Raw genomic sequence first — 71,699 nt, 5'->3', positions numbered from 1 at the left:
AACTGAAACCTTTGTTTTTTTTTTTTTTCATGTAAGTCTAAGTCTTGTCATGAAAAGGGCAAAGTAGAAAGATGAAGGAAAACATGAAATGCATCACCTAGGGCCGAAAGTCTTCCAAGGTTCCTCATCCAGAGTTTCTTTAGGAGTTGCCAAGGGGCAAGACATGACTGTGAATTGAGAATCTAAATAGTGGACATCCCTTGAACCTCCTCTCTGTGCTTCTCTCTACTCTAGCAATCTCAACACAGCCTCTTGGGGTCACTTTAGTCTCTAGTGTGTGGTATATACACACAGAGGGAGGTCAATGGGGTAGCTTCAGGGACATTTAGGCAGGAGGACACATCAGAGGGAGAAGGTCCTAATGGTCTTCGATTTGTCCCTGTTGGCAAATGCCTAAGAGGTGTTCAGAGGAAATATCACTTAGAGATCAGCCAGTGTACAAAGGGCAGAAGGAAATTGCAACGCCTTTCCTCTGCCATGACCCTAGCTCAAGCAATGCAAGCTGGCTCTTGCAACATCTGGGAGCTTGGAAATCCAAACTACACAACTTCCCACCCCCCACCCCCAACCCGTGTTAGCTGTAGAGAAGCAAGATGCTTCCCCTTGGAAGGCCATTGTGGTGTTTTATAATCCATTTGCCTTCTATACACTGCCCCCCTCCCCAAATAAAGCTATCACTGCATGGGGAAGTGACAAGGGTTACCAGTTGGGGTGGGGGAGAAGACTGTTTTTTATTTGTTTTTGTTTTGCTTATTTAGTTACTGATCTACTAACGCGTGAAAGCTTACTGCAGGTTCAACTGTATTTTAGAACTCTCGCCCTCTTGAAAGGCAATTCCCAAACCAAACCTCAGATTCTTACCACCCACCTTCAGGCCAACTGCTGAGCATTCACTCCAAATTCAGCCCTTCGAGGGCCCTCTGTCAGCGCTCAGAAGCTCTTGACCAACTGTTTCCCAAGCTCGGCGCTTGCTGATCTAACCTCATTAAGCCAACGCAAGAAGTCTATGTGATTGATTTATCCCATATAATAAAACCAGGCAATTACTCACTGGGACAACCTGGCACATGATCTGGTCCCTTCTGTAAAAGGCAGCAAACCAACAACATAAGAAACCACCCTGCTATTAGGAGAGATAAATTGCTAATCTGTGGTTGTCGTGCTACAAATGAATTTTCATTAAATGTCTGCGGCAAAGCTAAACTTCAAGGACCTGTAATTATAAACAATTGATTTTTTATTGTCACCTGCTAAAAGCCAAAGCATAAAACATTATCACTTTAACACCACGGTCCAGCTGGGTGTGAGCCCTCCTGCTGTAAATGCAGGTGGCAGCCGACGGATGCACGAGGTAAGGCGATGATGCCCTCCTCCCCCACACCCGGAAACTTGCCCGAGAGAAGTCCACACCAGGGATGAATCCTTTACAAAGGGATCAAAACGGACCACTTTTTCCAGGCACAGGAATCTGCACTTTCTCTTTCATAGCATTTCTCTCTTTTCAACCTTATTTGCAGGAGATTATACAACCTACTGGTAAAGGGTGCAGAGCCTGGAGGCAAAATTCTTACGTTTGCCTTCTGATGCCTCTTATTCTTAGTTGTGTGACCTTGAGCAGCTGTGCCTCAGTTTCCTCCTGACTAGGGGGAGGTCAATGAGTATCTACTTGCCTCACAGTGTTTTATGAGAACGAAGTGCGCTAATTCATGTCAACCTGCTCAGAAAAAACATCCAGTGCATGCCACGTGTTATACAACATGAATGAAAGTACAGGGTGGCTGTTGTCCTGGCTCCCCTGTTCAGTCAGAAGTTATACTGCTGATACCCATACGTTGCTCACTTTAATGGCTCCTCTTCTCAGCAGCAAAAAGTTCAAAACTCTTGGCTGGGCATCCAAGGTCCACATCGATCTCACTCCAGGCCAGCTCTCCACAATCATCCATCCCATAAAACACCTGTCACAGAAAGCAGCAGGTATGGATGGATGATTCTAGTTTGGAGAGGGATGATTGTCTTTTCCTTATGACTCAATACACTCTTCTTCTACTTTCTCAGCTTAGAAGTGTGACCCCATCCCTACCTCTCGAGGTTCAGTTCTGAGGTCACATCATCAGTAGAACCTCCTTCCACCTGCCGTAGCAGGATTAAAAGCACTTCCACCTTTGCTCCCAAGAACTTTGAGCATCATACTCTGTGACCATTTTCATTGCTCCATTCTGAACCCCTTCAAGGCAAATCCTGGAATTTACCCAACTTCTTATTCCATGGGCTGAGCAGCATGCCTGACATCTAGTAGGTATGGAGCAAATAAGGAGTGAATGGAAATTGGAGGTCGTTGCCCATTTAGTACGAGAAAGATGTTTTCATTATGAGAATGAGCCCCATGTGGAGGATGCCAGACAAGCACAGAGGTCTGGGATTCCCATGCAGCGATGTTGTAGAAAACATTTCCGCATTAAGCAGAAGGTTGAATCAGAGAACTTTTAAGAACTGTTATCAGTCTAGACCTGAGACTCAGCGATACCATGACACTTGCCACTTCAACTCCAGACCTTCAGCCAGTTCACTGGAAAGAAAAAAGAGACACATACTTGGTCCTGGGACGTGCAAACTCACAGCAGCACTTCTCCAAGAAATGGAGGGTTTTGACCTGTATATGAAAGTTTTAAACTCTAGAGCAAAAGAAAAGAATAGTCTAATACCTTAACAGTGTGGAATGTCTAAGACTTTTCTCTAAAAAGATCCAAAGCAATGAACTTGCTTCCTATGTATAAAAAAATGACTTGAAACCCTATGTTCTCATCACTGAAAGAGGTAGGGGGGGGCAAAACATGGCCTTCTAGATGTGTCAGTGTTGTGATAAGTCATGTTTAAACTTTACCCAAAGTGAAATGAAGTGTCAACAGAAACTGCTGCCCAAACTCTCTGATCAGGCCAAGCAAACAACCAATCGAAAAAAATCGATCAAATGTGAAAGATGGCCCAACGGGTGGGAATGCTTAACTCTGTGATTCCCATAGGAGCCCGGTCTACTTAGCATGATTCCTGCCAATTTCTGCTGCTCCTTGAAGCCATAAAATAGCCAGAAGCGCATCAGAAGGTGTTATTTTGTGAGCTGGCTTGGCCACGAACAGGCTCAGAACTTGGCAGCATTGGCCGACGGTGCAGGAAGGGTGTTAGGAATGACGGAGCCCCCTCAGCCCCAGAGCCAGTGCTTTGGGTTGAGAGGTGACCAAAACTCCAAAGAGGAATGGAAATTTGCCCTCGATTTGGAAGACAGTAAATGCTCAAGGAGGTTGGCCCTTGTAGGTGGGAGAGAGGAGCAAACTTTTTTAAGCTGGTGCGACAAAATGACAGTAGTGTGCTTCTGTGTGGTTCATGCAGTTGGAAACAGACTGCATGTCCCCAGGGGTAAGGAATCGGCAGGAACCAGACTGTGGCTCAAGCCCCCAGCCAGGTAAGCTAGGGTTTAGGACAGGGTTTCCACTGCAAAGAAGAAGTGAAGTATAAGTCAGGAATTTGGGGAGCAAAGGTTCAATTTTATGGACCAAATAAGTAAGGTGGAATAAAATGGGTTTGGTGGACAGGAAGGTGTTTGTGTCTCACCACCCACAACGAACCTAATTCTGGACCCCTAGAGTCGATGGAACTCCAATGTACCTCCAGTCCTGCCAACCTTGGTTCAGGAACCAGCTGGGCTGATCCTCTGGTGGTTTCAACTGGATAAAGCTAAAAGCGGGCAAGGATTTGACATGGCAACCTGTTCACACGCCTTCCCGGTCTTTGGTAATTGACACCAGAGCACACCCTGCTCCCCATCCTCCTGTATTTTAGCATAACCCGAGACTGAAGCAGAGTATAATGAAGTTGCACAAACCAACCAGGAACTGGATTCAAATAACAGCACTCAATGTGGAAGAAAAATGGGTGTAAACTCTCTGCAAAGTAACCTGGCAATCCATATTGAGATCTTAAAAAATGTGTAATACTTTCACTAAATAGCTACAATTCTAGGGTCTTATTCTTTGGGGGAAAACGCATTAAAGATAGAGAAACAGAAAAGTAGATGGTGGGGGGAGACCATTGGAAAGAATAGTATTTTGAACGTTTACCAGTATTATATTAGAAATTTTACATGAATAATCTCATTTCATCCTCATGAAGTCTACAGATTGGGACAACAATGCTCATTGCAGCCTTGTTTGTAAGAGTGAAAAATTGAAGCCAGCCTTCTTGTGTAACTGCTAAGAGTAACGTTATGTTGTGCCCCCATAATGCTTTACCACCGGATCCTTAAAAATCATTTATAAAGAATTCTGCACTAATAGGAGATAACACTCAGAGTATAAGACGAATCAAAGTATAGAAAATCATCTATGTAATAGAATTACCAAAATACTAGGACACCCGGGTGGCTCAGTCTGTTAGGTGTCTGCCTTCAGCTCAGGTCATGATCTCAGGGTCATGGTATCGAGCCCCGCGTCAGGCTCCCTGCCCAGCAGAGTGTCTGCTTCTCCCTCTCCCTCTGACCCTCCTCCCTGCTTGTGCTCTCTCCCTGTCTCAAATGAATAAATAAAATCTTAAAAAAAAAAAAGAATTACCAAAATACTTCTATATTTTACTTGTTTGTATGTATGCATGTGTATGATATAGTTAAATGCTAATGTATCCACATGTATATCAAAAAGTTCACAGTGTTATAAATGGGTGATGGGATCATGACTGATATTTATTTTCTCCTTTACACTTTCTAATGCTTTCCAAAATTTTTACAATGAGTGTAGTATCTTTAATAATCAGTCAAAATATTTAATGGAAGCAGAGTGTTTACCATGTACTTTTAATGCTAATATATGAGCACACATTATTGCTTGGCTAAAATACCAACATCAAAGGAATTACAGAGGCCATATTTGTCTAATAATGACAAATTACAGACAATTGAAAAATATCTAAGCTGTGTCAATTACTACTCTGCTGCTCTCAGCCTTGGGATATTATTGGTTTATTTCTGTGACAAACAACATCACAAAGAGTGTGACCCCAACATCACCAAATATATATTCAGTGTTTTCCTAGCCTGATAATAACAGTGACCTGCTAACATTCTTTGAAATTGAGAATACTTTGGGACTGGCTTAAAAAAATTATTAAAACCATGGATCTGTTACTCCCATATTAAAAAAAAAAAATCTCAATGGTAAGTTATAGTTTGCAGTATGTTTTGTTAATTGATGGCAGTCCTAACATCATAATCTTAAGATACGGAGTGTCATAAACATTTTAATAAGAACATATGGTAGGAAAATTTGGTAGAGCCAAGCCTTTGAAGGGCGGTTTTCTTTCTCTAAAACAGCGTCATAAAAGGTGTGGGGAAGCCTGAGGAGATGAAAACAGACTGTGGTTCATCACTGAGAACCCCAGGCTCGGCCTTTTCCTTAAGGAATTAGAAGGAAGCAGGGGAGGTGGGTAGGCTCTTGAGCTTCATTCGACTTTTCTTTCCCTGATCAGGAAGGTGCCACCTTCTTTCCTTCTGTTAAATTCGGGAGCCAGAGGAGCAGCTCACCCATACCTCATCAATGGTCTGGGACTCTACGTCAGAGGGGCCTGGAGAAGTGCTAATAAGGCACACCTAGATGCAAATCATGTTTAATGTCAGGGGACTTAACTGGTTTGCAGTTTAGCAGCTATAAATCATGAATATTCTGAGACAATGCAGATGGGTTACTTTTTCATTCTATTCAAGAGTTTAGAGTTAGGCAAATATAGTGATGTTATCTAGAGGATTCCATCCTGCTAAGTACTCAGGTGTGTTTCCAAGAAAGATATATATTATAATATGTAATATGTATACGATGTTGTTCAGAATAGTATCATCCATAAGGTAGCTGTTGAGTAAACGATTGCCTACACACAACAATTTGAAGACAGATGAGAGAAACCCATTGTAAAAATGTTTTCTTCCTGCAAGTAAGATCACATCTAGTGCTCCACCGCTGGAAAAGTGGACTAAGCATTATGTTTTCCTCAAGAACTCCATTTAAAAATGTTAGTAGGGTTGCTAATGATGGCACCATGAGTTGTTGACATTGGTCATGAAATAACCAATTAGATTATGTTCTCCCATAGATGTGGGGATCCAAAGTAGCCAGAATATTGCTCAGGGAAGAGGGAGAAGAATCCAGAAGGAAAGAAGGCACCAACAAGAGTGTGAATGATGGAGGGGAGTGTAGATTATGGACAGCAATGTTGAAAATTGCATAATTCATAGTTTCATCTTGGATGACCCTGGTTTTGGAGCTTCCAAGCTGAGGGATGGATGAAGTGGTCATCAGGGGCCCTTCGGTTCTAGAGTTTCCTCATCCAGTTATATCCTTGGGGAGCCTCTGAGTGGCCTCCTTCCCTCTTTCCACACTTGTGAATGAAGATAAGATTCACCAGAAAATGGGGAACAGCCATCTTTTGAAGCCAGTGTTGATAAAGGAGGTGTTTCCTTTTACTCCACAGCCAGCCAGGCTTGTTGGCCGTAAGCAAAACCAAATATAAATATTGAATTCGAATCTTCCCAGTAAACCACAGGAAAGTTTCAGCCCAACCCCCCCTACCATCCTACTGCTCTGGAACCTGGAAGCACTAAATCCGGATTTCTCAAACACTATTTCTCACAGGATTTCACAGAATTTCTCACAGGATTTCTCAAGCACTATTCACATTTGAGACCAAATAATTCCTTGTTGTGTGGGGCTTTCCTGTGCATTGTAGATTGTTTGGCAGGAACCTTGGCCTCTATTCACTATAGGTGAGTGGTAACACTCATCCCCCTAGTCTGACAATCAAAAATGTCTATGGACACCGCAAATGTCCACTGGAAGTAAGATCACCTCCAGATAAGAACCACTGCCCTAAATGGACAGAAATCCTCATCTTGAGGAACAGAGGTGTATAACTGCAATCCCATCCTAGTTAATCCTATACATCAAAGTCCCTCATTGATTTTAAACCCAGAGCTGACAGAAATGGAGGTCCCTTCTTCATCAATGCAGAAGCTTAAATAATAAAAAGACATTTCCCATGACTGGGAGAGGCCTTTAAAGAAGAGTATTGGCCATATGTTCAAGAGCCATTTGGTTCTCTGCACCTGTGATCCTAACTAGGAGACCGGGATAGCATTTGTAGCCAAGGCATCATACCTGTGTCTAGCTGCCTGATTAAATGGGCAGTTATCTTCTTCACAGGGGACATCTTAGCCTACCCATGGTGGAGTAACCAAAAACATCTCCATGATTCTCCATGGTGTGTTGCCACTGTGATCCCTGGCTGGGTTTGAGGAGATATAAAAGACTGTGTGAGGACTCTCTGTCTCATCCTGGTACCACCTTGTAGACGGCTTATCTAAAGTTAGAAGCTGCCTTTGTCTATCCTGGAGACTCAGTGAGGTACCTTGGCATTAGAGACCATAAATGTCAGAGCTGGTAGGAACACACATGGCCACCAACCAACCCCTCATTTGACAGCAAGTTGAGGAGGGTCATGAGCTACTTAATGGCAGAGCCCAGGGCAGAGGACAATAGGATATTCCCAGCTAAAAATGGATTGATCAGGGTCACAGCAATAAGAAAAAAAATAGTGTCAAGATGTAAAGAAGCCCCAGAGCAATGACAGCCAATCCTGCTTGTGTGGTTCTAAGTCCTCTGAGGTCTAACAATAACGCTCTCAAAAATATTTTTGAAGCATTTTAATTTAAAAAAAAAAAAAGAAACACAGTCCATAGATCCTTTTTTGAAATTTCAAGTATTTATAATGGCAAGGCTTCTGTCCCTCTAAGAGCACCAGACAGACTGGAAGAACAAGTAAAGGCCACAGTTGACTCTTGTCAAGCCAATCAGTTTTCCCCACGTCCAGATCCTTTCCCCTCCCCATACCATCCCCTGCTGTCATTTATCAGGACTGGCCTCGTCCTGTGGAATTCCACTCATTCTTTACCAGGGCTTTGACCTCCTCCAACCAAACAAGCAAGGTACTTTCTGGGAGAGTGCTAATACCAGGGCATGGGGGGTGAAGAGGCGGAAACAATCGATGCTCTAGGACTTTCCCACACTTAGGGGAATCAATTTTATCGGAGTTTAGACACTGGGTGTCAAGGCTGGTCAGATGGAAGCCAAAGGTTGTGTGGGGGAGGGAGGCTGAGAGGAAGCTGCTGTTAAGCTTAAATCAGGACAGCTTCCTGGAAGTGACTGACTGCAGTGGCCCACTCATTCAGAGGGACCTGCTCATCACACCCTGCATATCCAGATGCTGTGGATCCTTCCTCTCTAAAATGTGAAGAACCCCAAAAGGCCTTGGAAACAAAGGTCCCAACATGACCTCTCTATCTTAGAAAGCATGGATTGGTTCTAGAAAAAGGCAGACGCCAAGGGCATTGGGTTCTGACTTCATAAGTAAATCAAGACTTTTCATGTGGCCGCCTTCTCTCAACTCTCCAAGAGCTGATTATCCCAATGATGTATTGTCCAAATCGTCTGCGTTTCCTTTTCCTTTTGCTGCTCTCTGGGATAGTGATGATTATTGTTCTCATCAGAGGTGAGCAGAAGGTGAAACCCAAACCGGTCAGGCTGCTAGCTGGTAGGTAGCATGTTCGAGCGGAGGAAGAGGTTGAAGCTGCTGTGTTAGTGGAGACCCTAAGCTTCTTATGCTACCCCTCCCACTTTCTCACATGCACCAGACTGTTCTACACCTCTGGGCCTCTGTTCACGTTGCTTCTTCTTTCCGCCTTGTCATCCACTGAGTGTCCATTCTTATCTCAAGACTCAGGTCCTATCTTCTCCCCGAAGCTGTCCCTGATGTGCCCTCATTAAGTTACCTTCCCCTCAACTCTGTTCGCACTCTGCCAGAAAAAAAAAAAAAATGACTATACCCCTCTACTGCACACACCCGTTAATATTTGAACTCCCCTAAAGGCAGATTCATCTTTGCCCGATTCATCTAGCACGGTGGGCAGCATCTACTAGACATTCCATAATTATTTGATGAGCACATAAATCTGTAGATTTATATTATCAAGGTTCTCTCTTTTCCTTATAATTCCAGAAACTTGAGCCAGAAGCAGGTGCAGATGCCTTATAGACCAATACACTTATGGCTCATGAAAATGATATTGGTGTGGTCCTTCAGATATTCTGTTAGTTTCCTCTCTGCCAAACCCCAGACTGCAGCTCAGCCCAGTAAGCCCGGTTCTGACTGCTGTGGAGTTTCTAGTACCTGCATGGCTGGACAAGGGGCACTGGCACCACCTCGCACAGCTCGGCATGCTGCAATCTCGTTCTTCCCACACCAGCCCCACTCTCTCCGCCCCAAGCCACAGGACTGTGCAAACAGGAGAGAGCGCCCAGGAACTCTGAGGTCCCAGTGACTCACATGCCGGCTCTAGACCATACCTCCATGACCAGGAGACTTACCATTAAATCAGACTCTTCCTGATACCAAATGTCCCTACTGGTGACTGATGCATCCTCTGGTAATCTGAAAGTGTCCCACATACCTGTGTGAGGTAGTAAGCTATTGTCCCCTAGCTCTAAAACCTATCCTCTGCTTCTGATGCCAAAGGAACTCTGCAAATGATATTCCATCTTTGCTAGCTGCTTCTTAATAGGTCCTGTCAGTAGGGACACTGGAGAGAGATTGAGAGCAGGAGAATGAACAATATATTCCCCTCACCCTTTTTACTAGCTGTTCCTGCCAAGGACACCTCACACCAGCCGCTGATGCAGGCTCCACCTCCCAGAGCCAATCTCAAAGAACTTTTTCTTTTTTTAAGATTTTTGTTTGTTTGTTTGAGAGAGAGAGAGTGAGAGAGAGAGAACATGAGCAGGGGGAGGGGCAGAGGGAGAAGCAGACTCCCCGCTGAGCAAAGAGCCCAATGCAGGACTGGATCCCAGGACCCTGAGATCATGACCCTAGCCGAAGGCAAGAAGCATAACTGACTGAGCCACTCAGGCATCCCTCAAAGAGCTTCTTCAGAGGTACAGGCCTCAGCAGGGCAACATTACTCCTTTCTCAGAGGTCTGAAGTCCCACTCCACAGGCCTTTCCTCCAAGCCCGTCAGCTGCTATCAGCAGCCATACAGAACCTCCTCCTCAGGTGATTGGGCCCCAGTTCCTCCAGGCCCTCCCTCTGACCTCTTAGGCTCCATAACCCTAGTCTCCCCCTGCACTCCCCTATATCAAATTCCCTCTGTTGAAATTCCTAATGTGGCTTCTGTTTTCCTACCCTATTCTTAACAAATGTAATATCCAAAAATTCTTTCTGCCTGTTGCCTAGGGAGAAATCTGAGAATCAACCCAACATATTCTTAAACACAAAATGGCAACAGAGTCTAATAGAGAAAATAATTTCACTCTGGGTTGGATACGGATTGCCTCAATAACCTTAAACAAGTCACATAACCTTTTTTTTTTTTTTTTTTGGCCTCTAGTCTTCAGACCATAAATGGGAGCTCAGTCCCAAAAATGCAGCAGAATGTCTATGTGAAAGACCTTCAAGGTCTATGTTAGAAAGACACCATCATCTGCTCAAAATTACTTTTAATATCAACGGGCTGTAAAGACACTAGTTTTGATTTCAATAGTCTCTGCAAGACAGCTCCTCCCACCTATGTCAACCACACAGGAAACATTCCAGATTCGCTGCTTTGTGAAAAACTCACACCTTGACAGGAAGCGGTTGAAATCTCCAATTTCCTTTATTGATAAGAGCACAATCATCCGTTTTCAAAATAAGATTTATTCTGGATGTTGCAATGCCAGGTTGACCATTCTCCCTGTTGAGAGATGTTAAGTGTTAGGGGTGTCATTATTGAGGAAAGGATGGGATAAAGAGGGGGGGGGGAAATAGGGTGAGGATAGAAAGAATGTGTTTCTTTCATATCTGGAGTCATGCCAAGGTGTTATATTCCTATGAAGAATGGCTAGATCTGGAAGAAACTTGAGGGATTAGTGGAAAATGGGGGTGAGGGAAAGAGGCGGCACCATCAATTGCCTAAAATTGGCCCCAAACAGGTTTCCTCATTGTTCTGCCAATTGGTTTTGCAACGAATTGGAGGAAATTTGGCGAGATATTCAACCGGGGCATGGACAGTGTATTGGGACCAAAATAAACAACTGTGAAGAACTTGGCAGTTTCTCATTGGATGTTTCAGAAGTGAGTTATGAGACACTGAGTTGTGAGTTACTTCTTAGAGGTTTACATAATGAAAATTAAAATAAGGCCAATGATGACAAGTTTTGCTCCTAACGCTGAAAGTCAAATGCTAAATAGGAAATTCATTTATGAAACACAAAGAATTAGAGAAAAAATAGAATCAGATCAAATATTTAGGATGATTTAAACATAGTCAACACACTGAACTCTAAGAATTTTGTCCAGAAACTCCACATATATAAATTATCCAGGCCTTCTGTACCTGGGGACTTACTTTTTTGTTTTCTGGGAAGATATATGCCTGAGACCTAGCCATTGCTATATTTTCTTGAATGAGTATCTATGAATGGAGGTTTTTAACAATTTGTGTGCCATGAACTCTTTTGGAAATTTGTTAAAGCCTATAGACTTGTGTGTTTATTTTTTAAATTTTATTTATTATTTATTCCAGAGAGAGAGAGAGAGAGAGAGAGAGAGAGAGAGCATGAGTGGGGGGAGGGGCAGAGGGGGACAGGGAGAGAGAATCTCAAGCAGACGCCCTGCTGAACACAGAGCCCCAGGTGGGGCTCCACGTGGGGCTTGATCTCACAATCCTGAGATCATGGCCTGTGCCAAAATCAAGAGTTGGACTTTCAACCGACAGAGCCACCCAGGTGCCCTAGACTTGTATGTTTACATGCATAACTTGAAATACATAGGATTATAAAAAATAAATTATGTGGAATTATGGCTATTCAAGTCCTCAGAAAACAAAATTGTCATGTGTGACATATATGCTTCTTTATTAACACACCCAATAACAAGACCTGACTGGGATGAGAAGAGACAAAATTTACCTGATCCTTAAAGGACAAGTTGACCTGGCCAGCTTTAGAGTGCCAACAACCTTCAGTTGGGGAAAGCAGCTAACCCCAGATGACTTCTCATGGAAGGAGCCAACAGAGCAAATACTTTGACCTCACTCACCCCCCTTCTTCCAGCTTCCTGCCAGAGCTCTGCGCTGGGAGAATCTAATCAGAAGCTGAAGGGCAAGGGGGCTCATTGATGTCCTTCTAAGAACGAAGTGGACAAGGGTGAAGAGGGACCTGGAGAGACCACACAGAAGAAATCCAGCACAGTATTGAAGACGTTTCAAGCTCTGGTGCAAACTCCTCCTCACTTCTCTCCAGCCCTCATTCACAGGTAGCCTCCATTATGGACCTTCCGAAGTCCCAAACATACAACGTTCTTTGAGTTGTCCATACTTCAACATAATCTAGACTAGTATGCCATTAGCCTCTTCCTCTAGTTGAGTTCATGGTTGAGTTCTTGCCAGTCTTCAGGATCAAGATCAAGTGTCCCCTCTTTTGGGAAACCTTCTCCAATATTCCAAGGCAACTTTTGTCACTGCTACCTGTGTGTTTCCCCAGAACATTGCATCACTCCAGCATTTCCCAAATTGCTTCGCTAAGAACATGGATCCTAGAAGGTGTTGTCAGGTGGAACATGAAATACCAGTTCACAGGGAATCAGAGTTCCATGAAACATATTTTGGGAGATGATACTTTATTCCACTGCAGCAGTTACCGGATTTCTTTAGACTCTTGATAGAAAATTCCCAGAAGGAGGGGACAGATTTATCTGAAGAATAATCCAGATAGCAGTGAAAGTGAGAGGAAAAATAGGAAGAGTTTGTGCCTTTGTTGAGCACAAGGTATATTAATCCTATATGCTGCCTAAATACACACGGAGGAAGATTCTCCCTCTAAATCATAATCCTGTCTTCAGATAATACACACTGAGGACCACATATATTTGAACAACAAGAAGAAAAATGCCAGTCAACAGGCAACTTTAATCAGAGCAGGAAGCTTAGGCCAACTGGTTTCTTAAAAAAGTTCCAGACCAAATGGGACAGAAAGAGGAACCAGAGAAATGAGGACAAAACCTGTTGGTCCTAGTAGCTATTCTAGGGGACTATTTTAGTTTTCTAAGAATTACATTTGGAAATACATCCATTTCATGTTCAAATGCTTTTCTGTTTTCTTGAGATAAAAATCTATTTTTTAAAAAAAGTGAATTTTTAAAAAGCTTTTGACTGTCTTAGTCTAAAGAAGGATATTTAAAAACCTCTCTTCACACTCCCCAACTCCCACAAAGAAAAGGGAGCAGCATCACCATGGGATAAGTGTGACCACCTCACAGTGTCACCAAGAGGGAAGTGGAGTGGAAGTGGTGGAAAGTTGGAGGTCCTTGACTTTGTATCTCTTCCCTACTAGACTTGTATCAAAACCTTTTTATTTCTTGCCCTTAGTCAATGGAGAGGGGTTGTTTGTGATGGTTCCTAACTCTGTGGTGTTCTCAGAACACCAACCAGAAATACCCAACCCCAAAACAGCGGTAGCGTCTGAACCATCTTAGTCCCTCGTGGACACTATTTTTCATACACTTCTTTGTCCTTAAGAAATTACTTGATGGCTATTGAACTAGAAATGTTCATGATAACCTGTGGATGTTTTCTTTAGCTCCTTTGGTGGATGTTATGGATACTGTGCCTTTGTGTCAGGGGAAAGTTTTAAATCAGAGATGATTTTCAGGAAGCGTGTCCCTAAAGCAACCTGGAAGCATGACTTTCAGATCTGTCACACCCAGTTAGGATCTCCATCAGTGGCCGGTCTGGTGTTGGCAAGGCCCTAAGAGTGACCCGTGTGAACCCTTTGCTAAACTACAAAAGTAAATTAATTTCTTCCAAATGCCATTCCTTACATTTGGCTATTAGGACCTGAGCAGGACAGATGCCTGGGTTAATTGAAATGAAAGCCATTTTTCTTGTGACCAACTCATAGTTTCAAGTGAAGCAGACTCAGCAGTAGCTTAACCTCCTTTCCACTCAAGCTCATAAAGAGGCAATGGATCTTCAGAGGGCTGAGCAGGCATGCATATCCTTGTTTATAAGAGGAGACAACCCAGAGGTAATGTGCAGTAATGAAAATCCTCCGGGGGCACTGAGAACTTGATCATTCAGTTCCTATGAGCAGGTCCTAACTTCTCTGCATCTTGAATTTTCTACCTGTAAAGCACACTTAGCAAAGGTGACTTCTGAGCTTGGAAATGATGTGGCTAGAAGAGAACCCCAACAAGGCTGAGCATTGCTCTCCCCTTGGAGATTATCTACCCCACTGGTCCTGGGACCCCTTGTTTACCTTCCTTATCTGTTAATGCATCACCAGCTTATCACACTTCCAATACTTGGCAACTCCAATATGTCAGCCTCGAGAATGGAATGTGTGTGTACACGTACACGTGTGTGTGTTTGGGGGGGCTGTCAAATTGCCGTATTCTTCTTACGTGACTACCAGAGTTATAAAAAGTACAAATGACTTTTTGTCCACCACATTATCTTTCACTCAGGACGAAACCTCATTTGCTTTTATTTTTCTTCTTAGTTAATGTTGCAAAGTATACCAATGGAAGTAACAACAGTGCTTTAAACAGGAGGGACACATCAAGAAGTCATGAGGTAGGTGGATCCAGGAAGGGTTAATTCAGAAGCTCAATAGTTGACTTCTCTCAGAGTCTCTTGGCTTTCCCTGATGGTTGCAAGCTTCGAAAATTACTTCCTATAAGGCAAAGTTCAAGACAAAAAGGAAGAGTCTGTTTTGATAAATCATTTTGTGCAATATTTCCCCAAAGTCTCTAGCATATTCCCATCATCCTTCATATGCTAAGATTAGATTGCCCAGTCCAAGCTTATCACTGGAAAGGGGAAGTTTAAGAGTCTCATGATTGGCTTAGATTAACCAAGGACCCTCCCTTAGCATCCTCCTTGCCCACCTTCCCCGACACATTGCTTCTCCAAACCTTAACAAAATCAGGGTTCTGTTAGGGAGACATGTCAACAATTGCATTATCTTGTTTCATTGTTCATTTATCTCTCTGAACACAAATTATATAAACCTTCTTAACTGAATGGCAGACTACGCAGTTACCTGTAATTGGAACAGAATCTACTGTCTATACGACAGATGTGTGGAAGTTTTTTATTATAATTTAATATGAGTTTACAGCAAATTATCCACTTATTTCTAACTTCTTTTTTTGTTTGTTTGACTCTATCTGGGGTATTAAAATCCTAATGTTCTTACCAAGCTTATTTTTACCTCAAGGATCACTTTTTTGGTAGCCATGAGAATGAATTGCCAACCAAAGATTTAAGCAGGTACCATCAAGTGTCTAAAGGCCCAGTTGCCATGGATATCTGGCAAAGAAATCAAGAATTGCTGAATTGACATGAATAGAACTAAACTCAGGTTATAATGTAGCAGAATGGCTTGTACATGTGTGTGCATATCTGTTGGAGCAAGTGTGTCTATGAGGGTGTGTTTTATTAGCTGACAACACATGTTTGCAATATGACTTGTCGATATGGTTCTTGACTTAAATACCTGCTGCCCAGTGTAAATGCACTAAGCACAGCCCTCAGCAGTACCCCTGAACTCAAGAGTGGTTCAGATATCTTCACAGGGACCAGCCACTATGTGTAGTCAGCCTTGTGGAGCCTGACTCTGATGCTGGAATCAAAACCAACTTTACAGAAGAGGGGGAAACACATATATTTAGAGGAGACAACTCCGCAATAGAAGAAGGTTTCATGGCAGCTGAAAACACACTGGTGGAGTGGGTGGATGCCAGTTTTTATGCTCTTTTACGTCCCTTTGTAGAAGCCCCCCTATTAGTGTCTGTCACTCCCTAGTCCACAATGATTGTGTCTTGACTCCCAGAGAGCCAGCCTTCTTTTCCAAATTTCCAAAGTAATTACATGCCATTAGTATCTCAACCGTCCTGCCACCCACCCCATCCAAGCATACCTGTCCTGCGTCTTGTTCTACGGTGACTCCGCTTGAGGCGACGCCCGTTAGCCCTTAAGATGAAATGAAATGTCAGTGGATGCTCGTGGTCAGTGGCAACTTTGGCATGATGTTTTTGCAAGGGGGCAGCTGCTGCCAGGTCATTCCCGAAAGGGACAACCATACGGGAAGATTGGGGGGCCTCCCAGCGTGGGAGGCAGGGAGCTGTGTTTGGAACAGGGGAGATCCTTCCCAGATTGGACCAGGGTGATGGCCTCTGGCTCAGTGTCAGCTTCTAGCCAGTTCTGACCATGAGGACAGAGATTTGGTCACAGGGTAGTCCTGGGCTCATGTCTGTCCACTTTTAAAATAGCCAAGGGATCCAGCCTCAGAACCTAAAATGCAAAAGGCTCAGAGTACATCCCAGACTCTGCAATTCACTCTTCTCCCACAGGCCAAACAAGAACTAATTTTAAAACAAACCACCATGACCAACCCTGGGGGAAAGGCCCAGAATGCTAGGCAATGGGGCCGGCAAAACTCCACACCCCACCCAAACTGTTTACTCCTCCCTGAGCCTTTCAGAGACGGGACGCCGGGCTGGGGTTTGGGATGCTGTCCGTTCCACCCTGAAATTCCCTTTTCAGGTTAGGATTAGGAAATCCTTCCCCACACCGGTCCCCACCGAGCCAGGAGCTCCTGCCTTCATCCTTTTTCTCTGTTTGTTTTCAGTGAAGACTCAAGTCTAGATTCCTATAATAGATGAGCTGAAAAAAGATTCCAGCTAAAAATCATCCATAGACGTAAGTCATGAGTTTCTACGCCAGTCAGGTTTAGCCAGAGAAACAGAATCAATAGGGCATTAATATCTATTTACATATATATATATATATAATTTTTATTCTCTATATTTTAATATAGTTTACATATAAATATAAATACATAGTTTTATAATACACATTATATATGTGTATGTATAATAATCATAAAATATATATTTTACATGATACATATGTGTGTGTGTGTATATATATCTCTGTGTGAGGATAATAAAGAAATTTATTTTCAGGAATTTGCTCATGTGATTATGGGGACTGGGAAATCCAAAATCCATAGGGCAGGCCAGCAAGCTAAAAACTCAGGCGTAGGGGTGCCTGCGTGGCTCAGTCGGCTAAGCGTCCAAGTCTTGGTCTCGGCTCAGGTCATGGTCTCAGGGTCATGAGGTCAAGCCCCACGTCGGGCTCTGGGCTCAGGGGGCCTCTATTTGTCCCTGCCCCTGCTTCCACATGCTCTCTCTCTCTCTCTAATTAATTAATTAATTAATTAAATTTTAAAAAAACCTGAGCTGTGGATTGATTCTGCAATCTAGAGGCAAATTTCTTCTTTTCTGGGAAACCTGAGCTTTTGCTCCTTAGTCTTTCAACTGATTGAACGAGGCCCACCTGCATTTTGGAGGTACTCTCCTTTACTTACAGAACCACTGGTTGTAAATGTTAACCACACCAGCAAAAATACCTTCTCAGCATATTTAGACGACTGTTTGATTAAATAGGTCAGTGCTCTATCTTTGCCGAGTCGACATGAAAGTAACCATCACTGCTTTCAATGGCTTCCTTGGCATCTGAACCTCTATGAAGTTCTTGTATTAGCAGAAGCTTTGGGATTGTTCAAAACTCTTAGCTATGTAAAGCCCCAGACCTTGTGGGCCTGGGATAGGTGGGTGCCACCTCATGCCACGTCAGGCAGTGCCCCCTCCTCCCGACATGGGGGTCTCAGTGTCTAAATAAAGTAAAGATGAAACAACTCTCAAGTTACATGCTTGTATGATGAGTTAGGCAATTTGCTCAGCAATTCCGCAGCATCATTCGACTGATGTTATTTTGCTGAAATGAATCATTTACAGATGAGGAAAATCCAAGGCTCAGATAGGTGTCTGAGTCACACAGTGCTTTCCGCAGAGGGTCAAATCTGAACCAGACCATTCTCACTCCTGAGGCCGGTACCGTGTCCTGTAGAGCAATGTCTCTAAGACTGACTCTGGATGGGTTAGAAATTTCTTCTTCCTTCTTTCCCTTGCGCCTTTTCTTTCTTCCCTGCGTTCTTCCTACCAATCTTCCTAGAGCATGACACACATCTACTCAGGGCACCGCCTTGAGCTGGGGAGTTTGCAGTTGGAAGAGGAAGGGGGGATATAAGGGAGGAGCGGGTAGAGCTGAGGTCCTGAGCTTTTTCACCTAACAACTCATCAAGGTAAAGCAGGAAAGTGTTGAGCTGCAGAGCTCATTTTTTGCCCAATTTTAGTTATTTGGCTCGGAACAGGGCTACAATATTACCTCTGGCCAAGGATGTCCTGGGGCATCTCCCAGCACTCCCAGTCACGCTTACCCGGATCCCGTTGTGATGTAAACTTCATCTGAATGCCAGGCTGGAGGAGAAGAAAGAGGCTGCCCAAACCAGCCCCTGTCTTCAAGCCAAAGGGCTCATCCCAGGCTAGAGCTTCATCCATTGAGGTGGAGTCCAGGCCTCCCCTGACGTATTCGCCGGCCCCATCAACTGTACATAATAATGTCTTTGCAGGTTTTGTCCACCCCCAGCCTCAGGTGGGACTTCGAAATCCACTGCACGAGCACTCCTGGGTCGTGCCACGTGCAGCATCATCGAAAACCCTACCAACGTTGCCCCCCAGAAAGGCTAATGGAAACAGCATCTGCAGCCACCGACCAGAAATGGTTGCATTTCACACAAGTCAGGCAGTTTTTTCCTCCAAGTGAATCAACACAAATGAAAGCTGGCTGATGCTCGGGTCCACCAGAGACTGAAGAACAAAACCGCGAAATGGAGCCAGCCCAATTCTAATTTAATTCAGAAGAACAAACAGAGGATCACTCAGCAGACCTCAAATCCCCAGTCTGAACATGATGCCCAGGGAGCCAACAGTTTTATGGACCATCTACCCCACCTACTCCCTCTTGCCACAGCAAGTAGATTAAAATAGCTCAGAAAGCCTTGCTTGGCGAGTGACAGTCTTGTTCTGACATTGTTGTCCATGTTGACCTTGTACTTTCTTACTGAAAAGTCAAATGCACTGTAGAAAGCATTTAGTTCACAAAATAACTACTGTACTTCTACGTGATGCTTGCATTTTGTGTCTCTCCTTCATGTCACTCAAGATCCTACTCAAATGCCACTTTCTCAGAGAGATCGTTCCTGGCCACTCGCTCTAAAATGGCATCCTCCACTACCCAACACTCGCTACCCTCTAGATCTGCTTTATTTTTCTTACTGGCATCATATCACATATTTGTTTACCTTTGATCTGCCTCCCCTGCTAGAATATAAGCTTTATGTGGGCAGAGACATTGATAAATTTAATCATGGCTGTGATCCCAGCATTTAGAACAGTCTCCAGCACATAGCAGGGGTTCAATAAATATTTGTTAAAGGAATGAATCAGTGAATTGGTACAAGGATCAGTTGCCTAATAGGCCATGCTGAGAATAAGGAGTCTTGGGGTTTGATATGTGACATTTCTCTTATTAGAGAGCTACTCTGAGAATTCTTGACCTTCAGCAATTCACAGCTTCAAGTCCCATGTGTTATGAGTTGACGGGTGTTAGGGAATATCTGGCTTGAAAGTCCAAATACATGGAAGTCCCCATTTCAATAGGACCCTGTTGTTGTTAATATTATGATTGTGAAAAATTAACGAAAACATGATTTCATTCAGTGCTTGGGTGAAGTAAAGAAGCACCACGGGTGTGAAAAGTCGGGAGGCACTCACTCTCAGGCACCAACCGTGCACCTGTATGACCCTGAGAGTCAGTGTTTCCTTACATTTTGCTCTCTAGGTATGTTGCTCACCTCACCATAGTCCCGGCTCTGCAAGAAATGACAAGCAAGGAGACAACAGTGTAGAAACATTTACTTAATGCTGTTTGTCTCATGGTGTCATGATGTCTACTGAAAACACATAATTCTCAAGGGAAACGTGATGCAAGAGCAGAGCAGGATCCAATACAACAGTGGGATCAACATTCAGATTTTAGCTAATCTGAGGATTCCCAGAGATCTCTGGACAAAACTCACATTGACAAGGGGACCAGTGGTTCTAAGAGCTCATCTAGGGTCTTCACTTGAGGTTCCTTGGGTTTCCACCTGGTATGTCTATAGGCTTATTCAAATACAAGTTAGGCAAAGAGAGTTCTTTTAGATACACCTATAAAGACCAAATTTTATCCCTGGGACAAAATGCATTGGTAAATGGCACACCAGTGATATTATACTCCAAGGCCTTGGACAAGATGAGAATGGCCTGAGCAAGGGGCTGCAGGGGATGCACCAAATCATCAGATGCCCTAATTTTTCACACACAATTAAGGAAAAATGGCTAAAATGGTTCATTCCTATATATTATGATATAGTTCCTGCCATGTTGTATGGGTAAACCAGCCTGCCCTGCTCTCTTACCACACCTGATAGCCCCAAAGAAGGGATGATAAGTCAATGATAACCACATACACACTGGATATGAAAAAAGCTAAATGTCTTTGGGCATGTTGTTCCTTAATTCTGCCCAATAAGGCTGCCCATGTAGGATGGCGGCATCTAAGCCCTGCAAGAAAATCCTTTCTTTCAGAAACTATGACTATTAGGCAAAGAGAAGGCTAATCTCTGAAGCCCAGTTCTCCATGAGGGCTGATATACCTCACAGCCCGGGATCTACTAAGATCTAGGGAGACACTGTGATGGAGGACACAGCATTCCTTTCTTCCCCGAAACCCACATCAACCCTTGCAATGCATCCCCCATTAGAGAAGAACACCCATGGGGGTAGGGAGGTTCCTTGAAGAACCTGACACAAAGTCTTACACATAATCTTTAATTGTTTTTTTTTTTAAGGAGATAGAAGTTTATTGAAGACACTACAAGGGATGACAAGCAGGTCAGCAGAAGAGAGACTGTCTGCCTGATCTTCAAATGTTTTCATACGTTTTAATAATGATACAATTACCCTACTAAAGGTGAAAAGTGTTAAAATACCAAGAACAAATGTGTCGGCCTGCCATCATGTCCATAACACAGATTACTGATTTTTAAGGAGTTAGTGAAGATACAAACAGTGGTATTCATGATGTTGGATTATTTCTCCACTGTGTTTGTTAGAGAACTGAAGCTCTGAGCTAAATAGGAAGTTTGTTGCTGTACAAAAGTGCACCTCAATAGGTTTGCTTAATCACAAGATATTGCTCTCCTCCTAAGTTAACCACGGCTTCTGACATGGAGAAGATTTAGAACTTGAAGCCACTTCACCCTGGGAAAATAAAATGGAAGAGAAATATGTAATTATAACCAATTGTTTAGTGGCCAACCTTCAAATATGCCATTGGGGCTGTCAAACCATTTAACTAAATCAAAGACAACACAGCATGTTCTGCTATTTTTATTCCTTCTTCTTCCTTTGGTCAGAAGGTGGTGGTAGGTGATCATCCACTGGACTGTCCCTTCAAAAATAGATGTCAGAATTTCACATCCAGGTACCAGATTGTCCTGGTTAAACAGCTGGCAGTGGAATTTGACTTCATGGAAAGGGTTTAAGGCATGATTTAGTCATTGACCTCCAGTGTTTGCTCTGACTTCTTACGGGGGAGTTCGAAGAGGAGCTGCGAAGTTTCCCAAGCTCCATTCAGGCGACAAAGGCCCACCCTGCAAACAACAGTCCTTCACCTTCTGAAGACCTGACACCTATGAAGTAACAAGGAAGGAATTTTCTGGCTCTGCTTCCTGGCACAGTCATTACCCAGGCTCCTCGATTCCAATTAGTTGGCCTTCACAACTGAGCCTCAAGAAATTTGTTATTTAGGGATCTGAATAAATTGGACAACTGAATCAGAAAAAGTACGAAGCACTCCCAATGTTAAAACAAGTCCGGATCTATACACCCCCCCACCCCTTCATGCCTCCCACATTGACCCATGGTTTCTGACGTGGAAACTGGTGAGCTGGTGTCATTGACTTCAAGGAAAAGTGAAGTCAAGGAGAGAGGTTAGCAGACTGGACACATTTAAAGGCCAATGTGCCCAATTTTCAAAATTTTTATTCACCTGTCACTTAACTGGATATCCTGCTTTGGTGGTAGTAGAGACTACATTTAAGGATCTAAGTGCCAACGGGAGATGAAAAAGCACATTCGAGGGGCGTTTGGGTGGTTCAGTCGTTAAGCGTCTGCCTTTGGCTCAGGTCATGATCTCAGGGTCCTGGGATCGAGCCCCGCATCAGGCTCCCTGCTCAGCGGGAAGCCTGCTTCTCCCTCTCCCTCTCCCCCTGCTTGTGCTCCCTCTCTCGCTGTCTTTCTCTCTGTCAAATAAATAAATAAAATCTTAAAAAAAAAAAAAGAAAAGAAAAAGCACATTCTATTTGTCATTAAGTCCAGAGATGCCATGGTTCTTTTCAACCTTTTCCTTTCCTGATGTGTAGGATGACTTACAGCTAAGGTGAAAAACCACTTATGACCTCACATCAGTTTCTGCGCCCAAGTGGCTTCAGCTAAACATTATTCAAAACTCAGCATAAAGGCGAATAGTGAATAGACTGAAAGCCTTGAAACCCAGCACCTGTCTTTTTAGTATCCCATAAAGAAAAATGGTGGGGAGTACACTCCTGGACTGAACACCAGAAAGGGAGCCCATGTTCTCAGTGGGTTAGGGCAGGGCTGCCCCAATGGCTGTAGTTAGCTCAACTTTCTGACACCAAAGAGGAAAATGTGTAACTCTTCAGAGGCACCAGTGGAGTATTCGACCTGATCATGAAAAAAAATTCAACTGCTCTCACAATCTGAGTGTGGGTGGGAGAAGGAATGAATCTAGGTCTACAGCATGAGAAGTGGTCAATTGCAGTCACCATTCTATTCTAAAAATGCAAATTGGACCTCGTCTGCCTCCAGTTTCATAACCTTCATTTGGTTGTGGATAAACTCTAAAGTCCTAAACATTATATAAAGAGCCTTTTCTGATCTGGAACCAGCCTATTTTCCCAGCTTCATCTCATAGCCTACCCCAGATACCCCCAGCCTTCTACAGTCCAACCATCACGCTGACTTGTAGTTCCCAGAACCTGCCATATTTCTCGTGATACCTGATTTTTGCCTCTGCTGTTCCATCTGTCTGGAAATTATTTCCCCCACCTTTCCTTTCTCTGGCTATTACTAGACTAAAAAGCATATGATGGAAAACAAAGAGTATAAGCCCACAGCTGAGTTTTTGCAATCTATCAATATTTTGTTGGTCTGAAAGGTCCAAGGAAGAGGGTGCAGTGCAACAAATAAAGCAATCCCATATGATAAAATGGTTTTTAACCAATAAATGTTAAATGTAGTTTATATATGCTTGTACAAGTTTGTTAAAAAGATAACAGTTAATCAGATCTCAAGGTTCATCTCTCAAGAATGATCCATATTTAATTGGTGGATCATCCTTTTTGAAGTTAGACACACATGGCTTTGAGAGTGAGCTCTACCATTTACTAACAGCATGACCTTGGGCAAATTGTTAACCTCTTTGTGGTTCAGTCTTCTCATCTGCAAAATGGGGCTGCCCTAGCACCTGCCCAACAGAGTTGTTGTGAGGATCAATTTAGACAATAAGAATGAAGTGCTGAGTATCAGTTACCAGGGGGAATGGACAGCTCATATCTCCCCAAAGTTCATATGTTGAAACCTTATCCCCCGATGGGGTGGTATTAAGAGGTGGGGCCTTTGGGAGATGATTGGGTTCTGAGGGTAGAGCCCTCATGGATGGGTTAATGTCCTGACACAAGAGACCCCAGAGAGTTCCCCTTCTAGCATGTGAACTACCCATGAAGAAGAAAGTCGTCTAGGAGGAAGGAGGTAGGATCTCGCCAGACACTGCATCTGTCGGCGTCTTGATCTTGGACTTCTCAGCCTCCAGAGGTGTAAGAAATAAATCTCTGTTGTTTATAAGCCGTACAGTGTGTGATATTTTTGTTACAGTAGCCTGAGCTAAGACACCTGGTGGGCAGTAGTATTCAGTCAACTCAGTAAAGGGCCACCGTCACCATCATCCTCCTCTTTATCACCATCATTCATCATATGTCATCATATGTCATCAAATGTCAAAATAGCCCGACTGTATCTCTCCATGCTGGCTCCTGCTCTTTAAGACTTGATGGCACCATTTTGCAGCTAACGAAGCCATTCTAGATCACACTGAAAAACATTCACCCACCACCTTCATCTTTGGAAATAGGAAACTACAGGACCCTGCTCACACAGTTTTGCCCAGGAGGGTGTAAGTCACTAAGACGCTCTGGGGTGGGAGAGGGAGAAAGTCTAGCTAACAACATAATTAAAGAGAGAGGCAGCCCCCTGTGGGAACCCCTGACGTCTAAAGAGTCTGTTACCCTTTCCTAAGACTATCCTCATTCCTGTGTTCAACCCGAGGGCACATACTACTCTTCTCAGAATTTTAAATATGGGGAAGCTGACTCCCCTTAAAGACAAGCTGCTCAAGCTCACTGTTGAGCCTTGTCTTCAGATCACCCATTCCCATCCCCACCGTTCACGCACCCTGAGCAGCAGTCCCTAACCTCAATATCCTCTCGCTTTCCAGAGGCGCCACTGGGACTCCTTTACTCAGTTTCGTTTGCCCTTCTCCCGACAATGGCCGTCTGTAAGAGGCCCTCAGCGCCTGGAATTTGAAATTGTTTTTCTTCCCTCCCTTCCTGAGGAGCGGATTGTTCCTAAGCTCTGGGCTGCCTGGCCAGTGCAGGCCTGACTGGCTGGCACCTAGGGTTGCATGGAGGATATGGATTTGTTTTTGCAGGGTTGCTCATGAGCGATGGAGTGCTGGTGTTGGCCTCCTTGTAGAAGGGGTGCATGGCAGTTAGGCATGGATTTGCAGGGAAGTAAACTTTAAGAATAAACAGAAAGTACACACACTCCACATCCTGTCAGCCAAGCCCCAGCCTCCTTAGTCCTGACAGGTGATCCATTCTGACTTCCTTGCAGAGACACCCACACCCAGCAGACTGTAAGTCCTTGAAGCATGGCAGGCAGGAAAAAGCACAAACGTGGATTCTCCACTCTCTAGCAGGGTGGGCTTGAAAATTTGCTCAGCCTCTGTGCCCAGACTCCACGATTGAAAACTTACCAACATTCTTTTGGTTCCTCCCATATACCAGAGTCTTCCCCTCCTCAGGGCCTTTGAATGTGCTCTTGTCTCTGCCCTCCTTCTCCTGATGGCGCTCCTCTTCCTCCAGGTTTCAGCTTCGATGCCATCTTCTCAAGGAGCCTTCCCCCAGCTTCCCCTCACCCCGATTATTCTCTGTTTGGGGCACTCATTGGCTTTCTTCAAATATTTGTCACAATTTCCAATAATTTTTTTTTGCTTTGTCTTCCTATTCAAACTTGAAGCTCCTTGAGGGCTGCCTTCTGCTATGTCAGCACAGTGCCTGGAATTTGATGGGGACTCAATCAATATCAAGGAACAAAGGTCCTTGCTTTGTCTAGGTTTAATTGGCACAAGGGAGAGGTAACAAGCACCAGAATCCGGAATCCCTGATCCTGTGGGCAATTTTATCTTCGACTGCACTCACAGGAACAATAGATATCAGTGACAGAAAGATGTAGAGTTAAAAAGACCAAGGAGACTAATCAGCATAAACTCTTTTGTGTATTTTATAATCTGAGACCAGCATACTACCCCAACTGGATAACATTTTCCCAACACCCACTTGGGAATCTTTTCTACCTGCACAAGTCTATGAGTATACTTATAAAAATACCTAAATTGTTAAAGAATTTAACAGCAGACCAAATGAAAAGTATTATCGGCGACAAGTTAATACATAGGAATTCACAGTTAAGGTCTATTCATACAATACAAATTTGTTGAGTGCCTGGGATTGTAAATATATGAATGATGCAATTCTACATTCAGTAGTCAACAATCTTGCTCGAAAACAAAATATACAACTGTGAAACTATCCTAGGAGCCTATAAAAACAAAACAATATAAAAACTACTTAGTTAAGGGCACCCGGATGGCTCAGTCAGCTAAGCGTCTGCCTTCAGCCGAGGTCATGATCCCAGGGTCCTGGGATCGAATCCCGCATCAGGCTCCCTGTTCAGCGGAGAGCCTGCTTCTCCCTCTGCCCCTGCCCCTCCCCCATGCTCTTGTTTTCTCTCTCTCATGCTCTCTTTGTCAAATAAATAAATAAAATCTTTTTTTTAAAAAAACTACTTAGTTAAGTGTGTTGACGTTCAGAGTGAATTACAATGAGTTAGGAGAAAACAATTCTTAAAGAGTTTTGGTTAAAGTCTTGAACAGAGTGAGTGAACAGGGACAGACATAGAAAAATTATAAAGGTTTAAACTGAAATTTTTTTTATTAAGTAGAACCCCCTCATTACCGTGTTCTTTGTTACCAAAGTACATTTGACATATAACATTGTGTGAGTTTCAAGTGAAACACATGTTTATTTGATACATTGATATATTACAATATGATTGCCATTAGATTGAGATCATTAGCACCTAATTATCATGGCACATAATTATCATTTTTTTGTGGTGGGAATAATTAAGATCTAGTGTCTCAGCAAGTTTGATGACAATATACAATGTTGTCTTTATTCACTACACTGTGCATTAGATCTCCAGGACTTCTCTCCTAGTTGCAAGTTTGTGCCCTTAAAAAATACCTCTTCTATTCTCCCATCCCCAGCCCCTGGTAATCACCATTTTACTCTGTTTTTATGAGTTTGGCTTTTTTAGATTCTACATATAAGTGATATCATGCAGTATTTGTCTATCTCTGTCTGACTTATTTCACTTAGCATAATGTTCTCAAGGTCCGTCCATGTTATTGTAAATGGCAAGATTTCCTTCTTTCTCATAGCTGAACAACATACCGTTGTGTGTGTGTGTGTGTGTGTGTGTGTGTGTGTGTGTGTGTACTGCATCATCTTTCTCCGTTCATTCCTTGACTGATAGACACTTAGGTTGTTTCCATATCTTGGCTATTGTGAAAAATGCTGCAGTAACCATGGGAGTGTAGATATCTCTTGCATATCCTGTTTGAATTTCCTTTGGGAGAGCCCCCTTATTTACAAAGGCAGAAAATGATGTCCAGTGGGTTTTTCCCTCACCTGGGTCCTGTAACAGAGGAGGATCAGGGAGTCAGGAGCCCAGGCACCCAGTCTTTCCACTACATCATCTGGGCCATTTTCAGAAGAGGCAAGGCAAAATCTCAGCCACAGCACCAAAATGAGTGAGCAGGATGTGGCCGTGGCCGTGGCAACAGGACTAGGCTGGGAGTGGGGAGACGTGACAGAAAAGGCTTGGAGGTGAATTGAGGGGTGGCCAACGGCTGGTTTCTTCATGGAACATCCTTATTTTTGGCACGTTGACTCGTTGAGTGGCACCTGAGTCATCCCTCTCGAGGCCAGTAACCAACTCAAACAGAGGAACTCACACATCACTCCTTTTACCTTGGGCATCGTGGGCACCCACCAAATATTTGTTGATTTGCTTTGACTCTGATGCTGGACCTATAAGAGTGCAAAGAAGCGGTCTGTGTACACCACCACCAAATGTGTTCTATTTATGATGGGAAGGTACAGAGCAGAAAAAAATAAATCACCTCATTTACAGATAGCAGGCATTGCTCTTATTGAATCAAAATGTCCTTGTTGGCATGGAAACAAGAAACAGATGAGCTGGAAGAACATGGCAGAGAATGGAAATGTAGCACGGAGGTACCATTTTCACCCACCCTTTGCTTATTACAACTACGCCCATGCATGGTACCACTGGGTGTGGTCCCCTTATTCTAGCTGGAGAAAGAAGCTCCCCAGAGAAATGTGGATTCCAGCTCTATTCTTTTGTTGTTGTTGCTGTTAAGATTTATTTATTTATTTGAAAGAGAGAGAAAGAGATAGCAAGAGAGTGCAGGGGGAGGGGCAGAGGGAGAGGGAGAATCTCAAGTCAACTCTGTCCTGAGAGCAGAGCCCTAACTCGGAGCTCAGTCTCACGAGCCTGAGATCACGACCTGAGCCAAAACCAAGAGTCAGACACTTAAATAACTGTGCCCCCCAGGCACCTCCCCCAGCTCTATTCTTTAATAGCTGCATGATCTTGGGCATTTACCTCTTTGACCTGCAGCCTCCTCATCTGCTAACACAGGTAAAGCACTTAGCACAATGCCTGGTAAAGAGCAGGTACGCAGCACACGTTAAGTCTCTTTTCCTTCCTGACCAAAGTAGCTTAGGGAGAGAGACCAGGCTCTGTAGGGAAAGAGAGAACAATCCTGGGTGGTCTGGTGGCAAGAAGATGGGAGTTTGGGGGAAGACAGAGGAGTGAGAAGCTGTCAAGTCATGGGGCAAGCCTTGAAGCTTGCAGAGAAGAGGAAGGAAGGGGCCGTGGTGTCTAACTAAGAGCAAGGTTCAGAATATGTGGACTCAAAGTCTACTTTAAGGCAAGAACACCTGGGGCAAGTTCGATTCCCTCTTTGGACCTCAGCATTCTTAAGCAAAAATAAGAAAGTTTTAATATTGATCTTTGAAGTTCCTTTTACCTCTATGATCCACTGGTTTTAAACATGGCCATTAAAAGTAAGGGCCCTGAGATTGATCAAGTAGGTAAGAAAATCCATTAAAACCATCTGGACCTTTAACCAGGCTTGACTCTAAAGTGAAGCCCTGTTCTAAGCATCTCTCTCTTGGCTGCCCTTCCAGAGTGAAGGAAGGGGATGAGGTAGGAATTCAAAGTAGAAGTCTATCATACCAAACAGCTGTCTCAGCTATGGCCTGACCTCTGTTAGCAATGTGGCCTGAGGTGTGCTTATAGTTGATTCAGTCCCCTGAAACTTAAACACCTCCAAGATAGGCCAGGGACTTCTGAGACATCAGTGGTAACAGACCAAGGAGCCCGAGAACCTCTCATTGCCCAAGTTGGAAAATCAAAGGACTTATGTGTTCTTTGGCTTGGGCAGGCTGACACTGCTCTTCCCATCCAAATTATTTGGATCTGCGGAGCTAGGTATACTCGTTTCCTGGGGCTGGCTGCCATACAGAGCACCACAAACTGGGTGAGTTAAAACAACACAAATGTATTGTCTCACACTTGTGGCACCTGGATGTCTGAAACCATGGTATCAGCAAGGCCATGCTCCCTCCTCGGAAGGCACCAGATCTGCTCCCCTCAGGTAGTCCTTGGCTTATAGATGCGTCCATCCTCTCCTCTGTCTTCTCCTGACATCCTCCCCGTGACTTCTTTCTTTTCTGTCTGTGTCCAAATTTCCCCTCTTGAAAAGGACACCAGTCATATTGGATGAGGGCCCACCCTATTCCAGCATGACCTCATCCTAACTAATTGCATCTACCATGCCCTTATGTCCATAGAAGGTCACATTCCAAGGTCCTGAGGAGTCAGGCCTTCAACATCTTTTAAGGGTACACAGTTCATGATCAAGGAGTCAGGATTTGAAAGTAACATTCTGAAAAGATTAACGACCACGAACATTCACTCCTCGTACCCAATACTCCTTCGCCAGAAGTGATACATTAAGACGGACACAATGCAGGCAACTCTCCCAGATGACCGGCCTCCAATCTCTCTGTCCATTGACCCAGACCTTATGCTACTCCTCCATGAGCCTGTAGGCACTGGTAATGCATTCCAGTCACCAAGTAAAACACCACTCAAATGAACCTACACTGAAGCTGTTTATGTAACTAATGAACGCTGATTATGTTGCATCCAAGGAGAAGTAAAATTTTTATTCTATGTAATGAAGGAAAGCTTTCTGGCGGGGGCGTGGGGGGGGGGTCAGAAAAGACTGAGATCAAAGACAGGCATCTAGGAGAAGCCAGATATGAACAGATCCCCACACTGACAAAGACTCACACCAAATCATTTCCCCAAATCTCCACAAAGAAACATTCAAGCCAGATACTTTCGGGGTGGGGGACCCACAAAACTACATCTCATTTACTTCTGCCTTTGTTTCAGGTACAGAAAGTTGGGAGGTAAGGGGGAGTCATAAAAAAAAGGATCCCCCGCTGGTGTCTTCTGACATATTATTTATTTCTACATTAGTGTTATCGGGTTAGTTACTGAAAGACAGATGCCGAACAAGAAGCTGATCACATTTCCCAATCTTATTTGCAAACAAGCGTCCATTTCCTGCTTATCAAGGCACAGTGCGGGTACTTTGTCCATTCAAATCATTGTCTTAAGCCAGTGGGGCAAGCCACTGGGCAAGGTTCGCCCCAGCCAGAGCCTGGATGCTCAATGTCATTGAACTCAACAAGCACATAATTAGTATTGAAAGGTGTGATTGCAGTCCGGTCGGCCAGGTAATCAGCCCCCGATTTTTCTTCGGGATTTTAGACCAATTGGAAATCTTAGCCCAAGAGGAGGCTGGAGGGAATTATCCTGGAAGTGTAGTATCCCTTTTCAAATATAAACACAGGACAATTATCCCAACCCGTCAGCCCTCCCTTGCTCGGCACGCCGGATCGGGGCAGCGGCGAGCAGAGGGGACCTGGCTCTTCCCAGGCAGGTCTGCCTCTCAACCCTGGCTCCCCAGGGCGCTTCCATCAGCTCACTCACATCTTCCAAGACTGTCGCAACCTTGGGATGTCTCTGCAGAACGAGCCTCTTCATCCTGGTGCTTGTTTTGCAAACATTTGGCTGCTTCGTGGGAACCTGCCTCAACCTGAGGCCCAAGTTCCCTGTTGGCTGGGATGGTGGAGGCTTCTTGAGAAGGGCTGGTCTCTTTTCCCAGTCAGATCTGATGGCTTGGAAGAGACAGACTGGAACGCATCTTTCTGCTATCCCTTCAAAGACAGGAGGCCAGTTCTCGGTTCTCAGAAACCAACAGCCACAGTTGACATGAAACTTGGTTATGTATTTAAATGGACATTCACATAAAAACACTTTTTTTAGGCAACTCGATGAAGCATCAAATCAGGGCTCTCATCTTGTGGACCAGGGATGGTCCCTTCCTCCGTGGACAGGGGTGCCATCTGACAAGGCAGATACACGTGGAAGTGTAGTTGCCTCCGTATCAAAGGATGCTTTCTCCGTGTCTTTACAAGTGCGTTGTTTTAACCAAACTCACAATGGCTAACATAGTTAGACAGCAAAATAAACATGAGTATCCACAAAATACTGACACTTCCAGGCTCCGATGGAGGCTGCGCAACCAGCTACCTGCCCCAGACTCGGAGGGAGGGCCCAGCGTATAAACAAAGTTTGCATGCAAGACTCCGTGTATTATCAACATATCGCGATCAGCTCCTGCCAACCACGCAGCAGACACATAACTCTACATTATGTAATGTGACCATCAGCCAGGGCTGGGGGGAAAAGCCTTTTTGTTCCTTACCACCTATCCTCCAACTAGGGGGGGACAGCCTCTGGATGATGTCCCCGGGAGAGCGCAGAGCTTCAGGCCGCGGGTCCTGTGGCTACTCCCTCTCACCTCTAGAAGACGCTGACATTCCAGCCTGGATCACCTGGCCAAGGCCCTTTTGCCTTCTGCATGAGCCTCATCATGTTCCGATGGCACCATATTCTCTTAGCATCTTATTATGAAAATGTCAAATATCCAGAAAATTTGAAAACAAATAAACCATAGGGTCATCACTCATGAGATACAGTTTTTTTTTTAAGATTTTATTTATTTATTTGACAGAGAAAGATAGCAAGAGCAGGAACACAAGCAGGGGGAGTGGGAGAGGGAGAAGCAGGCTTCCCACCAAGCAGGGAGCCTGACGCAAGGCTCAATCCCAGGACGCTGGGATCATGACCCGAGCCGAAGGCAGACGTTTAAGGACTGAGCCACCCAGGCGCCCCATGAGATAAAATTTTAAGTGATTGCCTTGTTCTGCATGGTGTTTGTGGAGCCAGGACTCCCTTTCTCCACAGACAGACTTGGGTTTTTTATCACAACCCTTCCACTTACCGGCTAGGGGAACTTGGGTGTGTTATTTTATTGTTCTGAGCCTCAGTTTGCCTTCAATGTACAATAGGCATCGAGCTAACTCCAGTTAACCTATGTTGAGCATTTATTAGACGCCAGGAACTCTTCCACGTGACACCGGCTAGCCCAGATCCTCACAGTAACCGACTGTGAGGAATCCGGCTGAAAACCCAGGCCACTGCCTTGTGGTGCCATTGTGGAATGAGCGACACATGGTTCATTTAGTACAGAGCTTTCACTTGCAGTGGCTTTTCAAGGAATAATTCAAGGATTATTATTACTAGCTGTAGTAGTGTTTTAGAGAGGGCACCCAATCAGTACCCAATTACAGCTCAGGACATAACCAACAGCAGTGTTTCTAATTGCTTCAGCTGCCTGTACCTCATTGTTTTAATAGTCAAGGCCACCTCAAGTATGGTGAGGGTAGCACCCCAGATGACAGGTGCACCTGGAGAGCTATTTTCTGTATGGCGTGGCAAAGACTCTTCTTGCAAAGCACTGCTCAGAGCGCTCAGATTTTTAATTCAGAACACTGGATGGTACAGCTCTGGTAAGAAACTGGAAAATGTGAAAATGCCCCAGGTGGGTACTTCCACGCTGTATCAGACAAATAGAATTCTAACACAAGCACTTGCTAAAGTATACCTTTTATTGGCTGGATCATCTTTTTGTGAAAAGTGATGGAGACTTATCAAATCTAAACTTCGTCCATATGTTCTACTGTAAACATGGCTATTGACATCATGGAAATATGTCCAGACTGGTTCATCTCTCATCTGTTCAGTGCAAAGATATTTTCCATGGTAGCTGCCATACACATTCTAAACCCTGAAAGTTCTGGGGCCGTTGCCCCATAGATGCTTAGTTCTTCTCTGTTTCTAGGGTAAGACATGGGATTCCTGAAAGGCAACTAGACTGTCATCTTTCAGCCCAAAAATCTCTGGACTTCTTCCAACCCTTCCCTCATCCTAAGTTCCTTCAAACTCATTCTAACCAGACTCCTCCATGAGGGAGCATGTCACGGATCTCTAAGGTAAGTCTCTCAGCCTTGGGAAAGGCAAAAGAAAGGATAAGTGGATGCTAACTTTGGTGAAGAACCACCTTTGAATAAGAGATACCATGGAAGCCCAGACAAGTGCTATAACTTTTCTAGAGTCACAGAGCAAACTGAACAAAAGAAGGAAGACAGGAAGGGAGGGAGGGAGAGAGCAAACCCATGAGTTCTGAATCCAGAGTGCTGCTGTGCATTAAATAATTAATAACGCCCATTGGCATAAGTCCAGAGGCCTGACAACTGAAACAAATCAACTATAGAACAAGCGTTCTGGAAAAGTGAAGGTGCCCTACTGATACAGTCTTTCTCAAAGGGATGCAGTTTCAGATAGACCAAGATAGGACACTGTGGATGAATCTCACAGATTTTGCATCCAAGATGACCAAGCAGAGGCATATTCTGAGTCTTTGCCAGTAATAGTTGAAGAAGATAAGTTAGAAGTTGAGCAATTGGAGCTACAGTTGGAGTGAGAGATTCCCCAGCCCAGGAGACAGACAAAGATCCAAAAATAAAAGGGGGATGGAAGTGTTCAGAAGGAAGTGAATCCAACACTGATCCAACAGTGAAACTCTCCCCCAAATAGAGTTACAGGTGATTCCAGAGCTATATCCATACAAGTAGGTTCTTGCTAAAATCTAAAGAGAAAGAGGATGAAGGGGAGAAGGAGGGATACATTAGGTAGTAGGGTCCATCGGGAGCCTACATACACTCATGAGAATTGTAATTAAGAACTTGCTATTGGAAAGGACCATCCTGCCAAGACCTTTGGTCACATTAATCCTTCCTTGGGCCTTCCTTGGGAAGTTCACTGCCAGCAGCTGATCTGTCATCATAGAGAAACAATCAGCGATGGGGAAGAGAAAGTGATGTTTTAGGTGGGCTGGCAGAACAACTTTGTGGACTGCCCTGTTTTTTAACATACCCACAAAACTATGTGGAGCCAAGTGTTCTTTACGCCAGGCCAGACTTTCCTACCCCACCTTGGGGGGCTGCCAGTTTTCGCTGGCTCTCTCCACACTGTCAAGCCTTCTTGTGAAATGACTGGTACTTCCTGCTTCCTGTCGCACCTCAGACCCAGACACACCACCTCTCCCTGGGTATCCGCCCTATGGTTTCATGAAAGAAAGCCAAGGGGCTCTTGAGGACACAGAAGCCCCTGTTCGGATAAGGACAAAAAGAACAGGGTCATTTCCCTCCCTGTTTCCTCGTTTCCTTCCACCTTTCTCTGCTCCCCCCCCCCATCCCTTGCTGTGGTCATTGTGCCTGGCCCTAACTCAGCACTTCATTCCTGCTTCTTTGTGCCCCAGCCTCCCAGCTGCAAGGCCATGGGGGATGTTCGCAGAGTTCCAGCTCCAAGAAATTCTCATCTCCATAGACCTGTCTACCCACCTCCCACCTGGCCTCCAGAGAAACAGCCAACATTCCTTTAGTCCCACAGAGAAAGGGTGTGACTTGGATTACTCAGTGAAGCCTCCAAGCCAGCATCTTATGCCCCCAAAACAATAGAGGTATATTTTTCTTGGACTTCATTCTTTTTATTTGGTTTCTCCTTTGATTAGCAGAAAGAATGCCTCTCCCTCTCCCTACTTTTTTTTTTTTTTTTAACCCACCAGCCTCGTTCTTGGGCTCTTCCGGTAGAATCCCAACCCCCAACCTCAGTAAGGTAAAGCCTTGGATCGTGAACCTGAGTGACGTCAGTGAGCTTGAGAAATGCCATCCGTTTCTCCTGGGCTTTCTCACACGTGGGAATTGTCTCTTGGGAGTCTGCATCCCATCTCTGATCTGTTTGTTTTGGATGCTAATCCCAGGACGCTGGGTGAGGTGTTAGTCAGACTGACCTTTCCCGTTTTCTGAGTCAGTGATCTTAGATCACTAAGTCAGGCGCTAAGTGTTGAAAATTAAAATCAATGTGTGGGGCCCCGTAAGCGGGAGCCAGAAAGGTGGGAACAAAGGGGTAAAAGGGAAAGGTGATACCTCAGTTTGGGTTGAAACAAACAAACAAAAAAACCTATCGATCTGCTATTAAACCCATCCTCATCAAAAAAGGATTCTGCTCACTGGGTGTGTGAGGCTCACATTACAAAGAATATTACATGGACATGACCCCCTCTTGGCTCGTATTACCTCTGAAAAGTCTAGCCCACATCTGAAGTCCCAAGGCAGCTTCTGGCCATCCCCAAACAACCAAACCTTCTGGCAGTCAGGGAGTTTTCTGTTTGGTTGTCTACTGAGCCACTGAAGTACGTCCATCAGGCTGCAAGAGGTATTTATGGAGCACCGTACCTTTCACTAGGCTGGGGCATTTAGGGCACCTACCACTTCTACCCCCAGTTTCTCTATCAAGCAGACAGATCTACTGGAATAACAATGTTGATAAGACCAGGTGTCTGGTTTGGATTGGCCTTTTGGATCTAGCTCTTATCTGGCATGTCAAAACTCCTAGTAAGCCGGGGTCGATGCAGCTTAAACATCAACGGGAACTCAGACAAGACAACTTCTTATTTTTAATATGAAAAACTGGCTTGTTGAGAAGCACGGTGTTTTACGGAAGACCACGGAACATGTGGTCACATTTTTGGTCTAAGAATTCAGGATTACTATCAGAAAGATATATGGAGGTTATATTGTGTTGGCAAACATTTAGGTTTAACCAAATGTCCAGCCCTACTGTTTATGCTGTGTCGCACTGGGGGAAACGCTCATATCCCCCAAACCAACCACAAAAGATGTTACTCCCAGCTGACAAATTCCAGTCCATAGTCTGGGCTTCCTTCTCCTCAACACATCAAGCATAGCAGGTGCAATTCTTTCCGACAAATATTAATTGAACATCAATTACATGCACAGCATTTGCTCAAATCAGATAATAAAAAGATACTGAATCTGCTTGTGAGACCAACCATCCTAATAGACTTTCCATATACGTGTCTCTAAAATTCAGCAACTCCCTCTTTTCTTTTTCCTACCATCCCATTCTCAAGAAAAGACAACTTGATTATAAAAGGAAAGAAATTATCTCTATGTCCCTCTCCCTGAGAACACACATACATACACACGCACTCAGACACACATGCATACCCATATAAAATCATTATTTGTCCAGTAGGATATACACATATGTCATGGATGTTGATAGACTAGCCCTGTCTAAATCTGAACTCCAAGTATGCGTCCATTTTTTTAAGGCTCCACCAAAAGAAAACGGGGGGAAAGGGAAACTCAACAAGCCCCTCAAGGAGTCAGATCCCCTTCTTTATTGTCAGGTAATTGTTAGCAGAAATTGGCTGTAATAACAAGCCATTTTAAAGGAATGTCAATTCCATTCTATCCTGCTTAAAGAAGACCCAGAGTCTGCCTTTGTTCCTAACCTGGGCGGTTTTGAGGAAATAATACTTTCTTTCAGAAACTGTGGGGAAATTTGAAAGGTAGGCCTCCTGCTCTCCCAGATCAGCATTGGAAGCAAAGGTGACCACTCTCAAGAAGGAGGCTAGCTAGTTCTGGGGGTCAGCCAGGAGCCCCCAAGGGGAGAGGACCAGCCTTGTCCCAGGGGGCGAGGTGAGAGGGCAGCAGACAGCAAGTGCCTTGCTTTCAGAAACTTATGAAGGATCTCCACTCCTCCTCGGTGTGGACTCGGCAGCCAAGGCCTCCGAAGTGTGGCAGAACCACCAGTGTCTCAGGCAACGAATGTCATTCGCCCTCCCTGCTGATGGCATGTTTGCAGTCTGGGACGATTTCGTGCAGTTGCTTCTTTCCAGGAGCCTGAGGTTTAGGGTTTGGGTGAACTTGGTGGTTCGCCTTTTTTTTTTTTTCTCCCCCTACCTTTTTATTCGCAGTTTCCAATACACAAAGCACTTTATAACGACCATGGAAACCTCTGTGGCCGCAGACTTAGAAGAAGACAATGACTGAGCGTCAGCCCCACAACGGGGAGGGGATAAGGGAGGGTCCGGTTATGTGGCACGGGTGTGTGGCTTTCTCTTTTGCTGATCAGGTCCCAAACGCAGTGGGGTCTTGTTTGTCTGTGTTTTGTTTGGGAGTTTTTTGTTGTTGTTTGTTTTTGTTTTTGTTGGCTTTTCTTTCTCTTTTCTTTCTTTCTTTTTTTTTTTTTTCCTTCACAAAAGGCCAAACTGACAAGGGCTTTAGAGCTAAGCCATGATGGATTTAAAAATGCAGTTGCCCCTTGAGATGGTCCGTGGGGGTAGTCATACAGCACGGAGCCAGGCCTCTCTTAGACATTGGTGAAATGTTTGTGGAATGAATGTGCGCTGCTTCCTCAAAGAGCTCTGTGTCATTGTTAGAACATAGTGGAAGCTTCTTAAAGGCAGGAGTCCTGACATTTGAGTTGGTCATCGTTCTTGTCCCCAGTAGGTTTCCCTGGCTCCCCTGAGAGGGATCTGAGCTGAGGGGACAGCAATTAAATGGGATCTTTGTCCTCCTGAAATCTGCTGTCTGCATTCTGTATATTCATTCTCAGGAAATAGTCCTTTTACCAGTCGCCTTTACCCCACGTTTCCATCTTTTCCAACCCATCATACTGGATTAATTGCCAAAAATGAAGACGGAGGCCCAGGGAGTTCTAAGCTGGCTCTTGCATGGAAAAAAAAAAAAAAAAAAAACAGCTAGAACAGTGGATAGACCCCCGCACCATGGTCAGGGGTCCGAGTGTCTCTGCCCCACCTTCTGTGTACCAGCTTCCTCTCTCCTTAAACCGGCATCACGGCCTTCTCTGGGCATGCGAAACACCACCGAGTTTTAAACATCCGTCCGCCGTACAAATGAAATGCATTATCATTCAGACCACATTTGAACCAGAGGATCCTATTTTGATTCATCCTGAAAAGGACATGTCCTTCAGCTTCAGGAGTCTGTGCAGAAAGGGGAGGAGAGCTCATAAGAGCAAACAGTGAGTGTCAACGGCAGGTGCAGACAACCACTGAGATCACCAGGTCACCACATCCTCCATGGCTTGTGCTAAATGCAAGACCGCAAATGTGGATTAGCGTTGCCCCATGAAACACAGAGTCCCGAGAAAATAAGGCAGGGCCCAAAAGATACAAGACTGTGGGTAAACAGTTTCCCCCACCATAGAAGAGAGATGATGAAGGCATAGCCCGACTGGTCTCCCAGTAAATGAATTATCACAAGTAAGTAAGCATCCAAGAGTTGGTAGCTACTGTTTCCTTATTCCACACTTGTTGTGAGTGGGTTTTTAACCCCGTAACACTTAGAGTTTTGAAAGTTTAGAAAAGAGAATTAACCATTCTAGACCTGGGCTTTCTCATCTGTTAAATGGGAAAAGGAGTTAAGAACTCCTATGAAAGGTTTTTTTGGGGGGGGGGGAGCCAGGTGCTATATCCACGGAAAGCCCTTAGCACACCACGGAGCACATAGTAAGGGCTCCGCAAACATTTCCTCTTGCTAATAAATGTCCCAACGGAGTAGAAAAGAAAAATTTAGACCAGGACGATAATGGAGGGCCTGCACTTCCAAATGAGGATTTGCCTGGATTTAAAGGGGATAGTGACAACCCATTTCTGCCCCGCAGAACAAAATGATTTGGGAAATCTGGACAGGCCAGGATCAAGGGGTACAAAGGTTGCCACATGCCTCTGCGAAAAAAGAAATCCAACACACACCAGAGTAAAATGAAGCAAAGCGATGGCCGGGAGACCAAATCAGCCAACGCGCCACTCCTGCAAACCCAGAGCAGTTCTCAAGAAAGACAAATTAAGAGGCGGGAAGACACGTTAGATGTGCATGGTTCAAGTCACACTTTGTTCTCTGCTCCCCCGAGAGAGAGACAGCCAAACTCTGATTAGGAAAGAAAGGAGGAGATAAGATCAAAAAGTGCAGTTCACAAAAGAGCGAAGCCCCAACCTCCCCGCATGACCCAAAAAAACAGCGCCAGTGCGGGGAGGACGGGGCGGCGGGGGAGCGGGCCCCCCGGCCGAGGCGGCCGATTGCGTGCCTGAGAGCAGGACTCCACGCTCACAGCAGCGTGTGCAATTCTCCGCGCAGGGCCCTGCGGGGGCGGCAGCCACGCACCGCCCCCCCCCCCGTCCCCCACACCGGGATCCTGGTTCTGCAGCGGCCGGACGCGTGTTGGGTGGGAACTGTGGAGACCTGTCCTAAGTGAGATACAGCCCACAGTGTGGACCGAAGCCGACACGGTGCCGTGGGCGGAGGGGGGAGAATACAGGCCCCGGACAGACTGAGGCCAAAGTGAAGGCTTCTCCTCTCCAAGCCGGCACCCCACATTTCCTCCGTGGGGTGGCTGCCCACTGGCTAGAAGAGAATGCTCACTCTTGACCCCTCACTGCATGGCCCCACCCACCTGAGCAAAAAAGTTTCACCCAGGAGCAGCAAAAAGCTAAGGCACTTTTGACATTTAATATCTAAATAAATACCTGCTGAAATGAACTCCGCCCACCCCACCCCACCCTCCAGCCAGTGGATAGTTCCTGAAGCTAGTGTTTCTCTCCTCCTGTTTCTCATTTTCTTGCACCTCCTCCTTCTTCTAAGTAAATCACAGTTTGGATTTAGGGGCAGGGAAGGAGATGGGTGACATTGTTTTTCAAATGCCTCTGGTCGGAAAGGATGTAGGGCCTTAGGTCCAAACTGAATCACAAGTCCCAAAAGTGCCTAGGCAAGGCACATCCATATACACACACTTCCATCCTGCTTTCCCTTTAAATCCCTCCCCCCAGGAGGAGTTGGGGAGGGATTTGTGTTCCTGAGGCTCTTGGGACTGCAGTCCCTGGGGCCATCTGGGAGTGATTAGCCTACAGATTTCAGGTAGCTCTAGCCACACGTGCAGCCCACATGACACCCCCTAATTCCATACCCACAGCTCTCCTTCTCCAAACAAACAGCAGTGCCCTTTGCAGAGAAAAGAAAATGCCTTCCTTAGAGGAGCTGCAGGGGAAAGCAGGTCAAACTTGTCCCCTCTGCCCTGCCCCCCACCCCCACTCCTCCACCCCCACCCCACCCACCATTCATTCAGCAGTCAGCCACTCTGGGGCTCATCCATGAAAGGGCTGCGCTTTGTGCTTAGAAAAGCAAGCAAGAAAACCAGGAAGAAAAAAATATTTATTATCATTGTATATTTGGGTAGCCAAGTCTAGAGGTTTTAGAGGTTCTGATATGTTAATAATGACTTCAGTTTGTGGTTTGATTGTTTTCTCAAAACCTGTAAATCAAGGCCAGAAATGTGTAAAGATTGCAATCTGAAAGCTTTATGTCCATCACTCCAAATATTCTCCAAAGGCATGTCTCTAACACCCTTTCCAGAGGACAGGAAATTTAGAAGAAGTTTCCGGGCAAGGACAGACTTCCTTGTGAGTGGCACAGATAGCCATCTACAGGCCACATTTTGGGGGAAGCCATAAAGACATCTCATCTAACTGGCCAAGGTATCCCATTATGTGCCTGGTAGCTGAAATGTACTATTAGGTATCCATTGCTTTGGCTAAATTTTGGTCATTCATTCCTGCACTACACATTTATTTGGCAGAGTCTATGTGGCACACAGAATAGAATAACACTCTGTCATTGTGCTCAAGGAGATCACAGTTTAGGGGGTGAGCATATACACTACACACAGTAGACAAACGACAGCATGAAAGGGCGTGAACAAAATCTTATAAGAACACAAATATCTTTTCTTGGAGAGAATTCAAGTCTTCACGGAGGGTTTAGCCTTTGAACTGGATCTCCATTCCCTACCACAGTCTGGATGCCTCTCAGACTGAGAAGAGACTGAGCCCTAATAGTCATTTACTCCATAGTCTGAATGAGCCTCACACCTTTTCTAAGAGAACGGTAGGTGAGGACGGCTTATATTGGGAGAGACACCCTTCCCTGAAAAGAGAGATGAGGACTGCAAGCGAGAGTTGTAGGGAAGGCTCCCCAGTACAGTAGAAAGGAAACTCTTGAAGACGGGGAAGAAGCCAGTATATCCGTCTAGGAAGACAGGGCTAGTTCTACCCATGGGTCTTGGAGAAATAGCCAAAGGACATGGGGGGAGATTTGAGGAGTTAGGGATGCTCTTAGGCATGAGCAATAATAATAATAATAGTAATAGTAATATTTCTTTCCTTCTAAGGGAGCATTGCTTGGAATTTTTCAGGATCCAGAGAGAACCAAACCCTTTCTCTGAACTCATTCTTAATTCTCAAAGGCAACCTCACTCCCACTTCCTGGTTGGTTTGACTGAAAAATCAAAGTGTCCTTGGCAGAAGTGAAGTTGGGCTGGGGACAGAAGAAGGGGGTAAGGGAGTGTTCCTTCCGTCATCTGTCTGACATGTGCAGTGTTCTGGGCTAATGAAACTAGCCCAGAAGTTGGCTGAAACAGGTCTCGAGCCCCGCTGAGCTGAGGCAGGTGAGCTTGGAGGCCAATTACCACCCCCCCTCCCCCGTTATCACCCTGAAAGCCTGCTTTCCTCAGACCTAAGTTCTTGGAGGAGAGTCAGAATCCAGAGAACCTCTTAAGTGCCAGGAAAATAAAAAGCAATTAGTGACTTTTGCTTTAGGCAGACTCTGGAGGGGGAAAAAAAATCCTGGAGCCCCACAGAACCCCACCTCCCTGGGCCTCTTCCGGAACCACAATGTTCAGCCCACTCAGCGTTTGGCCAATGCCGCTCTCTCCTCCCTCAGAAGATTTCTTTGCTCCTGGAAAATCATCTGGAAACTGTCATCACCACTGTGCTGGTTGGCAGATGTCCCCCAAAGAGAGAGTGAAGCGTACCACACACTACAAGGCATTTCTGGGCTTGGACCGAGAAAGGGGAGGGGTGGTGGGGTGGGAGGTGATGGCTCAGGCCAAGAGTGGCACAGCATCACCAACCACCAGCGATGGAAGAGAGAGGTGACTTCTGGGGCCCAAGAAAAGGATGGAAAGGCATCTGCCATTGAGCCAGGTGTTCAGGGACCCCTCCTCCCTCCTTTGTCTTCCCCTCAGCACTCTGACGGAGGACCAAGGATGGGAGGCAGCCCTCTGTGATCCATGCACTCTTTCAGAGCAAGGAAAGAAAAATCCATGGTAGAGGCAGAGAAAGAGGTTCTCAGAACACAAAATGCCCGGGGGGGGGGGGGGCAAAATGGGGTATGGGCAGACAGGGGCTGAATCCACCCCCAACTGTGCTCTGTCATCTGGAGCCCAATGCTGGGGCCCATGCACCCTGCTGTTCCAGGTCCTGCACAGCCTTCTGGGGTCACCCATGCCTCAAAATCTGCAAGCACCTGTTGCCTGACATACCTCATGCGTTTATTATAGTCAAGGTTCAAAGGAAACCTGGAATCTGGGCTCCCTTGGGAGACTTTGTCCAAGAGAGACTCTGGGGAGAAGTGGACCCCGGAGGCAGAGGGGGTGTCGGTGAATGACTGGGGACAGTGTCTGAGCCAAGACCAACCAGGGTGCCTTCCTTTCCTACAGAGATATCAACCCTCACCAGATACCACCGTTTCTCCTAGTCGCTGAAGGAGACGTGTCACCCTGTGAGATGTCTCCATTGCTCCAAGAAAGTATTTAAGGGAAAGATGCCTACATTTAGGGTGCTCTGAGACTTGACCTTCTCTTTTAAAGAATAATAAAATGCTCTGATGATTGAATCTAGGGGGACCTTATCCCTAATTTATAGCAGGAACTGCTTATTTGTCTCTGCTTTGCACATGGATATTAAGGGTAAAAAGACAGTCCACTGCCAACCTGAGTTGACAATTTTGTGAGCTTTAGGAGCACCCCAAAGGGAGGCCGTTTCTGCAAACAGCCCATACCTCGTCCAGACCCTGCTCTGTTAGGCCTTCCCTTGAGTTTCAGCCAATCTGGAAATTGGGAGAGAAGGAGGTTCCAGTGCTAGAACTCTGTGTGAAAGCAAACAACCTGCCCTTTCATAAGATGTAAATACATTGTGTTCTTAAGATAGTAGCAGGGACGCTGCGAGATTTTCTGGAGATTTAAGGGAGGAGAAAGGAACAAACAAAAAACTGTCCCTCTCTCCTTCACCTGGCCAAATGTCATTCTCATTAAAAAAAAAAAAAAAAAGTGGGGAGGAGATGTAACAGAGGGGGAAAAAGGCATTTAAGACTCTACTTACACCTTTCACATCAGTGAAAGGGTCTTGGGAGAAAGATGTTGAAGAGAAAGGGGAAATGCAGGAAAGCGGGGGGGGGGGGGGGGGCTGCTTTCTCCAAATTCCCTGATCTGCCTATTCAAAGCTGAGACGGTACCAGAGAGCCCTGGCTTCCCCTTCAAACAAACCCAGAATGGAATCCTGTAATAACACTGTCTCTCCCGCAGGCTTGCAGACAGCAACGCGCACCAAGAAATTAATTTGAAATAAACAATGACATGGTAGGCAGCCTGGCGGGTCCCCGCGTTCCCTGCGGGCCCCCACTTTCTGAAGAAGCCCCCGGGCCATTCTCCGTGGCTCCGGATCAGCCAACCTCCGGGTCGTTTTGTGACGTCACAGATCTGAGAGCCCTCCGCCGACAGAGCCCCCCCCCCCCCCGCGTTAAGACGTCACTCTCCAGGAAACTCCAAAGTTGGGGGCTGACTTCAGGGCCTCCGCACTCCTGGTTCCCCCGCCGCTGCCCAAAGTCCGGCAACCCCGCTGCGCGCTCACGCTTCTCCAAAGCCGAGCTCAGCTAGCAGCTTCAGGGCACTCGGTTTCGCCCCGCGAATCTGTAGGTTCCAGTAACCCCAGGAAGATGCGCTCTGCCCGGGGGAGCCCGAGGCCCGGGTGAGAGAGAAAAGGCTTACAAGAACGTCACAAGATAATTTGTATTTAATTCTTACAGTTACCTTTGGAATTGTATACTAGTAGCATTTCTCCCTTTTCTGTGGTTTGATGGAAACATTTTCTCTGATTAATAAAGATCCGACATCATAACCCACCCAATAGGACATCTTGGTGGGAGTAGCTGGTTATAGTCTCTCCAGCCTGAGATGAAGTCCCCGCTATAGAACCCAGTCTATCCGGGGAGAATCACACAAAACTGTCCTGAGACTCTCCGCTCTTTTCTGCCAATGTCCTCCCTGGAACCGAACACCCCTAAACCGAAAGGGGACTCGAGGGGAGGAGGAGGCACAGGTGTGAGCCCGGGAACTGCGGAGGAAGCTCTTGGTGCTGAAGGGAGCCCCTTGGCTCAGTGGACAGGGCTGCCAATGGGAGTACTGCTGCGCTGAACACTTAACTTTATTTATGTTTTTAGATCAGCAAGGCAAAGTGCACATTTAAATGAAAATGCCTGAAAGATTTTTAAAAAGAGGAAAATTGGAAAGGGAAAAAGAAAACTTGGCCTAAGGAAATTTCCAGGCCGTTCTAGGGATGCTTTGAGGGAATCCAAATGATGCGTGGCTCCCCTGTACCTTGCCTAAAAGACAGATATTTTCAGAAAAGGAAGAGACACACACACACACACACACACACACACACACACACACACTCACACTCCCTCTGGAAGCACAGTCCCTTTGGAACTGGGACCTCCGACTCCCAATCCCTCCCCGCCTCCCCTCTGGTAGTCCGTCCAGGTTGAGCCAGCTCTTCCCATCTGTTGCTGGGCTCTGGCCCTCACCCTGCGGGCGCCCCGCTGGGCCACAGCCGCCCGCGGCCCCACAACCCGGCCAGGTCACCCTGGAGCACTTTGCAGGTTCATGCCTCCCTCACCCAGCACCTCCCGTCCACCACCGCATTCCTCTTTCTGTTAGAAAACAGAAAAGGGAAGAAAACGGAAAGCCCTTTTTGGCCTACAGTTTCGGGGGGCGCTAGGACTCTATGGTCCTAGGTGACACATGTCGGATAATCTCCCAAAGTAGGGTGCCCGTTTGGGGAGAAATCCACGTAGGACTCTACAGTCACGTGCGTTTAGGGACCTGTTGCTGGGAGCTCTGGAGGCCTGCGACGGGTCCCACACCCAAGGGAGCAGAATGTCCAAAGGTCGCATTTATTCGGCTGTCCACAGATATTTATTGCGCCCCTACGAAGCTACCTGGCATTTTCCTTTTCCCTTGCGCTGTTGCTGTCCAGTCCCAGGGCCGTCCTGAGAGACGGCTTACCCGCCGCCTCTCCCTAGAGAACCGGTGTCTGGCCTGAAGAGCGACCTGCAAACGGGCTCGCAGCCGCGTGAAAAGTACTAACCACCGAGGAGAGAGCGGGGACCCGAGAGTCCCGCCAGGGATTGGGGTCTTTTACCTCAAGGGAACCGAGCCCCCAGAAAATTTGACAGAGAGAAGGGATATCCACTTCCCTGAGCACCTCTATAGAGAACATCGCCCGGGGCTGAGATCTTCAGGAGACTCTGCTGCTCAATCCAACCGAATTCTTCGGGGACAGGCGCCCCTGCTGAAAACGGATTTAGACACGCTCCCCACTTTTGCTAGGAAATTTTGGAAAGAGAGGTTACGGTCTCTAATTCCCCAGGTAAAGGGAACCCCATTCGCCCACGCCGTCCACTGCCATCCGAAGACGGAAAACCCCCCTGTGCCGTGTGTTCACACCGCCCCACAGAACCCACGAAACTCGCTGTAATCCAACATCTCTGGGCTCCGGACTTGGCGCCCGCGTAGACGCGGAGGGAGCTCGGCGGCCCAGGCTAGGGAAATTGAACCCGGCGCCGGCCCTAGTCGCTGAAAGAGACGGGGCGGGGGGTGATCCCGGACCTCGGCTTCTCAAGGTCCGTCTTGGGATCTGCTTGCACCTCCAAGTCTCTGCCCCCGCGGCAGACCTCGCGGCGCTTGCTTAGAGCGTGGCCCGGAATGCACGTCGCAGACTGGTGAAGGGCCCTCCGCTGCCTGCCGCTTTTCTTGACCTGCGCCCTTTCCCCACCAGAAAGAGGAGCCCACCGCGTTTGGCTCTCGGCAGCATGCCCTGGCTAAAACGAAGCCAACAGCCTCAGTTTCCCGATCTGTAACCTGAACATTGAGAATGGGTTCCTTTCCCTCTGGCGCTCTCTGACACGGGTCCTCTGGTCGCGGACCGCGAGCGTCTTCCTGGGGCAGGGAGGAGAGGTCAGGGACGACCCGAGAAACTCACACGGAGCCGAACCCCTGAGTGGGGGTGGGGGAGTTGGCACCGGAGCCCCTGCAGAAATACAGGACTAATCAACGGTGTCTACGACTCAGACTTGTCCTGGTCCTGGCACACGAGCAGAGGGCAATGTCTGGAATTTGGGGACAGGGGTCCTTCTCCTGAACCCGGTCTCCCCGTTCCATGCAGACTAGAAGCGTCAGGCACCTTGAACGCTCTTTTCTTGCCCGGTCCCGTATAGACACACGTCTCCCAGTTCCTCTAACTGGGCTGCCTAGAGGTGAATCCAAACGGGAGGAAATATCGAGTAGGAATTTCTGCAGAGATAAATCTCAGCAGCAAAGCAGCCCTGATTGAGTGGAGCACACCACCACCAGCCCCCACCACCATCAAAGTTTTCCTGCCCTTTCTGTGAGTTAAACAGTTTCTGAGCTTTTGGCGCCCCCTCTGGATGAAGCTGAAAATTGCACCATTTAAAAAGTCCAGTTTATCAGTTTTGAAGAAGATACAACAATACAGAGTGTTTGCATCAAATGAACAGAAAATGTACAAAACACTGTAAATTTATGATTTAAAATTCTATAAATTACGTATCTCCTATGACGTAATTGTATTAAATATGTATTTATGTGTATGTATTTATCTTGACAAATATTTAGAGAAATATTCCAAAATATCTTAAAGTCACAGTCTTCAGTGCCTTTAAGCCAGTAAACACAAGAATTGCAATAAAATGCAACTAAATACAGACGCCTTGGTTAAAATTTCTGCCAGAAGTTCTAGTCTCTGAGTGTCCTCCTGGGTCAGGTGCCTACAAATCACACAGTTATACTCACAAATGTCCCCTCCCCACGACACAGAAATCAGTTGACACTACGCGGGACTCTTTTCTCCCAAGAAAGGACAAAGTTGTTCTTATACTTTTCCAGCGTATTCATGGAGCCATGAATACGTGGCTACTGTATGGAGGTCTCTAAAACTTGTAAACAAGCTATAGGGTACTACAGACATCCACTGTGAGTGAGTTACATTCGTTTAAAAAGTAAATAGTATTTAACTGTAGTTGCAACTTACTACCTTCTGAAGAATTCCGTTTCCTATAAGAAAGGTCGACTTCTTCGGAAGAAAATGAGAGAAAACGAGATTTTTTTTTTTAAATCTTCCAGGAAATCATTCTTTTAAATCTTGCAATAGTGTCCGCAATATACAAATTAGAAATGAACAAGTCTTTGCTATGATGCGGCCCGATTCACCATAACAATAATTTAATTCGAGGCGGACATCTGGGAGAGCCAGAAAGGGGGAAGTTTAAAAATTAGGAGATTTCCACAGTTGTGCGTTTATTTGTGATTCTGAAGACATGTAACCCGCAGGAGCCTAGGATTTTTTTTTTCTTCTCTTCCAGAACTGATACCTAGCCAAGCACTAAAGGCAGTTGGTGCAAACACAAAGGTTGTGCTCAAATCACACTTGAGATACACCAGAGACACCCCCAATCCCTCCCCCAGGACTTCTAGCTGTCTGCGAGTCGGAGAAGGACCCGATTACAGTCAGGAGACGGGAGCGTTAACCCTCCAGGTGTTTTGTAAAGGAGGACGAAAACAGGCGAGCTGCACGACTCCGCCGAAGTGGAGTGTTTTGTCTGCGGTGCTGCCCGTGTGTTTGGCGTTTTACAAACCAAGGGACTGGCCTCAGCCTCTCGGCCCGGGACGGCCACATTCGCAAAGTTCGATCTCTCAAAGCCAGAGCAGTTTGCAAGCTCTTTCCAGTGGCAACCCTGCTGACGTTTGGATTCGGCTAGGAGGTGAAAAGCAGAACGTCAAAGCGGTTGCCTGTCACAGAGTAGTGTCGCGGGGTGGGGGCTTGGGGGGCTGGAGAAGGGCTTGTCAGAGTTCAAGGTCGCTGTGGCGCGGGGACGGCTCCCGCGAGCGCGGGGCTACTGCGTCCCCGCCGCTGCCGCCAGCCTTCGCCGGGACTTAGCTTTGGTTTTCATTGATTCCCCTTGCAAGAGCGCAGCAGAATCCCAACCAGCCGCACCGGTCCCGGCGAACCAGAGCGTGTTAATCTATTTATATGGATTATTACAGAGGAACAGCGGGCGTTGAGTCACCAAAACATTTGCTTCAAAAGACCATTTCTAAGCACTTTCGGAGGAGGCAGGCTCCAGAAGCATAAACTGGGCTACGCGTTAAAGAACGACTGCTTTTCGAATGCTACAAACTCCAGCTAAGTCTCCGGGACCGCGCAGAAAGCAGTGAAAAGAAATGCTTGGGGGTGAGGGCAGATTCTAGTCTAGACGCGCGCGCGCGCGCGCACACACACACACACACACACACACACACACACACAGGCACGCAAAATTCGTGCGGAGACGGCACCAAACTTCTGACATTACGAGAGTATGGCAAACTTACACACTTGGACGTCCCGGGTCCCCCGCCTTCCCCGCTGCAACCCCCCCCCCCAACGCCAGACCAGAGGCAGCGCTCCCCTCCCCGCTCCTCCCCTCCCCTCTCGTCACCCAAGCCCACTGCCACAATCCTCCTCCCCGCAAAATCCAGTCCAATCAGCTGCCTGCCAACCCCTGAAATGCCGTGCTGTGATTGGCTGGCCGTCTCTAAGGTGAGGAGCAGTAGTTATTAAAGAGTCCCAGGGCTGCGAGTTGAGGAGCTGAGAGCGGAGGTTGAAACTCACTGGAAACTTGCGCCGCGACTTGCCAGTTTCACCCCAGGAACTTTTCTTTGCAGGAGGAGAAGAAAAGGGGTGCAAGCGCCCCGCTTTTGCTCTCTTTCTTCCCCTCCTTCTTCTCCTCTCCAGTTCGCCTTACCCCACTTGGAGCAAACAGCTGCGGGCTGGCCACCGCGCGCCTTCCCAAGTGCTTGCCGCCGCAGCCGGCTGACGTGCCAGGCTCCCCGGGAGCCGCTCGCTCCGCGTTCGGGCAGCCGAGGGGAGAGGAGCCCGCGCCTCGAGTCCCCGAGCCGCCGCGGCTTCTCGCCTTTCCCTGCCACCCGCCCCCTGCCCCGGGCCCGCGTATGAATCTCCTGGACCCCTTCATGAAGATGACCGACGAGCAGGAGAAGGGCCTGTCCGGCGCCCCCAGCCCCACCATGTCCGAGGACTCGGCGGGCTCGCCCTGCCCTTCGGGCTCCGGTTCGGACACCGAGAACACGCGGCCCCAGGAGAACACGTTCCCCAAGGGCGAGCCGGACCTGAAGAAGGAGAGCGAGGAGGACAAGTTCCCCGTGTGCATCCGCGAGGCGGTCAGCCAGGTGCTCAAGGGCTACGACTGGACGCTGGTACCCATGCCGGTGCGCGTCAACGGCTCGAGCAAGAACAAGCCGCACGTCAAGCGGCCCATGAACGCCTTCATGGTGTGGGCGCAGGCCGCGCGCAGGAAGCTCGCCGACCAGTACCCGCACCTGCACAACGCCGAGCTCAGCAAGACGCTGGGCAAGCTCTGGAGGTAGGGCCGGTGCGGCAGGGTGGGCTCCGCGGTGGCGGGGGGCGCTGGCCGGGACACTCTCTCGCGCCCCGCCTCCCAGCAAGGGGGGGGTGGCGGCCCCCGAGGAGGGGGGGGGCGGGGGGGGGGGGGGCTGGGTAGGGGGGGGCGAAGTGTAACTTGGCTCAGAGTTTGACAAAGTTCTTGGATTCCTCTTCAGGGGGAAAGGAGGGGAGGGGGGCAGGGGAAGGGGGCCGAGAGAGCCAAAGGGTGGGAGAAGACTTGTGGGAGACACGGTGGGAGGGGGCTGCCAGCCCTATCTCCCGTCTCTGTGAAGTTCAGTTCGATCCCAAGTGGGGGGTTGGGTGGGAAGTGGTTTGTCCCTCTCTCGCTCCAACTGCGCTCTCTCGTGTAGACCCACAGACCAAGGAGATGCGGTGAACGGGGAAAGACTTCAAGGCCAGAGGAGACTCCCGGCAGGAATTGGGGGGGGGGGGCTGCTGGAAATAGGTGGACGCGGGGGGGGGGGCAGGAGGAGCTCCTTGCCGATTAAGTGGTTTTTTGGAAAGCTTTTAAGAGTGTTGGGGGCGGGGGGGCGTTATAACTGCAGTAGCAGAGGCACTTAGAGCAGAAGCAGCGGAGAGCTATTTTCATCTCCAGGGTTTTCCAAAATAGAAGGAGCGAGGGCGGGGCGGGGAGTGACCGCTCAGGTCGGACTAAAAGAACCGAGATTTAGTTTTCCCTTTTTTCTTTCTTTCCTTTTTCTTTCTTTTTTAATTTAAGAAAAGTTATGAGCTGCAGCAGCGGCTGGAAAGCAGGGAGGAGGGAGGAAGGGGTTGTGTGCGAAGAAGCCGAGTGGTCGGGGTCACCTCCCCCTCCCGCCGACCTGACAGTTCCGCCAGTTTCACAGAACCCCCTCTGTTTCTCTCTGCGCCCCCTCCCCCGCCCCCAGACTGCTGAACGAGAGCGAGAAGCGGCCCTTCGTGGAGGAGGCGGAGCGGCTGCGCGTGCAGCACAAGAAGGACCACCCGGATTACAAGTACCAGCCGCGGCGGAGGAAGTCGGTGAAGAACGGCCAGGCGGAGGCCGAGGAGGCCACGGAGCAGACGCACATCTCCCCCAACGCCATCTTCAAGGCGCTGCAGGCCGACTCGCCGCACTCCTCCTCCGGCATGAGCGAGGTGCACTCCCCCGGGGAGCACTCGGGTGAGTCCCCCCCCCACAGCCCCAGGCTAAGCCTCCCGTGGGCCCCACGGGCACACCCCAGGTCTCCACCGAGTAGGTTTAGGGACTTTGAGCTCCCTGGGGAGGGAAAAACTACCCCTAGCGCCTAATCCTCCTCCCCTCCCAGCCCAGGGCCCCGCGAAGCTCCTACACACCACACACACACACACACGCGCGCGCGCGCACACACACACACCCTACCTCAATCTCTACATTCTAGCAGATTAATTTTTATTGCGAGGTAAAATGCCTTTACAGCTTTGCAGGACTTCTTCCTCCTCTCGCTCCGCCACCCCAGAAGCACTCACAGGGTTCTTTCACAAGTAGCAATTCTGTGCTCCCGATCCTCCGGGCCTCAGAACCGCCCCCCCATAAAAGGAGATCGCAGAATGTGTACTGGCAGGTTAATCATTTGGCGACTTATCTCGGGTGCACCGCGCCTCCCGCGCGGTTGCGGGTTCTCCTGACACTTTAACTTGGAGGGAGGGTCGCAGGAGGGTTCCTAAGATTAGGGCCTTTGCACAGCCCTTGTTGATTTTCTGTGCTGCTTCTCTTCTGTTGCCCGCAGGGCAATCCCAGGGCCCACCGACGCCACCCACCACCCCCAAAACCGACGTGCAGCCCGGCAAGGCTGACCTGAAGCGCGAGGGGCGCCCCCTGCCAGAGGGGGGCCGACAGCCCCCCATCGACTTCCGCGACGTGGACATCGGCGAGCTGAGCAGCGACGTCATCTCCAACATCGAGACCTTCGACGTCAACGAATTCGACCAGTACCTGCCGCCCAATGGCCACCCGGGGGTGCCGGCCACGCACGGCCAGGTCACCTACACGGGCAGCTACGGCATCAGCAGCACGGCGGCGACCCCGGCGGGCGCAGGCCACGTGTGGATGTCCAAGCAGCAGGCGCCGCCGCCGCCGCCGCCCCCGCAGCAGCCCCCGCAGGCCCCGCAGGCCCCGCAGGCGCCCCCGCAGCCGCAGCCCGCGCCCCCGCAGCCGCAGCCGGCGCCCCCGCAGCCGCAGCCGGCGCACACGCTCACCACGCTGAGCAGCGAGCCGGGCCAGTCGCAGCGAACGCACATCAAGACGGAGCAGCTGAGTCCCAGCCACTACAGCGAGCCTCAGCAGCACTCGCCGCAGCAGATCGCCTACAGCCCCTTCAACCTCCCGCACTACAGCCCCTCCTACCCGCCCATCACCCGCTCGCAGTACGACTACCCAGACCACCAGAACTCCGGCTCCTACTACAGCCACGCGGCGGGCCAGGGCTCCAGCCTCTACTCCACCTTCACCTACATGAACCCCGCGCAGCGGCCCATGTACACCCCCATCGCCGACACCTCCGGGGTCCCTTCCATCCCGCAGACCCACAGCCCCCAGCACTGGGAACAGCCGGTCTACACACAGCTCACCAGACCTTGAGGAGGCCTTGCGCCAAGGGGGATGCTGACCGCGTGATGATCCTAAAAAGCACCGAAGAAAGAAAGAACCAACCAGAATTTCCTTGGGACATTTTTTTTTTCTTATTCCTTAAAGACATTTAAGCTAAAGGCAACTCGTACCCAGATTCCAGGACCGAACCATTAGCTATCCAGACGCATTACCACCTTGCTGCAAATCAGTAGCCAGGCCACTCGTGGCCGGGCGGCCCGGCGGAATCGAGGAGAAACCGAACTTGAAAACTTTCTTCAAAGCAAGCAATGGAGGATAAATGGAGAATCATCGTGTGACCAATTTGCTCAATCTCTCTGCCTGTTTGAACTTTGTAATTATTTTTTAGCAGTAATTAAAGAAAAAAGTCCTCTGTGAGGAATATTCTCTATTTTAAATATTTTTAGTATGTACTGTGTATGATTCATTACCGTTTTGAGGGGATTTATACATATTTTTAGATAAAGAAATTAAATGCTCTTATTTTTCCAACAGCTAAACTACTTAGTTGAACAGTGTGCCCTAGCTTTTCCTGCAACCAGAGTATTTTTGTACAGATGAGCTTTCTCTTACAAAAAAAAAAAACAAAAAACAAAAAACAAAAAAAAAGTGTGTGTGTGTTGTTGCATTAACATTAAAAAAAACACGGATTTGTGTTACGTGATAAGTTTTGGGGGTTAGCTTTGCTTAATTCCTCAGGCTTTCTGATTCAAGAAGGAGCTGCCTTAGAAAGAAAAATAAAGGCCTTATTTTGCAAATATGGGAGTAAACCATAGTCTAGAGAAGCATTTGGTAAGCTTTATCATATATATATTTTTTAAACGAGAAAATACCTTGAGCCTTAAAACCGTGCTGCTGGAAAATACTTGTGCTCTCTGTTAGTGCATTTCCTTCCTTCCGCATTTGCTTGTTTGTTGCAATCTTAAGAAAGAAGTGAAAACGAAGCAAAGGAGATGAAATCTGTTCTGGGAATGTTTCAGCAGCCAGTAAGTGCCCCCTGGTTGCCTGCTCGAGCCCCATGTGGGACACAGATGCTAGAGCCCTGTCCCTTGTGCTGTCACCTGTGCCTCTCCAAACACCAGCAGTGAAACTTCAAGACATCCCACGAGCTAAAATTATTTATTTTGTAAGGAGAGGTTTTCGTTAAAAAAAAAAAATCTTTTTCTTTAAAAAAAAATTTTTTTTTTAATTTTACCTTCTTTAAAATAGGTTGTTGGAGCCTTCCTCAAAGGGTATGGTCATCTGTTAAATTATGTTCTTAACTGTAACCAGTTTTTTTTTTATTTATCTCTTTAATCTTTTTTATTATTATTAAAAGCAAGTTTCTTTGGATTTCTTGTCCTAGATTTGTATAATATACATGCCTTTTTGTCTGTCCTTTTTTTTTCCTTTGTTGTTTTGTTGAAAACAAACTGGAAACTTGTTTCTCTTTTTGTATAAATGAGAGGTTTCAAATGTAGTGTATCACTGAGTCATTTTCAGTGTTTTTCTGCCACAGATTTTTGGGCTGCCTAAAGTGTGTGTGTGTGTGTGTATGTGTGTGTGTGGACACAAAACAAGGCTGGCATGTGTCATGGATAGTCCCCGTGCATGTTCTCTTGGAGACAAGGAGGAAAAGTGGAGGGGATCAGCCCACCAAGAGACCTGAATTCTTAATTCCTTCTGTGGCTGGAGAGTTTGAGGATTGCTTTTTAAAAAAGACAGCAAACTTTTTTTTATTTAAAAAAAGATATATTAACAGTTTTAGAAGTCAGTAGAATAAAATCTTAAAGCACTCTTATAATATGGCATCTTTCAATTTCTGTATAAAAGCAGATCTTTAAAAAAATATTTCTGTAACTTAAGAAACCTGGCATTTAAATCATGTTTTGTCCTTAGGTAAGGTTTGGTTTGTTGTTTGTGTTTTGTTTTGCTTGTTTCCTCCCAAACCTTTTGTTCTCTCTGTGAAACTCATCTTTCCTTTTTTTCTTTTTCTTTTTGTATATTATTGTTTACAATAAATATACATTGCATTAAAAAGAAAATGGCCCTGTGGACTGACTTATTTGCCCTCTTCTCCCCTTCAAAGGATGATGTGAAGAATTGCACTGAAGAGATTGTTACATACTGATCACTGTGAGGTTCTCATTTTTTATGTTACACTTTTAGCTATCCCAAATTTGGCAGTGATGAAAAGACTGTGTCCCCAAAAATATACGCAGAAAAATCTTAGAAAGTGTCACCCTATTAGGTCGCCTAGACAATCACATGTCCGTAGTTGTTCGCTCAGGCAAAATGTTTGTTGTGCTATTAACAGCCTCATGCTTCAGGGCAAAAGCTGTTTCCCTGTGGAACTCACCGGGGAATATTAGACCTGAAATCGGTAGCTTGTCAGCAGTAGACAGAATGCCAGAGGGGGTGACTTGCCTGCCTCAATTCAGTCAAGCAAACTTTCTATTATCATGAACACATACCAACCAAGGGTGTCCATTTAAAAGGCAGAAGAAGCCAAAAGAAAAGTTTTCAAAGAGGACCGGAGGGAAGTCTGTTCCTTTAACCCGTTACATGTGATTCAGAGCCTTCCTGGTCTATGCAGGGACAATGGAACGAGTTACCTTATTCTCCTGTTCCCTCCCATTTAACTCATTCTGAGAAGATGCAAAGCCGTGGCAGAAGTTACGAGACCTAATCCTGTTTTTCTTGGCCTGGGTGGGATGGGAGTTTCCAGGATCAGAGAAACGTCCAGGTCATTTTTCATTAAACAGATGAAATCACTCCTTCCCTCCCACCCCCACACAGAGACAACCCCACCCCCACCCCTCACCACCTCCACAGACACCCTGGCTGATCGGGGAAGTGTCTCCAAAGGGAGGCAAGTCCCTGTCACCTCAGGCTGGTTTGACTTCTGGGCCCCTGTCTCCGACAGTCTTCACCGGTATCCAGACTCTCTGGTATTACGCCACATTGTCTGTTTTTGCTTTTTTGGATTCCTGGCTTGGGTCCCACACCAGGATCATGGCAACCAGGAAAATGGTAGTTATCAAATCGAGACAACATTAGTGCTCGGCCTCCCTTGCAAATTCCTTCAACAGCGACTGAGGGCCTGTGATCTGCAGGGTGCTATGCACGTCTCCCCCTGCCCCCACTCCCACCCCCAGACCCCACATTCTGTTGCTGGATTGTGCCACACTGCCCGTTGGCTTAGGCTCAAGAGTCTAGCCTCCATTCTTACAAAATCTCTATTGTGTGTCCCCTTGCCAACACTCACGAAGTCCGTTTTAAAGTGTCTGTGGTGTCCTCCAATTCTTGTCCACTCTTATTCACCTACATCCCCTTATCTGTTAAACTCAACACATACCACCCAGTCCTGACCACCCCTTCCTCTCCCGAATCGGTAATGTGTGCAAGGTTGTTTTCTCTTCTCCTAGAAGTAGGCTCTTTTCCTCAGTGTGTGACCTTCCACAGATCCTCTTAGAGCCAGAAGGTTCCATTTGGGTATAATTGGATAGGGCAAGTTGCTTACTTTCCTATGCCTCGGTTTCCCCTTCTGTTAAGAACATTTGTAAGCTCTCCTCTTGGAACAGGGTTGCTATTAGAGTGGTTTTTAGCAAGAAGCAGTCTGGCAACTGACTGCGTCCGAATCGTCTGGTCCGCACAGGACTCTTACTAGCCTGGCATACAAGGTAAGCAGTAAATGGGGTGCTCCCAGGCTGGTTCTGATATACAGGAAAACACAAGAGACAACGAAGCACAGACAGAATTCCTCTGAATCTCCCTCACCCCCGTGCACCAGATCGAGGCAAAGCCCGGCACCACCAGATTATAAAATATTTTAGAGGAATTTTTATTCTAAATCTAGAAATGCAGAGCTTATCACCCTGACAACAAGACATTTATTGAAAACCTAGGAAAGAGTCCTCCAGAACAGAAAAAGCTTATAATTAGATCCAGGGTTATTTTGTTTATTTGCATTCAAAATAAAACCTTTTTTTTTAAAAAAAACTATCTCCACAAAAAGGGCTTTTTTTTTTTTAACAAAAAAAAGGGAATAAACATAAGGGAATAAAAACCTCACTTAGAATCAGTCCTTTGGGCAATTATGAAAATGGCACTTACGGATTAATGCTTGAGCTGTGTGTTTGACTTTCCCACCTGAACTCCTTCGTACTCCTTCTTTTTCCCTGATTTCCACCCTGAACATTTCTGAGGCACTGCTGGGACACTGGGTAAATTAACTTAATTGATGAACTGTCATTATAGCACAGAGAGATTTACCGTGGATGCCAAAGAATGTGTAAGCCTCAGGCCTGGTCACTTGCACAGAGTCCTTGTAAGGCCCTGTACTTAATCTCATATTTTTTAAAAATATTTTATTTATTTATTTGACAGAATGAGAGAGAGAGAGAGACAGCGAGAGAGGAAACACAAGCAGGGGAAGTGGCAGAGGGAGAAGCAGGCTCCCCGCCGCGCAGGGAGCCCGAGGCGGGGCTCGATCCCAGGACCCCGGGATCATGACCTGAGCCGAAGGCAGACGCTTGACTGAGCCACCCAGGCGCCCCTTAATCTCATATTTTAAAAATGTTTATCCTGGGCACCTGGGGTGGCTCAGTTGGTTAAGCGACTGCCTTCGGCTCAGGTCATGATCCTGGAGTCCCAGGATCGAGTCCCACCTCGGGCTCCCTGCTCGGCGGGGAGTCAGCTTCTCCCTCTGACCCTCCTCCCTCTCGTGCTCTCTCTCTTACTCTCTTTCTCTCAAGTAAATAAATAAAATCTTTAAAAATAAAGAAATAAAAATGGACATCCCCCCCCTTTTTTAAAGAGTGCCCTCCCTCAAACATACACACACACAGAACTATATAAGCCCCAGGCCCCACAAGACCTGGGTCTGCCCAAGACCAGAGCTATTGGACGGCAAACCGCGGCCCGACACCAGAGGATACAAGGTAGATACTTCTATTTCCATTCTCACCAGTGCCTGGCACATGGTCTACTTATGGAACGACGACCCTTCATCGTACACGTGGACTTGGTGGCAGTGTCACAGAACACATCACTGAAAATCTGCCATTTCTAGCATGAGACCTTACACAGTTTTCTTAGCCCCCTGAGATGCAAACGATTTTCATTTCTCAAATATTATTTCGTGGGCATCATCGAGGTTACATGAAGTAAAGAGCATAAAACTGTTCATCACCTGTCCTTCCTCGTTCCTTCACACTTCTGACTCATTTCTATTTTTTTCCTGTCTGACACCACCTCTTTCTTGCATTTTCTTAGCCTGTCCCATTGACTCTTGCACCTCACAAAGGTTTGTTGGGCCCCGACTGGGTTATTCCTTTGCTGTGCTTCACAGACCAGACCTCTTTTCCTCTGTATATCTGAAGAAGAATTATTTTATTTTTTTTAAGATTTTATTTACTTGTCAGAGAAAGAGAGCATAAGCAGGGGGAACGGCAGGCAGAGGGAGAAGCAGGCTCCCCACTGAGGAAGGAGCCCGATGCGGGACTCGATCCCAGGACCCTGAGATCATGACCTGAGCCGAAGGCACCCGCTTAACCCACTGAGCCACCCAGGCGTCCCTGAAGAAGAATGGTTTTAGACCAAATACAACATGGGGCTGGCAATATCAGGTTTGGATGTGAAACAACCAGGCAAAATTCAAGGCAATATGTACATTTTTTTGAAGCTGCTGCTAGACACATCCCTTGAAATTTCGGGATTTTATATCAAACTTAATCCAATTACCATGATATCATGCCACCATATTCCACTTGAGGAAGATCTATTCCTCATTGTCCCCACAAACATTTGCAAAACATCTCCTGTGGGGCAGGATTCAGCAGTGAACAAGGACAGATGTGGTCCCTGCCTTCAGGGGGCTCACACTTCACAGTAGCAAAGGAAGCCATGCAGAAACCAATCATACTCTGGTATTTTCGTGTTCAAAGGCTATGAAAAAAATGCAACTGATTAGGACTAGTTGGGAGTCTCATCATCCAGGCAAAAGATGATGGTGGTCTAGTCTCGGATGCAGAGGGACTGGGTAGTTGATGGATTTGGGACTGATTTTTGGTGAAAACTTCCCGAGCTCTTTCTCTTCTAATCTCCATCCATTTTTCAGCGAGGTGAATTTACTCTGACCCCGTTTACATAAAAGTGACCCACTCTGTTTTTACCTCAGTCATTCTTTCCTGGCCCCCGGCAATAATACTCTTCGTCTTTCCACCTCTTGATGAACCACACATTCATGTATCACACAATTAATTCTCTTTTTGCCAAAGATCTCAGAAGAATGACCCAGTCCCTGAAATCCAAGAGGGTCTCTTGATCTCTAGAGACTTGCTTAATGTACCCCACAGGTTTATGGAATCAGACATGGAAGCTGTTTTAGTTTGTGTTCTCATTGCAAAAATTCTTTATGCAATATCTCAGCCGTTGAATACTATTCAATCTCTTTTAGAATGCTTACATTGATTGAGAACTCACTTTCCCTGTCCTGGAGAGGTTTTTTTGTGTTTTTTTTTTTTTTTAATTTGTTTATTTGAGAGAGAGCGAGCATGGGGGAAGGCACAGAGGGAGAGGGAGAATTTCAAGCAGACTCCCCACTGAGCACGGAGCCTGATGCCAGCCTCAATCCCACGACCCTGAGATCATGACCTGAGCCAAAATCAAGAGTCAGCGGCCCAATCAACTGAGCCACCCAGATGCCTCTGTCCAGGAGAGCTTTAACTGTGCAAAAGTCTTATCTCTGCAGTCTCTACCAACAGTCCAAGGTGACCTGGCTCTACACCAACATGGTGGGAGACTTGTCTTTCTTTCACATGATAGCCCTTCAATTAGTTATACAGTTTTCAAGTTTTCTTTCAGTTTTTTTCCCCTGCATGCTAAACATTTCCAGTACCTTTTACACATGACCTGTTCCCCAAACCCTTCCCTAACTTGTCATTTTCTTTTCTTTTTTTAATCACAGATCTGTACCTCTGAAACAATACATTATATGTCATTTTTCTTTGAATGTATTTCACTTACTAGCATTCCCCAAATTAATTCCAGGACTCCAAATATAGTTTGACTAATATGGAAGATACGTTGATTCATCCGTTTTGTAATCAGAAATTGTGCTTTTATTAATTTAAATTAAAACTGTATTCATTGTCGTGGTAGCCAAAGCACCCAGTTATGTTACGGTGAGATATTTCTCACCTATCCTGTAATTGTACAACTGAGTTTTTGAACTTAATTACCAAGCTCTACATTTGTCTCTGTCTTGACTGGACTGTGATACATACAGGCTCCGTGGAAGGAAAACGAGGAAAAGGGATTTACATCATTGAGCCCTTACTTTGCCAGGCACTGTGACAGATGTCTTATATACATGATCTCATTTAATCCATTTAATAACTCTTAGAGACAGGTGTTATTATTACAGTTTTATTAAGGAGGAAACTGAGGCCCAGAGAGCTTAAACAATTAACCTAGCTAAGGTCCTGTAACTAATAAATGGCACAGACGACTACCATTGACTCCTCCCAACCCACTACCCACCCCCACCTACTGAATCTTCCGTTTTCAAAAGAAAATTTGAAATGGAGTTATAATAGGGAAAAAGGGAATAAATTCTTATGTTGTAAATTATTTCTTCAAAGATTTATTTATTCATTCATTTGAAAGAGAGAGAATGAGAGAGAGAGAGAGAGAGAGAGGCTACATGAGAGGGGGGAGGGTCAGAGGGAGAAGCAGACTCCCCGCTGAGCAGGGAGCCCGATGCGTGACTCGATCCCGGGACTCCAGGATCATGACCGGAGCCGAAGGCAGTCGCTTAACCAACTGAGCCACCCAGGCGCCCTTTATGTTGTAAATTATTTTATAGGGAATCTCTTTAGAAGAAAATCTGACCATATGACCCCCCCCCACTTCCTGCTCAATACCTTGCAATGTCTTCCTATTCACTTGGAATACAACCCAAAATCCCTCCCAGAGGATCCTCCAGGGGGTTGCAAACTGTAGCCCACAGACTAACTCCAGCCCCTCACCTATTGTTGCCAATAAAGCTTTATTGGAACACAGTCACACCCACTAGCTTCTAGATCATGTATTCTGCCTTCCTGCTATGGCAGCACTATTGAGCCGTTGGAATAGAGATCATGATCTGCAAAGCCTAAAATATTTACCAGCTGACCTTTACTCACCCTTTCCCTACACTCTCTAGCCCTTGCCTGTTTCTGTGACCTCGTCCTTTGCCATTACTCTCCTTATTCCCCGTGACCCCACCCCGCTGCCCTCTTTCTCATTCTCAAATCTGTCAAGCTCTTTGCCATTTAAGGGCCTTTGCACCTGCTAATTCCTTGGCCTGAAGCACCCTTTCATCATTCCCATGTTTCTTTTTCCATCTTTCAGATCTCAGCTCAAATGTCACCCTCTCCATGGGACCTGGCCACCCTAGATCGAGCGGTCCACAGTGCTGTCACCCCAGTCACTCTCCCATTATCCTGTCTACTTTTGTAACACCATCACTTTCTGAAAGCATCTTTGTCATTTCTGTCCAGCGCCTTTGACTAAGGCTTTGAACTTTGTGTGTGTGCTTTTTTTTTTTTTTAAGATTTTGTTTTTAAGTGATCTCCACACCCAACATGGGGCTTGAACTCACAACCCTGAGATCAGGAGTTGCATACTCTACTGACTGAACCAGCCAGGTGCCCCCAAACCTTGTCTTATTCTCAACTTACCTCTGTACCTGGAAAAGCATTTAACGCATAACAGGAGCTCCATCACTATTTATTGACGAGTTCACTGGGAGAATAAGCTGTTTGTATTCCCCCGGCTACTCAGGTGGGAATTGAGTATTAGGGATTAAGAAGCAAAAAAGTCATCAATTCCTCTGTAATTAAATAATCAATGAAGTGAACATGTGATGAGCGTTCGGCTAGAAGCTGAGGACTCCGAAACAAGTAAGATAAGGAGCTCACAAGAAAAAGGATGGAAGCAAAGTCATTAAACCAACAATAGTGTCGAGGGTTGAGCTTGAGGTGCGTACAGAATGCTGTAAAAATACAGAAGATGCCCGGCAGAGAGAGCCTTCTGGAGGGCGGGGAAGTGGGCCGGCTGAGGGAAAATATTTCACGCACAGAGAAGGGACGAGGTGAGAATGTGGGGATGTGAAACAGGTTCACGCTTCGGGGCCACTGCAGGTTGGTTGGATGCAACTAAGGTCGGATGTGGGTGGGTAGAATGGAGGGGAATTAGTTGAGAGACAAGCAGGGGTAGAATTTTAGAAAGATTTTAACCGGGATAATGACAAGAGCCATTGTGTTCTAAAAAGAGGGTGTTCTTTCCTCCACACCAAGCCAGACTTGTGATTTTGCTGTCAAAATCCAGAAACAGGGAGACCACTTGGGAGTCTCTTGCTTAGTCCACTGCAGATGACGTTAAAAACCTGAGCTAAGGTTAAGGCAGGGGCGGTAAAATGGGAGACATTGGAGTGGAGATGACTATGAGGAGACCCAAGAGGTAGAAGTGGGGTTTGAGAACTGGTGGGATGTAGACCAAGAAGGTGGATGGAGTCAAGCATAACCTCTGCGCTCTGTCTTTGGTGACCTGGTGAGAGGTGGTGCCATTGAACACATGGTCGAATATAGGGGCATACTCAGTGGGCATTGAATACATGTGTAACCTCTAATACAAAACAAGCATAGCGTGTGGGATGTGATCAGAATGCAACTTTAATCTTTCCTTTACTGTCTCTGTAGGCTTTATTCAGGAGCTGGGGTCTTCTTCGCTTGGCCCTGAGTGATCGTGGGGGTGGGACTGGGGCTGAGGGGAACGAGGGCATGACCTGTCCCGACAATCTCAGAAAATAGAAAGTCTTCTGGTGATATAGTTACAAAACAATAATCACTTTTCAAGGTCCCATTTCAGTCACTGAAATGTCCCATTTCAGGAGATACGTGAATTGGCTTAATTGTCCTCACCTCATGATGGCTTCCGGATGGAAACCCATACCTGGGGAGAGAGTAGCCCTCCCCTTCGCTGCCCCTCTCCCACTGGCTAGCTGCTGTTCCCTGTCTGTCCAACGGAGTCCCAAGGGATGGGACAAACAGGGGAGGAAAGTCGAGGAAAGGGAAAGAAACATTTATCTGGATGGCGCCCCACGTCGGGTCCTGGCAGATAGTCAAAGCTGGTACCCTGGTGGGCCAGGCACTTGATCAGAGCTGACTTTTTCCCCTGGGCCACCTTCAGGATGTTTCATTTGTGCAGCTGCCTTGACTCAGGCATATATCTTATTCAGACTGGTGGTTTTCAACTCCCACGCCACAGCTCAGCATCCTTAGAACACCTTCAGCCTCTTTCTGTGAGGTCTCGCCAGTGCAGACGACTCTGCTAGACAGGAGTCAAGAAGCGCCCCTGCTTGATCTCTGTCCCAGGGAACCCCAGTGGGTGAGTGGAGACGTATCGCTGACCCAGGAGAAGTCACCGCTTCTCACATCCCACCTGAGTTACCTAGACTCGTGAGTCAGGCACCAGGTGTCTGCGTTTCTTGGCTATAAGAATGCATTTCAAAGCTTTGAGTGTAGCATCTTTTAAAGCCCTGTTTGCTAAACTTGAAGATAGTGGATAACACTACTGTATGTTCCCCAGGGAAGAAAGGATGAGCATGGAGAGCATGGCAGCAATTCCCCCAAAAGCATCCTTCACATATTTTCTTTTCTTTTTCTGTCTCTGCCCCTCCCTTATTTTATTGAGGTAAAAAAAATGGAAGCAAAAACAAAACCTTACATATGGTGAAATGCATAGATCTTAAGTGTGTGTACCTCTGCACTCTTTGATAAATGTATACATCTGAGCCACCACCACCCCAATCAAATTAGAGAACATAACCAGAGAACAATTCATCAACCTCAGTCAATCCCCATCTTCCCACGGAAAACCGCCGGTCCGATCTCTATCACCACGCATTATATCTGCTTGTTCTTGAACTTCACATAAATGAAATTATACAATGTGTACCTATTTATATCTGGCTTCTTTTGCTTCTCACAATTCTATTCTACTTCTATGAAGCCCATCAATGTTGCATGTGTCAATAGTTGATTCTTTTCTCTTGCTGAATCGCATTCCCTTGTATAAATGTACAACGATGAGTTCATCCATCTTCCTGCTGAGGGACATTTGGATTTTGTCTAGTTTGAGAGTACTGCGAATAGAGCTGATAGAAAGCTCTCTTTTGGGCAAATACCTCGAAATGTTACTGCTGGGTTGTAGAACAGGTAAATGCTCAACTTTGTAAGTACCTTCGAAACCATTTTTCTAAGTGTATAAATCATTATATACCCCCATAGGAAATAGAATTCCAGTTCCTCTATGTCAATGGCAACATTTGTTGTCAGATTTTAAAATTTTGATACCTATTTTTGTGAAATGGTATCTTGTGATTTTAATTTGCATTTACAGTGACCCTTCTTCCTTGATGCCCTGTGTAATTCTCTTGCACATTCTTCTGCATTACAGAATTAAAGTGATGTCAGATCTGATGATCCCCTACATTCTTTTGGAACTCAGATGTTTATTTCCTTTCTTTGGATGGGAAGAGTTTGGATATCCATTTTTCTTATGAACTTTTTAAAAGATTGATTGATTGATTGATTGATTGATTTTAGAAAGGCAGGGAGGGCAGAGGGGGAGAGAGAGAGAGCAGAAACCCCCCCCTCCCCGCCGAGCGTGGAGACTAACATGCGGCTCCACGTGGGGCTCAATCCCAGGACCCTGAGATCAGGACTTGAGTCAAAACTAGGAGTCCAACAATCAACTGACTGAGCCACCCAGGCACCCCATGATTTTTCATTTTTGCAGCTGCCTCAGGACTGTATCAAGCCAGCTAGAACCATATAGGGCATGCCAAGCACTGTGGGGGGCGGGGGTGGGGTGGCTGATTGTACTGGCCCTCTGGGTCCAGCTGCAGACAAATAAGGCTGGGAATCTAGGAATATCTAATAGGAGATTCCCAGCTCCCTTATGGGCAGCTTGGGAGACAGACGAAGTCAGGATAATGGAAGGGAGTGTTAAAGCCCAAATAAGCATCTGAACTTCTAGGTGGTGCTTATTCAAGTTACCCTAAATTCTCTCACCTGTGGGGACCCACATCTATGCAGGACGTTATAGAAAGGCAACATTTGTGGGGCTTTTGCACTTTATGGCTCTAAGTCCCTTGAAAGGGTAAGATTTGCTCTTCTGGGTATCCTTCATCTTTGTAAGTTCAGGGCAGGGGGAAGTGGGAAAAGGGCACTCTTCTTCTAGGGCCCCCAAAGCAGAGATAGAGGAAGGAGCCCTGGAGCTTCATTTCCCCTTATGCCTGAGGCCTCTGAATCCCAGAATGGTCATGCATTTGTCTCATCTCCCAGCCAACAGAACTACCTCTCTCCGGAGCCAATTTTGAAAGTCCCTGAAATTTCTGAAGCCTTCACTGAACATGAGAGCACATCTGACCTCTGCGTTGATTTCATCACCCAGCTGGCCCCTGTCTGAACTCCTGCCTCCATGGAGAATTCTTGAAATCCATCCTATTCTCCACCTGCAGCTGTTTTCTGGGATTTGAAAAAAAAAAAAAATGATATGGCATTTTTAAGTCTCCCCAATGCCCCTGCTCCTAGATTCCCCTATTCCCACCAATGCTCTTTCAACGTCCAATTTTCATCTGTGTTACCTGATCATTTCAATTCAGGCATAATGCAAGTGGTTAACTATTGAAACCAAGCCTGCCCTCATGCCAGACAGCAAAATTAAGATGGTAGGAAAGTAACTTGAGCCAACAGAGTATCAGAAATCAGCCATGAGCAGTCACTGATCAATGGACATGAGGGCAAATGAAATTCAGCTGTCCAGCTAGAGGCCAGCACCCACAACTATTAATCAAAACGATCCTCATGGGCATAGAGTGTAGAAAGAACTGTCTTGCTCTGGTCTATTGAGCCACATTGCTCAAGAGGTCATAATCATTGAGACAACAAATGTTTCATGCTCGTCTACGGCCTGACAGGCTCCACGCTAGAAGCTAGTGATACAGAAAAGACCTCACACCTAGTAAGGAGAGACCTGTATTAACAAGTAATTTTAATAAATTATGGAGTTGTGTTCCGGGATTAAATATAGTCAAGGGAGTGAAATGAATAAAGAGCTTATAGTCAGGTGTTCCTTAGCCTCTAAAATTCATCTTCTGAACAGGTATTGCTTTTAAACACCGAAAGAAAAAGAAAAGATTACTTAATAAATAAATTGATTATCTTGAAAAACAACACCGATAGCCTGATTTGTAGAGCCACCTTTCATTTGATTAGCATCTCGATTACCCCACTTGGCAAAGTTATACTTTATTACAACTCTAGTGGTTTAATTGAAGCTGTAGTTACCGCTCATATTGATGGCGGGTGGAGGGGATGGGCTGGCCAATTCCTCGCTTTCCCAGAAACTCTGTCTATTCTGATGTGATATCTACACTCTTTCTCCAAGTGGCCACATTTTTCACACTTGATTTCTCCGAGCTACCCAGCCCAAAAGTCCCCCCGGAGAAAGAGTCCAATCGCTTTTGAAAGGGAGCCAATGATTCTGTCTGTCTTTTCTGCTTATTCACTACAACATCCTGGGCCATGGTGGACAGAAATGATACAGGGGGTTAACCTACTGGTTGATTTGATGTGCCAAGTGCCTGACAAAAACCAGGTTTAAGCAAAGCTGACATAACCAGATTTATCTCGAATTTATATGAGATTGAAAGAAAGAACAGCCTTGCCACATGGACAGTTCACCCCCAGAAGCAGCGAGGAGGTCTGCTTGCAAATCTTCTGGAACAGATAATTCCGTCTCCATTTTGCAGTCTGGCTCGGAGAGTGAAGAGGGAGGAAGGGTGCAGGACCCCATCTCTGCCGAGGACACACTTCTTGGGGATGCCCACCCTGCCTGGGAGAAGAATCTTGACAGACTGTAACCCCCCTCAGGCGGGGACCCACCCCTCAAGCTGCTGATGTCTTGCCACAGCTGTTTCCGTGTTTTATTACGATTTTCTCCGCCTTTCATTTTTCAGGCCAAGGAGAAGCTCAGGGGGCCCATCTGTTTCTCTCTTGCCCTTTTCCCTGTTCCCAGAAGCAAAGCATACGCATGCATGCGCGCACACACACTCCACACCAGGCCACCACAGACTCCTCTTAGGACAGTGCAGAGCAGGAACCAGAAGGGAGCCCTACCCACCCAACCACACCGGCAGGGACCTGCAGTGAGAGGCCCTGTGGGGAGGGGAGGGGGCGCTCTCAGAAAGCTGGAAAGGAATAGTGCATGGTGACAAGAGCAGCAGATACGGGAGCAAAACCTCATAAAAGCAACAGGTTTTCTCCCTAGGAGAACATTCTATTTTGGTTTTTTGTTTTTACTTAAACTCTCCTATTAAAAAACAAAACAAATCAGGCCTCGTAGTGTAGATTCATTGCAGGGTGGATTCACTCCCGTCCAGAAAGCCTAAGAGAAATGATCCCACAGGGCTTAGGAAGAGATAGAAACAAAGTAAAAGAGCAATCTTCCCATCAAGATGGAACAAAACAGTGTCATTTCTAAGAAGAATAACACTACGAAAGCCGGCTAATGCCCCCCCAAGGTCCCAAGGATGAAGCTAGGCCCTTGAGGACATTGTCGCATTAAAGTTCCAGACTTTATGACCATCTCTCCTCCCTTCTGTGGCAGGAGTAGGTCTGCACGTCCCGTTGGTTCTTTCTCTCCAGTGGGTCCCTCCACAGCCACCACCCAAGAAGAGCTGGTGCAGCCCAAGCTGAAGTTGGTACAACTGTCCTCTTCCTTCTGCTGTCATCAGTTTCCTGGAGCACTGTTCTTGTGTCTCTGGATTATCTAAGAAGCTGCAACACTGGGCCCTAACGACCACTTGGAGCCAAGCAAGCCAGACTTTAGGTTCTTCTTCAATCTCAGGTCCCTCCCACCCCCATGGATCCATCTCCAGTTGTCTCGCTGGATAATCTGTCCCACACCCCATCGCCCTGCTGGATCACCCATCCTTTGAGGGCAGCGTTTCTCAACCTCTGTACTTTGGGCACTGTGTTGTTGGGTTGTCCTGTGCACAGTAAGGTGTTGGCAGCATTCCTGGCCTCTAGCCACTCGATGCCGGTAGCATCCCTCTCCAGTTGTGACAACGCAAAGTCATCTCTAGATATTGCCAAATGTCCCCGGGGAGAGGGGGCCAAATTGCTCTGGTTGAGAACCGTAGCTGTGGGCCTCTGTTTCCACAGTTCTTGGGTTGGAGCATACTTCTACTTCCTCTCCTTACTTAGAACTTTGAAGACTTAAATCATCTCCTCCAAAGATCTTGAGCGAGCCATGGCTGAGCTGGTGTTGGCTATGCATTTTCCCTCGCTACCTACATAAGTCCCAGCTATTTACTTGTGCTTTACCTTGTCATTGTTTCCCAACTGTTTTATATGGGTTTGTCTCATTTAGAGCAATTGCTTTCAAGCTTCTAGATGACCAGAGTTGTGCCTTACTCTTTTTTTCAGGCATCACCTGTAGCTGTTAGCAATTAATACAGTGTTCCACTCATCCCAGGGTACCTGGCACCTAGTAAGCCCTGAATAAATCTCTGTGAAAGGAAGGACAAACAGAAGAACAGAAGGAGAGCGGAGGGAGAGGGACAGGGGAAGGAAGGAGAGAGGAAAGATATTTAATAGCTCCTTATAGATGGAAGAATGAGCAGTGTTCCTTAATTATCTCTTAATTATCTCTGTCTCTGCCCAAATATTTCTCTGTCGCTTTACTGGCACCTGCTTCCCAAATCACTGAAATCATCACCAGTAATCCTAAGTCTGGGTAGCCTTGGCTTTGGGGGATGCCAGTAGGACCCTGATTCCTGCTAAATGACAACTTCCAATTCGAAAACCTCCTGAAATGCACAGTCTTCAATCCAGAGCTTCAGGGTCTGTAGTTTTGTTCTGGTTTTCCGTTGGAGCGTGCTCTCAGGAGCCGCTGCAACTAGAGTTCAGGCCTTGCGTCTCACCAGTGCCAACTCTGAAGGACCTCCAGATGGTGTGTGAAGGCAGAGTGGAGGTGAAGCTATGGAAAGCCTGAAAACACCTAAAAAGCCAAGCAACCAAAATGGGCATCGACAGCCCACATCTCACACAAGGCACGTCCGTGTGGACTGGGCTTGGGGCACGGTCTGTCCGAGCCGGAGGTGGGACTAGAGGGGGGAAGTGAGCCTGGAGAGGGAAGACAGTGTTGATTCACTGGATTTTCCCAATAACTTCCAGGGTCATTTCAAAGAGCACGTGAGATCATACATGGTGCATTGTGCAGGGCCAAGATTTGGGCTTTTGTCTCTCTTCATTACTTCTCCGCCATGCTGTCCTCGTAGGTTCTGAGGTCACCTCACACGCTGACTCCCATCCGTGTGTCTATAAATCTGTAACCCCTGAGCACAGCCCTAGTTACTCACCACGATGCTCCCGCCACTCGCCACTCGTACCAACAGTTTCACTGGCCCTCTCTTATTTGCACGATAAAATCCAGAAACTCCTGAGCTTGTCCCCATCCCACCTTGCCTTTCTCACCTCCTTCCCCTCCATTATCTCTTTCCATTGCCCTAGTGTTTTCACCAGCCTCAAGCTCTTGCTGCTTCCCTTGCTTGTTTCTATTTGGCTCATGGTCTCCTTTCACCCCATCGCCTTCCACCCTGTTCTGTCCATCTCAACAGAACAGTCTTCCCCCTTCCACACTCCCACCCCAGGTAAAGGAACTCTCCTTCCCCCAAACTAGCAAAGCATATCCAAGGGGCTGTTGTATTTGATCAAACCTAAGATGCCACTGATTGAAAGCAAAACGTGCATCTTCAAACGAATGAAAACAAACATGTATTCTGAAAACTCGTCTTTCCTGTACGTTTAACTTGCGTCACCGTTACTGTGTATGTGTTCTCTCGCTTTTCTGAGCTGCACTCTTTTTTTTTTTTTTTTTTTTTTTTTAGTTTATTTATTTGAGAGAAGGAACACAAGCAGGGGGAGTGGGAGAGGGAGAAGCAGGCTTCCCGCTGAGCAGGGACCCTGATGCGGGGCTCGATCCCAGGACCCTGGGATCATGACCTGAGCGGAAGGCAGACGCTTAACGACTGAGCCCCCCGGGTGCCCCAAACTGCGATCTTCTTAAAGGCGTGGCCTCCTACTGGTCCACTGCTGTGCTACTCCTCCAACCGAGCACAGAGCTGATGCTGGATTTGCACATAGAGGCGAACATATTCAGATGTGCATACAAAATGGGCAGTAAGAACGAATCAATATTCCAGACTGCAAGAATCCTGCTACAAATATGCAACTCATTAGGTTTTGTAGTTAAAAATGTATACTTGCTTACTTTAATGGCCTAGCTCATTACCCAACTCAAACTATTAACTTATATTGAAAAAATATAGACATTTATACAAATCAATGAGGAAGAGCAAAAAAAGTTACAAACTATCAAAACATATCCCCCCAGAGCACCTACTAAGTGCAGAAAACTCTACAAACCACCCGACAGATGCATTTTGCCCTGATTCTTGCACAGCCCCGGGAGGTGAGGGAGTTCTATGAACTCCACTTCACAGATGAGCACCCCATGTTCATCTCTGTGGGGTCCGGTCCCAGCTGGAGAGTGGGCGAGGCAGAATTTGAACTCGCTCTATCTTGATGCCAGAATCTGAGCTCAAGAATTTCTAAACAGTGCCTAGTCTACCTCTCTCATCAAAGAAGCAAAATGCAGTCACTCTCCCAGAGACGAGCGTATCTCACTGCCAAGCCAGCCAGCCATTGCCCTCCTGCCCCTCAAGGAAGGAATTGGGGCACCTCAGCGAGGCCATGAGGGGAATCCTGGAACTCTCCTCCCTCCTCCGAGTGAGAAACCGGCAAGGATCTTCCCATTTGTCTTTCTGGAGGTTGCAGATAGGAAAACAAGACAAACAGGCAAAAAGCCCCAAATGTGTTAGCCTGGGTCTTCCAAGGAGCCCGAGCTGAGAGGAGATGAAATGTGTACGGACTTTATGAGGGGAAATGTCTGTGTGAGGGGGAAGAGGGAGGAAGCTGGAGAAACAGGGAGAGGCCTCGGGCCACCATGTAAGTCTTTCCCTGAGTGAAGGAGAGGTCAAAGCATCCTAGACTGCTGGGCGAGACCATAGGGGGACTATTCTGCCACAGGAGGCCTTCACGGGAATGCCAAGAACAAGTCTCCCTTGCCTGCGCTCAGCCCTTGGCCAGGAGCCACCTGGGGGAGGCATGGCTTCTGCATCGGGGAGGCACTGGGTTCCATAGAGCAGAGGCCTTTGGTCAACTGTACTTGCTGCAGGTGGAGGTGCATTCTCAGTGGGAGGGAGGGAAGGGGGATGCTCCATGGAATTACGTAGATTGTATGCATGGTTGGTGAAGAAAGGGGTGAAACTGGCTCAGCCCAGTGGCTCCGAGCCACTGCCTTTTCTCATCTGCTCTAGGGGTGCAAACAACCACTATTCACACTGGGTGAGGTGGTTTCCCCTTAGCTGCTTCGCTGTGTTGGGGGCCATAATAAGAGCCCCTCAATTTTCACTACTATGGCATGTAAGCTTTTCTTTTTACCTAGGAAAACGTCATGCATGTGGTGAACATTTGCAGATATATAGAAATACGTACAACCGCATTGCAGATAGGCAGAAATAAGGAGTAGAAGAATCCACACACTCCAGCTCCCAGTGGAAACCTCCATTAACCATACGCATGCGCCCTGGCATTCAGTGTGTGTGCCCTGGAAATGAAAGAATGAGAAATAAGGCAACATGATTTACTGGACTTCTGTCTACTGAGCACCTTGTGCTGAGCACCTGTCTCATGTCTCCTCTTCGTGACCCCCTGAGGGCAGGCCCATTTGCCCCATTTTCCAGGTGTCCTGTGGGGAAGTAGCAGTGAGAAGAACCACCGAGACACTGAGGGTCAGGGGGGCGAAGGACCTGACAGCAACAGACCACTGACCAGATCCTCACTGTGACTCCAAGCTTCTGGGCAGTGAGACTGCAGCTAACACCGCTGTCAAGCCGGTCCTCTCTCCCCAGGATTATACCAGAATGCATCCCTCAACAGGATATCCTATATGAACTCTGGAAAGGGTTTCCATGCTCTCCCCAGGATAGACGGGGTGTTCTTCCTTCCATGACTGTCGATATCGCACTTCGACTCGGAACTCACGGGAGAAAAAGATCTACCCATTCATCCATGTACAACACATTGCTGCTTACCTTTCAGTCATTAGAATAAAACACCATCTCGGGGGAGAGTTGATTCCTGAGAGTGGTGCAGAGTTCCCCTTGCTACAGCATAAAAGCACACCATCCCCTAACCCCAGATTCTTCATCTCTCAACTGACCGCGTGTGCTTTGAACAAACAGATGCTATCCCAGGAGGAAAGAACACAATGCCTCCAGAGATGCTAAACCTGGACCATGTTTACTTTTGATCATCTCCGTTTATAGGGCTGTGCGATCTG

The 71,699-nt window shown here is 46.6% G+C and overlaps 1 protein-coding gene and 1 long non-coding RNA gene across 2 annotated transcripts; one reads left to right on the top strand and one right to left on the bottom strand.

Annotated features, from left to right (window-relative positions):
* Window positions 1-14,592: 14,592 nt before the first annotated feature.
* On the bottom strand, window positions 14,593-48,555 carry LOC141370911 (uncharacterized). The gene is made up of 3 exons (XR_012375404.1): window positions 48,523-48,555; window positions 16,044-16,096; window positions 14,593-14,795 (listed from the first exon to the last, which is right to left on the bottom strand). It is a non-coding gene; the product is annotated as an uncharacterized lncRNA (long non-coding RNA).
* Window positions 48,556-48,662: 107 nt separating this feature from the next.
* Window positions 48,663-54,208, top strand: SOX9 (SRY-box transcription factor 9). Its single transcript, XM_025889922.2, has 3 exons — window positions 48,663-49,571; window positions 50,500-50,753; window positions 51,340-54,208. Exons 1-3 carry the CDS (start codon window positions 49,141-49,143, stop codon window positions 52,188-52,190), a joined length of 1,536 nt encoding a protein of 511 aa, XP_025745707.1. The 5' UTR covers window positions 48,663-49,140; the 3' UTR covers window positions 52,191-54,208.
* The last annotated feature ends 17,491 nt before the right edge of the window (window positions 54,209-71,699 follow it).

Source organism: Callorhinus ursinus, unplaced genomic scaffold, assembly GCF_003265705.2.
Source record: "Callorhinus ursinus isolate GAN/ISIS: 27379988/994484 unplaced genomic scaffold, GSC_fseal_2.0 scaffold50, whole genome shotgun sequence".
NCBI classification, from domain to species: domain Eukaryota; kingdom Metazoa; phylum Chordata; class Mammalia; order Carnivora; family Otariidae; genus Callorhinus; species Callorhinus ursinus.
The sequence above is the reverse complement of the archived record's forward strand: the minus strand, read 5'-3'. Positions and strand labels throughout refer to the sequence as shown.

Excerpts from the sequence above, each read along its gene's own strand:
- SOX9 (XM_025889922.2), top strand. The coding sequence starts at position 49,141 with ATGAATCTCCTGGACCCCTTCATGAAGATGACCGACGAGCAGGAGAAG. Across the intron at positions 49,572-50,499 it reads ACGCTGGGCAAGCTCTGGAG|ACTGCTGAACGAGAGCGAGA; the intron begins GTAGGGCCGGTG and ends CCCCGCCCCCAG. Across the intron at positions 50,754-51,339 it reads CTCCCCCGGGGAGCACTCGG|GGCAATCCCAGGGCCCACCG; the intron begins GTGAGTCCCCCC and ends TGTTGCCCGCAG.